At 53.0% G+C, this 68,468-nt stretch overlaps 3 protein-coding genes across 5 annotated transcripts; 1 reads left to right on the top strand and 2 right to left on the bottom strand.

The window, feature by feature from the left end:
- The first annotated feature begins 10,245 nt into the window (after positions 1–10,245).
- On the top strand, positions 10,246–13,090 carry Prxl2b (peroxiredoxin like 2B). Its single transcript, XM_075945670.1, has 7 exons — positions 10,246–10,518; positions 10,760–10,964; positions 11,273–11,324; positions 11,870–11,933; positions 12,016–12,091; positions 12,263–12,381; positions 12,918–13,090. The coding sequence occupies exons 1-7, from the start codon at positions 10,456–10,458 to the stop codon at positions 12,942–12,944; spliced, it is 606 nt and encodes a 201-aa protein (XP_075801785.1). The 5' UTR covers positions 10,246–10,455; the 3' UTR covers positions 12,945–13,090.
- Positions 13,091–13,994: 904 nt separating this feature from the next.
- Mmel1 (membrane metalloendopeptidase like 1) lies at positions 13,995–41,260 on the bottom strand. 3 transcript variants are annotated; one of them, XM_075945667.1, is made up of 24 exons: positions 41,133–41,260; positions 38,672–38,831; positions 26,772–26,840; positions 26,106–26,165; positions 25,060–25,221; positions 24,758–24,838; positions 23,405–23,500; positions 22,755–22,873; positions 22,196–22,261; positions 20,916–21,050; positions 20,751–20,840; positions 19,361–19,497; positions 19,003–19,096; positions 18,409–18,537; positions 17,832–17,930; positions 17,399–17,482; positions 16,964–17,067; positions 16,692–16,750; positions 16,201–16,320; positions 15,586–15,719; positions 15,398–15,463; positions 14,814–14,909; positions 14,488–14,564; positions 13,995–14,395 (listed from the first exon to the last, which is right to left on the bottom strand). In XM_075945667.1, exons 2-24 carry the CDS (start codon positions 38,820–38,822, stop codon positions 14,296–14,298), a joined length of 2,328 nt encoding a protein of 775 aa, XP_075801782.1. In that variant the 5' UTR covers positions 38,823–38,831; positions 41,133–41,260; the 3' UTR covers positions 13,995–14,295. The 3 variants fall into 3 exon arrangements, with proteins under 3 accessions (XP_075801782.1, XP_075801784.1, XP_075801783.1); XM_075945669.1 differs by lacking the exons at positions 26,772–26,840; positions 41,133–41,260 and having other exon boundaries at positions 38,672–38,890; XM_075945668.1 differs by lacking the exons at positions 26,772–26,840; positions 41,133–41,260 and having other exon boundaries at positions 14,002–14,395; positions 20,916–21,113; positions 38,672–38,924.
- A 3,993-nt stretch (positions 41,261–45,253) lies between these two features.
- Positions 45,254–59,464, bottom strand: Ttc34 (tetratricopeptide repeat domain 34). Its single transcript, XM_075945812.1, has 8 exons — positions 58,684–59,464; positions 53,964–54,792; positions 52,237–52,462; positions 50,890–51,094; positions 49,679–49,845; positions 48,635–48,905; positions 47,786–48,000; positions 45,254–46,266 (listed from the first exon to the last, which is right to left on the bottom strand). The coding sequence occupies exons 1-8, from the start codon at positions 59,462–59,464 to the stop codon at positions 45,739–45,741; spliced, it is 3,222 nt and encodes a 1,073-aa protein (XP_075801927.1). The 3' UTR covers positions 45,254–45,738.
- Positions 59,465–68,468: the final 9,004 nt, after the last annotated feature.

Genomic DNA, 68,468 nt, shown 5'->3' with positions numbered 1-68,468 from the left:
TCACACAGCATGGAGCCATACTGGTGTTTCCTAGGGATATCCAGCACAGTTTTCCTTAAAGCCACACTCACTTCGGTTGTCAGCAAAGAGCATTGGGACCTCATGGTCTCTTCTGTTTTTGCAGTCAGCCACCCACAAGAGAATGCCAGTACCAAGCATGTGTGTTTATTCTGATGATCTGATGGTTTTACGCCTGGAACCTCACTCACCTAGGAGACTCTGCTTCTAGGGAGAGTAAATCCTAGATACACACATGCACCAGGAGCCAGAGTGTGCAGTTTGCATGTGGACCACCAACCCATGCCTTGTCTTCAGCTTGTGACCCCAGGGTCCCCGCTGGTAAGCCAGGATTGGTCCCTGTGCTACAGAGTCTGGGAAGCCATCTGTACCAGCCAAGCCTAGGCCTGCTCACTGGCTTTGCCCAGCCTTTCCCAGGAAAACCATATGAAAGTTCTCACCCGTGGGTAGTATGGTGGTTTGAAAGAAAATGGCAAAAAGCAGCCACATTCTTCACCAAAGCGACACAAGAACAGTCTCTGTGCCACATACTAAAATTCTTCTCCTTTGAAACCTCTTGAGCCAGACCCCTCAGCTCCAATCGCCCTTGGTACGACGGTTTTCCATGCCCCGCTTAGCATGGCCCATTAGTCTGCACTAAATACTCCACTGCTCTCCTGACCCAAAGTCCACATTCCTCAAAGGCAGAGACAGACCTATCACAGCAATACCCCAGTCCCTGGAACTAGCTTCTGTCTGAAGGTTTCTGTTGCTGTGAGGAGACGCCATGACTGCGATTGTTACAGCTCTGGAGAGAAAGGTATCCTGGCCGTCAGAGGTCAGGCTATACCTATAACTGTGAAGGGAAAGCTGTAAGAAGTCAGGCTATACCTACAACTGTGAAGGGAAAGCTGTAGGAAGTCAGGCTATAACCTATAACTGTGAAGGGAAAGCTATCTTGGCACCCCTGTGTGGCTTTCATGGTAAAAGCAAAGAAAGCAGGGAGCTCGGTAGTGACACCCAGTGGAAGGGGAGAGACAGCGGTTAGAGCAGCAGAGAGGGAGTAGCTGGAGTGTAAGTGCCTTAGAAAGCAGAATTGCACACGTGGTGGGGTTCTGAAGGGCATCTCAGGGAGTATGCCCACATGAAGGGCAGCCCAAAGGCTCTAGAAGATTCTTAAAAGGTCAGAGATAAGAGGCTTCACTCCCCTGAGGCTAAGGAGAGAGAGTGGATATTGAGCCTGGGTGATATATTTAGTGGGGTTTAATTGTAACCCTACCCTGATAAGAGGGGAACAAGAAGATGTGGGTCCCTAAACCTCTGTCAGAACTAAATACACGGCCCCAGCATCTAGAAGGAGAGGGACAGGTCACCCTGATACTGTGATGTCTACCCGAGGCTCCCAGTGAGAGATGGGCAGTGGTCAGGCCTAGGGAGCCTGGAATCACTCAGTTCTCCATGGCCAGATCTAGGTCAACCATCAGGGCTTGAGGCCTCCACACCACGAGGGACATGGGAGCAATCAACACCCGAATGCCCTTCTTGATGGCACCTTGGACATGGCCTGGGTGGTTTTATAAGTAATCAGATAGATCTGGGTGCAGTAACCCTCATGACTGCATTTGAAACAGGGAAACAGTCTCAGGCTTTGGGAGGCCAGGGAGCCTGGGCAGTTGCTACGGCCAGTTGAAAGGCCTTCACCATCATCAGGCAATTTTGTTTTCAGGCTTTTTCTGTGTCCTGGGGTACACCTTAAAGTCACTGTTAAGACTATGGAGTCAGAAGCCCTTTCTCTAGATGTTTAAGTTTGGCTCTAATACCAGGGAGACTGAAGGAAGTGGTAGGTCATAGGAGTGTTTTCATTCTGGGATCTCGGGATCCAGATTGGTACATTGGAAATTGAGATGGGTTATCATGTTTGTCCTGGATGACTGTTGGATTGTTTTTCATAATTTACCTCTTTAAGGGTGGCCATTCAGGAGACCAGTTGCAAACAGATCTCTCTAGCAAGGATGCCCCCCTGGGGCATAGTAATTTCATTCAAGGTCCTGGTCAGGGATTGCTTCAGCTCTGACTAGGTGGGCAATTGTTGCTGAAAAGTGAAAAGAGAAACCAGAGAGGCTGGAGAGGAAGAGAAGGGACTATGGATTGAGGTTTGTTAGTGTGAAAATCATGGAAGAATCATCTGGTTTGGGCTTCACAGCCAGGAGGAGTTGTTTTTCCTTAGATGGCTTATGTCATGTGATCACTTTTATCAAGATGCGAGTGAGGTCACATGGCAAGACTGAAAACATCAGACAATACCTTAACAAAAGTTTCAGAGTTAAACCAAAACCACAAGGGTCTGAGATGAGTAGCAATACTCCCCATTGGGAATAGTCAGTCCCTTTATTTTGTTTTGCTCTTTTCTTTGTCATACAGCAGGTGGCTTGCCTGATATGGGGCAGACATGGGAAGAAACCATTAAACAAGCACGCTTGGATCGAGAGGAGGAGCAGCCCTACCCTAACTCTAGAGTTAGATTTTAGTTCAAGTGGGACAGAAAGAACAAAACAAACACCACCAACAAAAAACAAAACAGTATAACGACATTCATACTTAAAAGACTCCTGAATGTTTGTAAAGCTGAATTTAGTAAGCTGAGAACAAAGAAGGTTCAGAGATAGGAGCCTTTTGAGTCTTGACTATAGACAGAGGACGCTGCAGGAGGGAGCTGAGAGAAGCACCAGCCAGTGAGGAGTGTGTGCAGGGTGTGCGCATGGTGTGGGCCTGTTGCAACTCGCCTACTACTTTGCTTTCTCCCGCCCCTGCCAGGTCTCACTCCTGGCTTCTACTTTGCAACAAACTTACAGATCCATCTATTGTAACTTAAAAGGCAAAAACAAACCAGACTTGGAGCTGAGAAATAGGGAATGTGGAATCTCTTTCCATTTCCCCTGATCACACAATATTTGTAAAGGTCCCAATGTTAGCATCTAAGGTGCCATTAGGTGACCCTTTGTATTCATTATCTAAGGAGTTCAATACCGAGTTTGATTGCAAAAGTGAATAAATTTAGGGCCCTTCAGGTCGGGTGCCAGGTGGAGAGGCTGGAGGTTTTCTAAGAGGCATCTCAAGGGGGAATGAGAAGGTATTGGAGACACAACCCCATGGATGAGGGAAAATGTCACTGCAGATGTCACTGCAGCCTACAGACTACAGTCGTGGGCATCCCCAGGACTCAGGGAGGACCAAACCAGGACCTACAGTGGGTCATCACCACACTCAACTGTGGTCAGGGCTTAGCCTGTCTAAGCCAGAGGAGAGACTCGGGGCCTGGAACCAGGGCTTTAAAAGAGGTGAGAAGGCGAGAACGAAAACCAAACTCTAGGAAGAAGGGGGTCTCATCCACAGGAAAGGGCCAGGGAACTGGTTCACAAAAGTCATGCGGGCCTAGAGGAGCTGTGGGGTTACCGGCAGCTCCAAGGGGAAGGTGGGAGAAGAGGGCAGGAAGGGGAGCAATAGCTCTGTTTGGTCTAAGGAAACTGCAGGATTGTAGCTCCAGGGGTGGGGGATGATGTCAGGTGAAGAGGGCCAGGTTTAGCCTTTAAGACCATGGCTGAGGATATCTCTGACTCCTTGAGGGGTGCCAGACACTCAGCGGTGACTTCCTCAGACTTAGGGAAATGCTTACACTGACCAAAGGGAAACTTAACAATTACTGCTGATGGATGGGGTGGTGACCCAGAAGAGATGAGTCTGTTGCAGGTGTGATGGGTAGGAGGGATAGGGTCCCAGTGCAGCTCAGATGGCAAGGGGAAATCCAGGCACTAGGAGAGTCTGTCTGAGTCTCTGCACCAAACGTAAGTGTTACAGCTCAGACAGAAAGGTGTCCTGGCAGCTAGGAGTCAAGGAATACCCCAACGTCACAGCACACAACAAACCTCGCACAAGAGACTTAGTGGGAGGTTAAACACGAGGAAGGTGGCTGCCTCTGCTCAGGAGAGAAACAGCAGCAGACCCAGCAGGATACAGGGCTTAGCTAGAATTTCTTGGGAAGTGGTTAGGGTGGAACTTTCCAGGATGGAGATTGGTGGAATTTCACATCCAGAGATTGGGCTTTTTGCTCTGTAAGATGGGGGCAGGGTCCATCAGTTAGGGCAGTTAGAGTGTTCTGTGGGTGGAACCTGGCAGTTAGAGGACCTCGAGGGAGGGGCCTGGTCACTCATGTGGCTTGAGGGGCTTACGATGACCACGACGATTCTTATGAAGGAAAACATTTAACTGGGTCTAGCTTACAGTTTCAGAGGTTTAGTCCACTATCATCATGGTGAGAAGCATGGAAGCATGCAGGTAGACATGCTGAAGAAGGAGCTGAGAGTTCTGCATCTTCATCTGCAGGCAGCAGAAGTGAACGGTTACGCAATGGGCATAGCTTGAGCATATATGAGACCTCAAAGCCCCAGCACCATGTCTGCTTGTATGCCACCATGCTTCATGACATCACCATAATGGATAAACCTCTGGAACTGTAAGCCAGCCCCAGCTAGATGTTTCCCCTTATAAGAGTTGCCATGGTCTTTGTGTCTCTTCACAGCAATAGAAACCCTAAGACAAGTACCTTATTCCTTGTGCTTGCTGACCAACTTTGGGGCTTCCTCAGGTGGCCCGGTGTGGCATAGGGGAGGGGATCTAACAAGCCTGCTTCTCAATGGTGGTTCCCCCAGTCTGTGGCCTTGCCAGCCTGCATTTTGGTAATAATACTGTCACTAACACTCGCACTGTGAGACAGGGCACAGGACAAGAGTGTGCTGTCTTATTGGTGGATGGCTAGAGGTTCGGGAAGCTTTAGGCCACAGTGCTGGATTCTCAGCCGTAGTTTTCATTCCTCATGGATTGTGTGACATTTGCTGGGGAGATGTCAGCAAAGGTCTAATCGCTGACAATAGCTGAAGATAGGATTTCACTGAAGTCCATCTTAGTGAACCACTGAGTTTCTTGACTTTCTATTAACTCAAAGGCAGCTCTACACCACAGAAAAATCCATCAGCCTGGGTGATGAGTCTCAAAAGCTTCATCTCTAGAGCTAATTGTGAAGCTTTTATGGTAGCTCAATAGGTCGAGATAATCCACTTCCTGGATGACATTGTTATTTCTCTAATCTTGGGGAGGGGCCTCGTGAATTCTTTCAGTTTCAGGAACTTCCTTTGAGTCTTGTAAATTTCCTTTACTTTCAGAGCTTCAAGAAACCCTCCCCTCAGAGAGGGACATTTTCAAATGGGAATAAATGCTACATAATAGCATTCCTGTGTGTGTGGCTCCTCCAGCGTCCCCTGGCCTGCGGAAGACTAAAGTGATATCTCTTTTTTTTTTTACCTGCTTTTGTTTGTTTGAGACAAGGTGTCTCTCTTTGTAATCCTGGCTGTCCTTAGAACTCACTATGCAGACTAGTTTGGGGTTTAACCCACAGAGATCCACCTGCATCTGTGTGTTGTGATTAAAGGTGTACACCAATACTCCTGGCCATGAAGTGAGATCTTTGTGTGTGTGTTTGTGTGTGTGTGTATGGAGGTGCTGAGTTATACTCTGACATTCAGCAGCTGCACAGGGGATCAGTGTTGGGAGTATGAAGGTCCTTGCACCCACAGATCACCGGGAAAACCAGGAATGTTAAGCACTCAGGGCTATCCTCTCAAGGGAAAGGACATATATGCTGCAAGATATTTGATCACACTGTGAGATGTATCTGTTTTACCTCACTTACCTAAGGCACCTTCTGATTGGTTTAATAAAGAGCGGGAAGACCAATAGCGAGGCAGGAGATCGGCAGAACTGTGGAGAGAGAGGAACTTGGGGAAGAATCTGAGAGGTGGGGGAGTCACTACCATGATGTGGGATGTCCTTCTGTATATGTGTTGCTTTTATTGGTTGATGAATAAAGCTGTTTCAGCCAATGGCTTAGCAGAGAAAATCCAGGCAGGAAATCTGAACAGAGATGTATATATAGAGAGAGTAGGCAGACTCAAGGAGATGCCATGTGGTTGACAGAGGAGACAGACGCCATAAAGCTGCTGAAACTCACCGGTAGGCCGCAACTGCATGGTAACACACATATTAACAGAAATGGGTTAATTTAAGATGTAAGAGTTATTTAAGAAACCTGAGCTAATAGGCCAAAGAGTGCTGTAATTAATAGAGTTTTGTGTGATTATTCAGGTCTGGGTGGCCAGAAAATGAACAAGCAGTCTCTGTTTACACTAGAGACACATAGAGGAAGTCAGATGTACTGTACGGAGGAGAGGTAGCTAGCCATGTGGCAGAATGTAGATTAATATAAATGAGTTAATTAAGTTCTAAGTGCTAGTTGGGAACAAGCCTAAGCTAAAGCTAAGCTTTCATACTTAATAAGAAGTCTCTGTGTCATTATTTGGGAGCTGACAGGCCAAAGAAAGTCCTATTACACTTAAAACCTGTTTTTCCATCAAGAAGGCTGGGAACTGGAGGTGATTAACAGTCTGGTGATCTGTGTTATCTGTAGGGCCAGGCCATACAAGCTCCCACAACCAGGACCGGAGGTGGCTAGTAGTCTAAATGACTCATATTATTTATATAGCCAGGGCTACCCCCAAGTTCCCACGACCAGGACCAAAGATGGCTAGTAGTCTAAATGTCTCTTATATTATCTGTATAGCCAGGGCTCCCCCCAAGCTCCCACAACCAGGACCAGAGGTGGCTAGTAGTCTAAATGTCTCTTATATTATCTGTATAGCCAGGGCTCCCCCCAAGCTCCCACAACCAGGCCAAAGGTGGCTAGTAGTCTAAATGTCTCTTATATTATCTGTATAGCCAGGGCTCCCAAGCTTCCACAACCATGACTGGAGGTGACTAGTATCCCAAATGTCCTCTACACTATCTGTATGACCAAGACAGATTCTTAGGCCCTTAAGCTAAGATAGGTGCCCTATCTCTACAATCCATCTTGGAAGAAATGACATGAATTTTAAGTTTCAATTTAATTATGTATGCTGTGCACCAGGGATTGTATACCAGGAAACATTCCCAAGTTGTACTGTCTTTAAATATGCTGGCAATGAAGAGCCCGGCACCCAGACTCCCACTAAGTCAGAATAAATTGACTTTTCATTCTCACCCCCTCACGGATCATTTTGCTGCCAACCGTGATGCCTGCAGCAACCCCTGCATCAGCCAAACTACCATAATTTGGTAAAAAAAAAAATGGCAGCCTGGAGCAGTGACCTGTGAGGGCTATTTGGTCTCTGACATCTCCAGATAGAAAACCAGGCTCCTCTCTGGCTTCCCCATCCTTCCGCACTGTGAGCCAAGGCTGGTGTGGTGGCTTGAATAGGAATGGCCCCATAGGATCATGTATTTGAATGTTTAGTCACAAGTGAGTGGCGCTATATGAAAGGATTAGAAGGATAGGTGTGGCCTTGTTGGAGGAAGTGTATCACTGAGGACTGGATTTGAGGCTTCAAAAACCCACATCAGGTCCAGGATAGCTCTTTCCTTTCTCTTCTCTTTCCTCTCTCTCCCCCTTTCTCCCCCCTTCCCCCCTCTCTCTCCCTCACTCTCTCCCTGCCTGATGATCGGGATGCAGCTTTCAGCTGCTGCTCCAGTGTCTGCCTGCATGCTGCCGCGCTCACTGCCATGGTAAAATGGACTAGACCTCTGTAACCATAAGCAAGTTCTCCATTAAATGCTTTCTTTCATAATAGGTGCCTCGGTCATGGTGTCTTCTCACAGCAGAACAGTGACGAAGACAGATGGAACTCCCTTCGACCCAGCCACTGTTCAGGGCCATTGCTTGTAGTTGTGTGAGCCTTGATAACTCTTGGGGGGACCTCTACATCAGCCTGTTTGTGGGAAACACGCACACAGGTCCCTCAAGTCTGCTGTTCCACAACACGCCATTCTCCATTCCTTGCGTTTATTCCCATAGTCTCATATTTTTGGGGAATGGTGGTGAAGGAGAGCAAGCTTGCTCATTTCCAGGCTTCCTGGAAGACACATAGGTCCCTGCCCCTAGCGTCCACCTGGCCTTGCTGCGCTTTGGTCAGTGCCATGTGAGCATCAGCAGGGTGCCCCAGGTCTGCTTTGCCAGGAGAATGAAATGGTTCAGAGTGTCATGGCTCCCTCAGCCTGGATCTCAGAATGAAGCATGCACCAGGAACGATCCCCACTCTTCTGACACACAGGAGCAGGAGGTAAAACTTGGTTGCTGTGATCAACTGAGGTTTGAGGTTTATGTTTACAGAGGGATAAACCCAGCTGCTCTCTGAGGTTGGCACTTCTCTGCTTGAATATTGTTTAATTCCATGTGTCACTGATATTTGTGAGAAGGACAAGAATATACCACTCCGACTTTGCTGGTTTGGCATAAGAACCAACAAAAGCAGAAGCTAAAATGATCATGCAAAAAGAGATACCTTACCCTGGCGGAAAGCACAACCCTATCCCCAAAGATAGGAAGTCAGCAGTCCTGGTAGAATTCTGAAGATATCCTGTTCAAACAATTCACAGGTTTGCCTGCACATGAAATTTATGTCCTTCCTCCCAGCTCACATATTTGTTGTTGTTGTTTTCGAGACAGGGTTTTTCTGTAGCTTTGCAGCCTGTCCTGGAACTAGCTCTTGTAGACCAGGCTGGCCTTGAACTCACAGAGATCCACCTGCCTCTGCCTCCTGAGTGCTGCGATTAAAGGTGTGTGCCACCACCACCTGGCTCCAGCTCACTATTAACCTTTGTCCTGTGACACACACAGGAATGACCTCATGTTTCCAGGGCTTTCTCTCCTCAGCTTAGGTACCTCTATCCTGTAAACCCGGAGTGAAGACTCTGCAATGCGTTCCTCCTGTTGATCTGCCACACCACACTGTGATTCTCAGGCCCATCTAGGACTCCATGAGGACGGAGGTGGGGCTCTGCCACACTGTGCAGATGTGAGGGAGTGAGCAACTTCATGGGCTGCACCTGTTGGGTCTTCTAGCTCAGCCCGCAGCCCTTTCTGTAGACATCTTCCCACCCTCCTGGGAGCCTCCACTCCTGTACCTCTCAACACTGAAGAGCAGGCAGATGAGCCCCACCTCTGGCTTTCTTCTGGGGGTGCCCCTCGAACCAGTGGTCATTCTCTATAGGCCAGCTCCTCCTCTGGGCTCTGTTTGTTTTTATTTTCTTTCCTTTTTGTGTGTCTGTTTGCACACTGATGGAGGCCAGTGGTAGATCTGAGTGTCTTCCTCAGTCATCCTTCATCTTATTTCTTGAGACAAGGTTTACTACTGAACACGGAGCTCACTGATTCAGCTAGACTGGCTGACCAGTGAGCCCTGGGGATACTCATGTCTGCTTCCCCAGCACTGGACTACAGATGCTGGACACTTTACGGAATCATCTCCCCAGCCCTACTCTTATGTTTTGCCTGCGTATGTTTGTGCACCATGTGCGTGCTTGATGTCTGAAGCAGCCCTACGGGGGCATCAAATGCCCTGGAACTGGAGTTACAAAGGGCTGTGGGGATGCTGGGAACCCAACCCTGGGTCCTCTGGAAGAGCACTAGCGCTCTTAAGCCCTGAGCTATCTCTTCAGCCCCTCACCTCTACTCCTGACCTGGCAACATGGTTTCTGACTTCCTGCCTGGCTCTTCAGTCTCTGCCTCACCACTTACGGGTATCTTGTGGTGCCTCTCTTCCTTTCCCAGCCTCTGCATCTGTTTGTGGGCCTGGGGGATCCACTGCTTGATCGGTCAGGCTGCCAAGTGGTACCCAACTTCAGTCAAGCAGGGCCTGAACGAGAAAGCATCAGGACTAGTGAAAAACGGCCAGGACAAGCGGATTCCCGAACCCTCTACTCTTCCAAGGGGCACATCGCTGCGAGCTTCTTTTTATCTCCTGCGGGTTGTTTTCCTCTCGAGTTCATGGCTTAAAAGATGACACAAGCACAGCAGGAAAGGTACGTTATGACAAAAATCAAGATTTTCGCGAAAACGCGACACTCTGGGACTTTTCAAAGCAGGAACTCAGGCTCTGGAAAGGCTGGGTTCTTTTCTTGTGCCGCTGCCCTGCAATTCGGATCGCTGCTTCAACTCCAAAGCCACTGCCCACGCTTCCAGGCGCCTGATGTAAGCGGAGACCCGCATTAGCACATTTTACGCAGGCGCACCGCTTGCGGAAGTCTGTCGAGCTTCTTCTGCTACTCCATTGGCTAACGGCTTTATGCACGTGCAAAAAAATAACCCAATTCCTTTCCCCACTTAGGAGGCTGGCTCTTCACCGAGGGGTGGGGTGGAGGGGGGGGGATCTCCGCGCTGGAATATCCGGGGCGGAGTCTTGGGCGGGGCAAGGGCGGGGCCTAGCAGTCCTGACTCAGGAGATAGTGCAGCCCTCCCGGACTGGGCTACGAGGTTGAGTATTATTACCGTCTGAGGCTTCCCAAAGCCCGGAGCAGAAGGGGACCGAGGAAACCATGAGTGCGGTGGACCTTAGTCGCGTGGGCGCGTGTGTCTTGAAGCATGCAGTGACCGGGGAGGTGAGGCCTGCCCGGCGCAGGACAGAGAACGTATCCCAGCACCCGCCCCGGTGCCCTGCCAACTCACATGGGCTAGAGTGGAGGTTCAGAGGGGTCCCATGGGTTCGCATGCTGGGCGTGGGTATTGCCGCAGTAGGAACAGTGGGGCTGAGAATCATGGAGCAGCACGCTGCGGGACGTGTGGGGCTGTAGGACCTACGGCTATGATGAGCCCACGCCCCCTGACAGCTTTATTCTGCAGGCTGTGGAGCTGCGGAGCCTTTGGCAGGATAAAGCTTGTGTGGTGGCCGGTCTGCGACGCTTTGGCTGCATGGTGTGCCGTTGGATAGCTCAGGACCTCAGCAACCTCCGGAGTTTTCTGGACCAACACGACGTGCGCCTAGTGGGCGTGGGGCCTGAGGCCCTGGGCCTGCAGGAATTCCTGGATGGTGGCTATTTCTCAGGAGGTGCGACTCTTCCCGGACTCGGAACCTTGGCTGGCCTCTCCGCCAAGCCCTGTCCACCCCTTTCCAGGCCAAGCAGGAACATACTCATGTGTCAGCACTTCAACTCTCCCAAGCGCAATCTCCAGCCTGTGCACTGGTTGCCTAGGCCCAGTGGCAAAGTCCCAGGGACTTGCCCTTCCCATTTAAGCAGTGCTGACATTCAATCCCACCTTGCTCCTCTTGGCTTGGTTGGGTTGAAATGGACACCGTGAGTGGAGGGGACAGACGGCGGAGGCCTGGGGCACATACCTGTGGTTTTCCCTTTTTAGAACTCTATCTCGATGAGAGCAAGCAGTTCTACAAGGAGCTGGGCTTCAAGCGGTAAGTGTGACTGTGTGGGACTAGCCAGGGACAGGAGGATAGAGTGGCCGCTGCTCTGTTATGCATCTTCTTGCTACCACCCTCTGCTGTTCAGTTGGTGCCATGGAAACGGACTCTGGTGGCCTGGGCAGTTTCAGCCAAGCCCTCTCTGGGGTCTTCTTATGGGTGTTGGCCCAAGTCAGGCCTACCCTCTGCAGTTTCACAAACGGGAGGGAATCTTGGAGCCCAGTGCCTTAGCAATGGCCCAGTTCAGTCCTCTGTTGCCACAGGCTGCCTGTTGTGATCGGCAGTGCCAGCTAAGCCAGATCCCGGGGCACACCCAGCTTTGAGTTCAGTCCCCACATTCCAGCCCCTCTCCGGGGCCTCAGGCCAGCGGTATCCAACCTGGGGCTCCCTATGCTTCTATAGATGCTCCGGGTTCAGGTGGAGGCCCCGGGTTCAGGTGGAGGCCCCGGTAAGAGAAGTGGGTGGGACAGGACACTGGGGACAGGTGTGTGTGCTTGTGCTCATCCAGCATCTGAACTCGGGACCTTGTTTCTTTGTAGGTACAACAGCTTGAGCATCCTGCCAGCTGCCCTGGGGAAACCTGTGCGTGATGTGGCCTCCAAGGTCTGTGGCGGCCAAGAGCATGGTGGGAGTCCCTGGAGACTTTGCTATGGGGCTGACCCGGATCCTGTTCCTGTCTTTCTAGGCTAAGGCTGTTGGCATCCAGGGGAACCTGTCTGGTGACCTCTTGCAGAGTGGAGGCCTGCTGGTGGTCAGCAAGGGTGGGTCTATCCTGCCCTTCTTGGTGGTTCATGTCTTCATGGCGCCCACCCCTTAAACCGTCTTGGGTGCTTGGGTAGGAGGTTGGGCTGTTTGGCTTGGTTAGTGGAGTCCCCTCGTCTTCCTGTCACATGAGTGTAAGATACAACTTGACCGCCTGCCTGTGGCTGCAGGTGGTGACAAAGTACTGCTACACTTCATCCAGAAGTCCCCAGGTGACTATGTTCCCCAGGAGGACGTCCTGCAGGCCTTGGGTATCTCTGCAGAGGTTTCTTCCAGCAAACCACCCCAGGTGAGTAGTGGCCTTGGGGGACATTGCTTGTTATCCAGCCCCTAGCATATGTCTGTGTGTGTGTGTGTGTGTGTGTGTATGTGTGTATGCGCGCGCGTGTGTGTGTATGTATATATATGTGTATATCCATCCCTTTGGGACACACACACACACACACACCTATCCCTTTGGGACAGTGGTTGGCATGGTTAGGAACTGAGCTACAGCCTCTTGGGATTTACCTAATTTTGTGTGTGTTGGCAGCCTTGGGATGTAGATGTGTCTCTGTGACTCTACTTGTAGAGGGGAATAAGCTGAAAGGGATGGAGGAGCAGTGAGGACCGTGGTCAGGCATAGCAGGGTCCCGCTGTGGGCAGGAGCTGTGGGTTAAGGAGGGCTGGGCTCTGTGTCTCCGTCTGGCCTTTGTGGTTCTGCCCGCTATGCTCCATGTGTAATGGAGGATTGCATGGATTAGACTGCTTCCTGTGTCCAACACGCCTCCTTCTTGGCCTCTGAGGAGTGTGACCGGACTGACAGGGCCCCCGTTTCCCCTACAGTGTGACGAAGAGGTGTGTGGGAGGTGATGCCTGGCCTCTGAGGACTTGGAGGCGTCTGCAACCTTGGATGTAGCTGGAGTAGAAGGAATTGCTGTGGAGCCATTGGGACATGATACTGGGCATTGTCTCCTCCTTGAATGGCAATGAACCATTAAAGTGCAGGTCCCCCGGCAGTGAGTGTCCCCACTGCTTCCGCACTCTGCATTCTCTGGTTCCTACTGTTGTCCCTGCGGGCAGGAGGGACTCGAAGTGTAATCTTCCAGAGGACAGACTTCAGGTTTTGGTTGTGGGACCCTGGGGACAACAGTGTCATTTCCTTACAAGGTCGCCCTGACGCTGTTCTCACTCCGTGGGAGGATGCAGAGAGGAGGGTTTGTTGGACTCAGCTCCCAGCTGGAGCCCACCTGTGGGGAATGGGAGGCAGGTGTCTGCTTGTGTTTGTGGTGGAGGGTGGAGGCTAATGGGACTCAGGGAAGAGGTGGCAGACAAAGACTGAGGGACCATTTCCGGAGCTGGAAACCCTTTCCGGATCTGTCCTGGAAGAAGCCTGGGTCTGGCTAAGCATGTCTGTTTCCCTGGGGTCCTAAGGTCTGAGCAGAACTCCAGACACCCCACCATTTCCGGTCTTCCCTTCTCAAGGGTTCTTCCCTCTAGGTGGGCTCTGATGACCAGCCTAGCACTTTCTAAGACCAAGCCAGGGTGACTGCCATGTCCACCTTGATGTCCTCCTTCTATCCAGGGACATCTGTAAACAGCAGGTAATGCCTCCTTTGCGATCTAGACCATCTCTGGCTTCCAGATTCCACCTGTTGCTCCCCATGTGGTCCCTCTGCCAGGTACTGATTTGAGTCACCAGGATATATAGGTCAGGTCTGTTCCTGGAAGCCAACTCACCGAATTGTAGACCCAAAGGGTGGCCTCTCGAGGCATCCTGGTCTCTTCAGGGTTCTTAGCACAGAAAACTGGGAGGCTGGTCAGGAGCCCTTTCTCCCCATCAGCTGTAATTCTCGCCCTGGCCATAGCTTACCCAGCCGCTTCCACCTGACCACCCACCTGACCCTTACATGAGCAACGCAAAGTCTTTGAAGCATTTACTTAGCTCAAGTCTGAAGCTTGAGGACATTTAGCCACGCACTATGGAGAGGGCGGAAGACAGTGGACAGCTCCTACAGGACTGATGACCCTCACTGGCCTGAAGGGGCGCAGGACCAGGCATCCCTCATCCCGCTTGTGGGCGGGCGGCTGCACTCTAGGCCGGTGCGGAGGGCTGGCTGGAGGCTCCAGTGGCCTTCAGGCAAGGACTTGCACATCCAGCTGCACCTTTCACGAAGCCTCTAGGTGGCGGGTGGGCGTGGGCTGGAGCGTAGCTCAGCCTTGGCTACCAGATGCGACACCGCTTCCTGGGGTGCATGGGGCTGCCTCGTGGGCAGTGGAATGCCTCAGAGAAGGCGGCCAGGTTCTGTAGTGAGCCCAGTACCCTGTGGACCAGCAAGTCCAAGGAGGTTTGAGATGAGGGAAGGGGTCAGGGCAGGGGCAGGCATGCGTGCTTGCTTGGGGACTGTACACTTGCCTGTACTTAAGAGGACTGTGGACATCCGTCTTGATGGATTGGATGGCAAACTCAGGCCTGTAGGACCCGCACCACACCTAGAGGGGCATGAATGGCTTGGTTACGGTCTGCGGGCTGGAGCAGTGCGCTCTGCTTAGAGAGACCAACAGATTCCTTCCTTCCTTCCGTACCTGCTGCCTCCTCCCCAGCTGGCCCCCAGTCCTCTCGGAAGCCTGCCAAGCCTGCTGGCTCTGGTTTTGGAGTGTGGCAAGCTCCTGGTGCCCTTGGATGTCCCCTAGAGTGGGCCCTCCAAAGCTGTGGGTGTGAGGAGCAGGACTAGAAGTTACCTGGGCATAGTTGACAAAGAAAAGCTGGGCATAGGTCAGGTTCAATCCCGGCAGTTGCTGATCCTTGCCGCCTTCAGACAGCCACTGTAGGTAAGCCTACAAGTACCAAATTGGTCCAGCCAGGCTCTCAGAGAGCCCCATGCGGAATAATCTGGTTCCAGGACCTTGCCTGGATGGGAACCCTGCCTCCTTAGCTTAGGGCTGCTGTGTACAGGCCAGATAATTCTTCTGCAGCCCTCAAAAGACCGATCCGACAGAACTCTGTAGGACCCTTAGCCATATAGCTGCTACCTGAAATCCACCCATCTGGGCTCCTGGTACCCGGTGTTCTATTCCCAAGGCTGGAGATGTGGGCTGCTCAAGCCCATGGCCATGTTGTGTCTGCCCTAAATACTCTTTAGGAGACAAAAAGGGTTCCTACACTTGCTCATCGGGTGAGATATCAGGTTTACAACCATGGGGTTTGGATTTCTGCTTCTTCCCCAGTCCAATTGGGGTGTTTTTAGGACACAGCCCTAATTTGGGCGTTGCCCTGCCATGCTGCGACTGCCTCAACTCTCTCCGAGGGCTTTGCCAGGGCTCACCTTGTATGCCTGTCGTACCCCACCATTGTCAGCGATGTTCTCCCCGAGGGTGCTGAATCCGTTCACCTGCACGAAAGAGACAGAATGAGGGGGGGGGGCAGCCTGGCCTTGGCCCCTCCTCCTGTCCCGCGGGGCTGGCTGGGGTGCATGCAGGTGTAGGGCCGCTGCAGTCGTGGTGACATGCTTACGTTCTGGTTGCCAGCCAGTTCCCAGGAATAGTTGCCGTACTGATAGACCATGCACTCCGACTGTTTGCGGAAGTGCTGGGCTGAGAAGTTACTCCACCAATCCAGCATGTTGCCATTCTTGTCGAAGTTCCGACCTGGGTGGCAGCAGAGGATGCACACACTGTCCCCCAAGGCCCCGCTCTTACTGCCCTCCTGCACCCCTCTCCAAAGGCCAGGCCAGTGCTAGATTCCAGGGGTTCTGAGCACACAGCACCATGTTGAGGGCTGCTCAGGAGAGCTTCCACGCCATCCTTCCCATCCTTGCAACTGATTAGGACCCAGGAGTCTCAAATTCAGGGGTCTAAACCCAGGTAAGGGGGGCCACATGGCTAACCTCATACGATACCCCTGGCTGAGCCATATGGGAAAACCAGCTCAGACATCACAGGTGGTGTCAGGCCCTAACAGTCAAACGGAAGCTGCTCCAGGGATGGAGACCAGGCAAAGCCCCTGTCCAAATAATCTACTGAGAGATTTAATGGATGATCCCTGGCCGCTCAGTAGATGGGTGTACGTGCGTGTGCGTGTGACTTACAGGTGTATTTGTGACTGGGGCACTCCCTTATGCCCCTTTACCATTGTCGTCAAAGCCGTGTGTAATCTCATGCCCGATCACCATCCCGATGCCCCCGAAGTTCAAGGCCTGTGGTTGGTCCTTGCTGAAGAAGGGTGGCTGGAGAATACCGGCAGGAAACACTGTCCCAGAAGGTGACAAGGAGAAGCTGTGAGTGACGGTGCCAGGCTCAGGTGGGCACCTCTACTGGGCCTGCCATCTAATGCTGTGGCCTAGGGAGGTTAGGACTCCCTGCCCAGTGTGCAGACAGGGACACTGAGCTCGGAGACTAAAACGGGAATGCTGGATTGGCGATCCGTGCCCAGTTTCCTCCCGCCCACCGCTGCCTTCTTAAAAACGTTCTCTGATGGTTCCTCTGTGTTCCTTCCAACCTGTGACCCTTGGGACAACATGAAAGAGAATGGAACCCACTCTCCTTTCTGAGGTTAGACTGGGAGTTTCTAAGCAAGGGCAGGGCCTGTCCTCTGGCACTAGAGAGGTGAGATGGGCTTACCAATCTGGTTTCTGTTTGGGGAGTAGAAGGCATTGACCACTGCAGCCCCGATGATCCAGCTGTGGTGAATATACTGGTCATTTGGAGTCCACATCTGCCAGGACCCTCCCTATGGTCCCCTCTGCCCTGGCTGGCCAGATCCTGCCCTGAAGAACCCCCAAAGCTGAGGAGGGGGAAGGCTTAGGTCTAGTGTCCTCTTGAGCTGGCATCAAGGCCAGACTCCTGTAGCCACCCCTGCATGCCAGGCTAAGCCTCCTAGTCATTCCACTCACAGGTTGTGGTCCACTTTTTCCCGAAGCTTCTTGAGGCTCCGCTGGGCACTGGCCTTGAGGTTCTGAAGCCCATTCTCGAAATACAGGTCCTCTGAGAATATCAACTATGAGGAGAACAGAGCTTGACATTGACTGGCACTCAGGCTAAGTCCCCAAGAGTGTAAGAGGAAGGGCTGAAGGTTGAGGAAGGGTCTCCAGACCCTCAGCTGGCATGTGGCCCTCAGGCTCCTGGAGCAGCTAAGGGCAAAGTTTATTTCCCTGGGTCTCAGTTTCTCTGTCTGTTAGCAGAGTGAGATGAGAGTCCCTGTAGGGTGTAGAAGTGTGTCTAAGTGAGCAACTGTAAGAACAGAAGGATGCCTGGCATGGAGAACCCACTCTCCAGGGGTTCAGGGCAGGGGTGGGGTGGGGCCAGGCACAGTGCCCAAGGGTACACACGTTGGAGTATTCCTCATCCAGGTGCCTATTGCTTTCTTCCAAGATATAGTCAGGGTAGCCGATCTGTTCCCGGATGTTCATGGCCTGCACAGAGGAGGGGCAGCTAGGGTCATCCACCATGGGAGGTCCCTCGTCCTACATGCTAGCTTTGTTCCCTGCTGTGTCAGTAAGGGGATAACAGGCATTTTCCCGCTATCAGCTTGCAGAACCAGACACGTCGGTGGGGCTCTGTGTGGGTGCTTGGGAGTCCAGTGACCGTGGCTTGTCACCAGAGCTAGAGGAGCCTGGGTAGATCCTAGCCCCAGACCATGGAGCCTCCTGTTTCCTGGGGATTTCCTGGGCACTTCCCTCCCACCAGGGCTGTTTCTCCAGCATGGGGTCCTGACCGCGGGAGCTTTCCCTCAGGTCTTCACACAGGTTGTAGCTTACCCACCTTTTCCTGAGCCTTCCTCTTAGATTCCTCGTCCATCCAGTTCAGCTCATCCAGGGTATCCACAAACACGGATCTTACCTTGTCAATCAGCTCTTTGACCTGGGGGAATGCATATCCTCATGTCCTGGGCTGGCTTAGGGGGCGTGACCAGAACTCCAGGCTTGGTCTCACCTTTAGGGTGAGACCGCTGCTGCTCAGTCCCTGACTTCCTAGAGGGATGTGGCATTGATAGGGGGTAACTATTCTGGCTCAGAATTGGAGCCTCACAGGTGGGTTGGAGGTTTGCTTGCCCAGGGCTCAGAACCCACTCAGAACCCACACATACAATCTGTGCCTTTCCCAGGGACCTAACAGGGTCCAGGACTGGAGTTCATGGTCACGAGCACCTGGGAGCAGGGTTTCTCTTGGCCTTCCTCTGCTCTGGGGGGCACTGGGATTAATGCATGTCCCTCTGCCACACATGGGAGTCACTAGGTAGGGTGGTGGTGATGGGGCTGGTATCCTTGCCAGGAAGCTGTCCCAGGGTGAGCTTGAGAGCTGCCACGGACAGTGCCCTTTTGCAGTCCAGGTTACACACCATGTCCTTGCTGTTCTTGGAGAAGGCCTCCTTGATGTAGAGGGAGCCCACGGCGCTCTCCATGTTACTGTTAACGTAGCTGACACACTCCCGCCAGCGCACCTCCTCCACGGTTGTGCCATACAGCGCCTGGCGTGTTTATTCATTCAGTCACTCACGCATCCCATCCCACGTGCCAATGTTTAACTTTCCCCGGTCATATGTGGGTCCCTGAGCTTGTGAGGTGAGGCAGGCAGATCCTCCCACCACAGGCTTCAGGATATCCAGAGGATGACGCAGACCGGATGCTGACTGTGGACATGAGAAGACCACTACTCTGGAAAAGCCAGGGTCCCACTCAGACCTTGTCCTCACCCCCTGGACCTGGTGGTTTGCCTGGACACTACTCAAAGCTTTTCCCCATCTCTTCGTGTCTTGAGAGTCAAACTGACCTCTATTGAGCATCTCCCTACCCTGCCTGGTCCCTCCTCTGGTCACACTTGGTTTTCAACAGCCCAGTCTTCTGCTTTGTTGGTTTCTATTGGGCAGGAACCTTTTCTCAGACCCCGGTGATGACAGTGCACGCACGGCTCGGTGGGCGAAGGACACACTCACCTTGCGGTAGCTCACTCTCGCTTCTTTGAATCTCTGGCTCAGGCTGCTGATGCGATCCAGCACCAGGCGCCAGATCAAGTAGTTCTGCATGGTCCTGGAAGAAGCAGAGGTGTAAGGGGACAGGTGAGCCAGCAGGTGCTGCACCAAGCAGAGTTCAAGATTCTCTTAAGAACTGGCTTGTTTATCCCTCATGCTTGATAGGATTCCTGTCGCCAGCGTGAGGCACCATGGGCACCAGAATCGAACCTCTGTGTCCCTCACGCCTGAGAAGTTCTTGGTGGTATCCTCTCCTGAAGGCAGGAACTCTGTGTGTGTGTGTGTTGTGGGGCAGGCACAAGGTTCCCCTTCCCGGCCTCACCGTGCTGAGTAGATGCCAATGATGGACTCAAGGTTCTGCAGGTAGGGGATGCCGTAGACCACCACCTCCTCATCCGGTAACAGTTCGATTTGGACAGAGGACAGCACACTTTGTATGAAGAGGGTCCAGTTAAACCCCTGGAGAGAGAGGTGGGGAGAAAGAAGGGAGGGTGGACCTCTGTGCATCTGAGAAACTCAGCTTCCACCGAAGAACATTTGAGAAACAGGTGAGAAAGGGCTGTTAAGAATCAAGACAAAGAGTGACATTTCCCAAGAGCCTGTGGGCTATGAGATTGCTAAGAACCTATGTAGAATATTTGAAAATGAAGTGTAGTTGGGGAGATTACTGGGCAGACACGATTTAGCAAAAATGATCAAAGTAGAAAATACGATGGTCGTATATGTTACATAAGCTGGGTAGGTATCTATTTTGTGTACAACCTTTTTAGTATTTATGTGAAAATTAACATAAGCCTCATGCATGCAAGGGCCGTGCGCTACCGCTACCATTAAAGTCTCCTAGCCCCATAGTCATGTTTGCTCTCAGTGAATCGGCCACACTGCTGAGATTAGTGGTGTACTTTAACTATTTTGAAAAAAAAAACAAGTCTTGAGACACGGTCTCTAATCAGGCTGGCCTTGAACTTCTTTATGTAGCTGACAATGTGCTCTCTCTCTCGCTCTCTCTTTGTGTGTGTGTGTTTTCCAAGAGAGGGTTTCTCTGTGTAGCCCTGACTGTGCTGGAACTCATTCTGTAGGCCAGGCTGTCCTCAAACTCAGAGATCTGCCTGAATCTGCCTCCTGAGTGTTGGGATTAAAGGCGTGCACCACCAGGCCGGGCTTGAATTTACTGCTTAATTAAATATTTATTTTAACTTTTCGATGTGTGGTGGTGGTGTGGGTGGGTGTGGGTGTGTCTGTGGTACCCACTGAAGCCAGAAGAGAGGCACCGAATTCCTGGAGCTTCTGCCTACTGTGGGTGCTGGGGACTGAACTCTGGTCCTCTGAAAGTGCAGATTCTTAGTTGCTGAGCCGTCTCTCCAGCCCTGACCTTCAAATCTAGGGGCCTGGCAGCATGTAGAACACAAGCTGGAACCGGGGCTCTCTCGGGGTTCGCTTGTCTTATCCTTGTGCAGAGCTATGGATTCCAGTGTTTATTACTTTTGTAGCAGCTGCACCCTAACCTACAGAGGAGGCCTGTGGCAGGGCAACAATGGATGTCCCCCTAGAATGTTTTCACTGTGCTCATTTAAAGGCATTATCAGCCTGGATGCCAGCCCTATGGTCCCTTTAATGTCGGAGTAGCTTTGCGGGCGGGGGGAGGGGGGATGAGTATCCAGGTGGGTTGGGGCTGAGCCCCTGCTACTTCCTGGTTGGTGCCTGGGTCTCACCTTCAGACCAAACCTGTCCTGCAGCTCCACCAGGTCCATCCTGTTGTACAGGGTGGTGACATCATGCCTTTCCTCCTGGGGGACTGTGGCCTGCGTGGGGACCAGGGGTCACACCGCGTGGCACTCAGCACCTAGCCCGAGCCTCCCAGCGTGGCCCTGCCTCACATTGGCAAGATGTGCCTCCAGCGCCAGCACCTGCGCCATTTCCTTCTCCACCAGAGAGTTGTCATTGGGCAGGTTCATATCTTTCCTCAGCATGGTGGCCACTGATACCATGAACTGCAGGTAGGCTTCCCGCACCTGGGCCAAAGGACGATGGATGGAGCTGGGCGGCTTTGGCCACCTTGGCCACCATGGAGCACTCTGTGGGGTGGGGGTGGTATGTGACGTGGAGTGGCCCCTAGAAACTTGCCCCTCTAGCTTCCCCAACAGGTTCTGGCACAGGCAGCCCAGAATAGAACTTGGAGACTATCCATACCACACCCCGCTGTGACTGCTGTCTCCATCCCACTCTCTAGGGACAAGCCTGCAGACGGCCTCCGTATTCTGTAGTCTGGGTCTACTCCCTGAACTTGGTGTGGAGTCACAAGGCTCTGGCCATGCCAGACAGCTCAGGACCAAGTTCTAGTCCCAACTCCATTGCTCTGAAAGACCCGTTCACAGGCCTCTGAGGGTGGGGACAGTTTTTCAGGGCTGCCCAGTGCCACACTGGCCTCCACAGGTGCTCAGTAACTCTTTAGCCATTGGAGCCAGGGTGAGGTAGGACTGCCCCAGCCGTGATTCAGCCATGGGGTGGGTTGTGTTTGTCCAATTCAGTTGGACATCCTTTCTTGTGTCTATTCTTGAAGGGGCTTTCCTCACTCTAGCTGAGGCTTCAGACTGCCCCATCCACCGAGACCTTGCTCTGCCAGCTGCTAGGTGGGACTGGGGGCCACACCTGTGAGCTTTTGGGGATGATCCGGGTCCTGATTTCCTGTCTCCTGCTACCATCCTTCTTTCTCGATCCACCCACGTGTCCACTAATACTTCCAGCCCTGCTGTGAGGGTCATTCCTACCCTGTTCCTGGCCAGATGCTTTTGCTGTCCCTGCCTTCTTTCTGTCCATCCCAACTCTTCCTGCTGCCCTGGCCTTCCTGGGCTACAGCTGACTTCTCTCCGCAGAGCAGGCTCAGGACACTGGGCCTGGCTCTGCACGGATGGGTCAAGCCGAACAGACTGCTTGACCAGATGAGCTCACTCACCTCAGGGCCGGCAGTGTGAACACTGGGTGTCCATGTTTGTGTCCCCAGTGCTCAGTGCCTGTCCACAACCCCACAAGTGCTTCCAGAGGCTGGTTGTGGGGAGCAAGGCTAGTGGACAAGCAGGATAGCTGATCTCTGGGGGAGGGGGGACAGTATATGTGCAGGAAACTACATCTGACATGGGCCCCGAGGCTCCCTGCTTACCTTGTGACTATTGCCTTCGCTGAAATAGTACTCCCGGGATGGCATGCCCAAGGTGGGCTGATCTATCTGGAAACACAGAGTGTGTGACTGCTCACGGGTGGTGGGGAATCCCTGCAGCCTGGCTGAGGGGGGCAGCAATCCCCTGCCCCCAGACTGTGCCTGATAACAACACTGGCTCCCTGTGCAAGTCAGATGCTTCCGAACCCAAGCCTCTCCTTGATAGAGGGGGGCTGTTTGGGGTTCAAGTCCCCACAGGAGGGATTTGCACCACAGCCTTCCCGAAGTGGCATCTGTGCGCTTCTCGGACCCTCCAGCCAGGGGCCAAAAAAGCAGGGTAAGCACAGGACCAGCTTCTCAGAACACAGCAGGGGCCACGAGGTCCCTATGAGCCCTGCTTAGCACAGTATACACTGCAGACCAAGCTGTGGACAGGGGACACAAACGTCGGGCTCCCAGATCCCCCCAGCCACCACCCTGTCTATCCCCTGCTCTCCTGCAAAGCCCAGAGTTAGACTCAGGGAACCCGATCCCCACCCTACCCACCGAGGGTATTGCGTACATAGATAACATGCCGGCTGGAGTTCTGGTCGTCATTCCAGATGAAGAGGTCAATGAGGACGCGCCTGTTGAACTGTGAGTTCAGCACAGCCAGCTGCCGTTCCAGCTCCCATTTGGGGCCTGAGGAGTCAGTACCCACGCTGGAGACCAGCTAGCCCCTCTCCAGACAGGGCACTGTACGTCCTGAGCACAGCATTCTGGGAGTATAGCCAGCCCCGCCAGGCTCGGGTAGTGAACTCACTGTGAGACTTTGGGGACCGAGGAACGATTCCCCAAAGGGGCTTAGGGACTGTTCTTCAAAGGTCCACAGGGAAAGAGTGGCTGTGGATGGGAGATGCCCTATTCCAGGCATCATCCCTGCCCCGGAGTCAGAAGTGGGCCATGGTCTGAGGTCTGAACAGGGATATGAAGACTGGCCTCTCGGATAATAGGAGGGATGATCCAGTACAGCGCTTCAGGGGACCAGCCATTGTGAGGACCCATCACAGATCCCACTGACTCCCTAGTGTGGAGCCTAAGCCAGATTTGGGGGCTGTAAGTTATCTCTGGGAGGAATGAGCCTCTTGGGGTTTCCCTAAGAGCAGGCAACCTGTGGGCAGCTGTGGGGTTGAGCAGCCTGTCCCCGAAGTCGGCAAACTTGCCTATACTTACCCACCATCTCACTCCACTTGTCCATGGCCACAGGCCAGCCTCCTACCACATCTAAGATGTCCAGCAGAGGCTGAGAGTCTCTCTTCTCTATCACACCTGAGGAGGGAAGGAGTGGGTGCTTATGCAGACTCCAGTGGCCACAGCATCCGCCAGGAACATGCCTGCTGCTCCACGGCTAAGCTTTAGCTCGGGGCTTGCTGATAATGCACACAGAGGATGGGATTTGGCAGCAGGTGACAAGCCTAGGGAAGAGTGGTGGCCAGGAGGGAGGCCCAGACACAGGATGTGCTTGGGCAAGAGTCGGGTCACACAGGGGCCTTGTGACTTGCTTCTGTACACGATGGCGGTCTAAAGGCGTGGGCTGAAGCCCAGAGAGGCTTCCCTCTAAGGAAGTGCTTCTCTGACAGGGTACTTGGGAGAACTTCAGGCAAGGACTAAGTGCAGAGGACATAACCCAGAGGTCACTATAGATACAAGGGCAGGCCTTCGGATGACAGGGCAGGACTCCAGAGCTGGTAACGAGAAGGGGCTGATGTCTACTGTCCCAGCATGTGGCAGGGCTGAGGGGCCACAGGGAAAGGACGATGGTTCAGTGGTAAGGGAGGCACCAGATGACTCTGATGGAGGACGCTAGCCTTGAGATGCCATGGGTGTGTGAAAAGAGGAGGCCTCCCATGGGTTTGGACAGTGGCCTCTCTGGCTTTCTCTGCTTGGGCTTCATTTGGAAGTAGGGGCAAAGTTAGAGAAACTGGTAGTTATAAATGAAGTCCTGGTTGCTTGGGTCAAAGCGAGCAGGATTCTGTGCAGCTGCTGGGCTGCTACTGTGGTTGGTGGGCTGGAAGCTGAGGAAGGGGCTCGGGGTTCTGTTCACATACTGCTGCCATCCTGCCTTGGGCACCCAGCCCTTGAGGCAAGAAATTCAGTAAATGTGACAATCTAAAGGAAGTTGTCTCTGACTAGTGGGTATCGGTCACATGGTTTGTGGAGATAAGATAGCCTTGGCCATGCCCAAGTACAGGTTCCAACGGAGATAATCTCATAAAATCACAGTCCCACTAAGTAGCCTTGTTGGTACACAGGGATCAACCTCAAACCTTTAGGAGATGTCCAGGGAAGACAGGTGGCCCCAACTTGCAGCTCAGCCGGCCAGAGTGGTACCTTCGGGTAATGTAACTACAGGCTAGGGTTATACAGCCCCAAACCCAGGGTAGCTGGTAATGAGCTAGGCCAGGTGAGGCACAGCACACAGCTCCTTCTCATGTACCCTGCATGATGTTCACTCCCGCCCCGAGATACTTCCGTGTGTAGTCTACCATTAGAGCTAACTGGGCCCTAACAGGTGGCTCGACTCACTTTCGTTCATGCAGGAGCGGTACAGTGTCTTGGCCTTCTCCACAGCCGGCCGGTCCTTGAGAGAGGAGTCCTCCAGCACCCCTGTGGGCAGAGGAGAAAGCTTCACAGAGGTGGAGGTGGCTGCTGGGGCCCCAGGACAACTGATGTCTACGGTCTAGCCCCGGGCTAGCATCATCAAGCTGCCCTGAGACTCAGACAGTCACAGGCCACTCCAACTCTGACTCTGATACATCGCTGTCAGGCAGGGACCGACCCAAGGCTCAGTGAGACCTCTATGCACCCAGGTGGTGGCTACTCTTCACCTTTAAGGATGACCTCCAGCTCATCCCGGAGAATGTCAAAGACGCTGTAACGGGAGTTGGTCTCGGGAATCACGTGACGCCGCAGCCAGCCTCCGCAGGCATACTGGTAGAAGTTGTCACAGGGCTCCTGTGAGTGGTCCATGTTCTGGAGGATTCTGGCAGCTGTTTATCCAGAGGGGGTGGAGAGAGGAGCGGGGAGAGGAGACCCTGAGATGTGGACATCTTGATATTATCTCAGAGTCTGAGAGACAGTATCTCTCCCTTTGGGGACAGTTTGTCCGAGATTTAATATCAACTATTAACTTGGTGGCAGCTGCTAACTTGCCCTTGGGCAAGTCAGTCACTCTCCCTGAGTCAGAGGGAGGCTAGTAACATTGGAAGAATGACCCAAGTGTCTTCAAGGGCTACAGCAGCCACTTATAAGCTACAGGATCTTGAATACCCCTGTCTTCTCCCTCCTGCTGGCGGCCCTGCCTCCTGGCCTCCTCTCCATAGCCCTTCTGCCCCATGCAGTCCGAGTGACCTCTCAGCCCTCAGGTCCTCAGTCCTATGGGGGAGAAAAAGTCCTCTGTCCTATGGGGGAGAAAAAGATCTCCCACCCTGTTTATTGCCTTGAGGTTTTTCTTTATCACAGGGGCAGCTGTATCCATTCTAGGATCCAGAGCATGTTGGTGACAGGGGCCTGAGCTATGGGCTCACTGGCTCTGCTCACTCTACCTGGGAACCGCCTGGTTTGGGGCTTTTGTAGCAGGAGATTTCAAAGGAAACATCACTGTGGGGCTCCAGGACCCACTCAGACAAAACAACCTATTTCACCTTCACCCCACAAAACTTCGTTTTCCCTCCTGCAGAGAGCAGTCTGTGGCACCCAATTTTAAGACAACGTCTTGGTAGAAAATTTGAAATAAAAAAAAATATCCTTTGATTTGACTTTGTTTTCTATAAACATAGATGAGGGCTCTTGCGTGGGAGGCCTGCAGGTGGGAGCCGACCCCAGCCCACAGGGCTGCTCAGCTCGGCTCCAGGCAGCTAGGGGAGGGGCTCACCTGCAATCACACAGCCTGGGGTGACGCAGACGTCATTCTGCTGTGATGGCTCTCTGATGGCTGGAGGAGCAGAGGGAGGAACGTGAGGTGCGGAGCATCAGATGAGTTGGTACAGAGGCTTGGCTGCACAGCTTGCAGGCCTTGGTGAGAGGACCAAGGCCTGGGAGGGCTTGGTGAAGCACAAGCTGGGGTGGACATGGCAGGGTAGACAGGGTAGGCTTCCATTCTCCCCCACCTTCCATGGACACCCCCAGGAGAGCTCTGAAACATAACTGGTCCCCAGTTGGATCCCAAGTGTGACTTTTCCTTATAGCAGTGACCTGGGATCCCCTTTAAATTCTCTGCCTCCGCTGACCCCTATTGGGACCCAGCACCCTCAGAGCTGAGGCTGCTCATAACTACTCTGCTGTCCCACCAGCTCTAACGGACTGCATTTTCCCACCCTCTCCTTACCCTGGAGTCAGTCCACCCAAAGGTGATACCAGGCTGGCCTCCTGGGTGGTACCCAGCTGTGCCCAAACATTCTACATACAACAGGCACTGGAGACTGGTGTCCCTCTCTTCCCTGTCCCCTCCTGGACTCTCTGCCCATCTAAATTACCCGCGGCAGGCCCAGATGCCAAGCCCACCTCCTCAGGGCTGCCTGGCAGGGAAGGCAAAGGCTACCTCGTTTTACAATCGTCTTCTCTTCCTGGGAGAAGCGTAGTCGGCTAGTTAAGAGGGGCAGCTGCTTCCCTGGGGAGAAACACAGGGCTCAGCCTCCTCCATTAGCCCCCCGGTGGAGCCTTGGGGATCTGGTTATGTCAGTGCAGGTATCTGTGTACAGTGCTGTGGGCTCTAGTGCTCACCACACAGTGAAGGCTGGCTTCCAGGGAACTGAGACAGGGGGACTATGCAACTTAGGCATCCTTTCCTCTATCCTCTTTCTTCTCCTCATAGGTCCTGCTAGGTTTGAATGGGAAAGGAAAGGTCCCTTATCTTGCTATTCCTATCTTCTATTTTAGTCCATCTGGAACTATCCAGGCTCTGCCTGTCTTCCTGGACTGCACTTAGAGAAGGCTGCTCTTGCTGTCTTATCGCAGGAATACATAGGCTAATTTGGGGAGATCAGGCCTTTGTAGGGAGCCCTGTCATGGCAACCTTCACCGCCCCCTCCCCCAGAACTACTTTCACTGCCTGCTGAAGGTTTAAGGCTACCCTACTTGTCCATGTCTCTCCAATACATGTGGGGAGGGAAGCTGCTTAGCATGGAAGCCTTCAGGACCTGGAGTGAGGTTTGGGAGAAGGCAAGTCAGGCCCGGCCATCTTCAGGCCTGGTGTGTGGTGTTGAGGCTCCCCATAGTCAGATACACAGACGGTGGGGGAGGAGGGTTTAGGGATGTATCTGCTTGGTTCCCGGCATAGTCAGCACAGACGGTGCTGGAGGTGCCAACAATGGGTGCTCCTTAGGACTAGGCAGTGTAGAAGGCCATTTGTTCTACACATGAGGGTGCTACAAGCCAGACCCGACGTAGCTATGATGTCAGTGTGGGTTCTATCCCTGAAGAGTCCTACCCTTTCATCCCCAATCTGAAGGAGCCGTTGAGGGAAAACTTTCAAGGGGCAACCTGAGATCTGGAGACAAGTTGACTCCTCAGCTCTGCAAGGGAAGAGGTAGGATCCCTGAGCTTTGGCTGCCCTGTGGGGGTGTGCCCATCTCAGGAGCAGAGTCTGAAGGTGAGACACTGAATCTTGGATCCCATGGAGTCACACCACACCTCCAGCGAGAGGACGTGTGACCAGGAGGACCGTGAATCTGCTGGCTCAGCACATCTTTGAAGCCACCACAGGTGAGCTTAGGACGTCTCAAGGAAGATAAGGACACAGAGGCACAAAAGAACGGGATTCTAGCCGGGCGGTGGTGGCGGCACACGCTTTAATCCTAGCACTCGGGAGGCAGAGGCAGGCAGGTAGGTCAGTCTAGTCAACAGAGAGAGAGTTCTAGGACAGCCAGGGCAGTTACACAGAGAAACCTTGTCTTGAAAAACAAAACAAAAACAAACAAAAAGAACAGAATTCTAGACATGAGTCCTTTCCTTCCCACAGAAGAGTGACCAGGCCAGAGTCCAGGAAGGGAGGCCGTGCTGCAAGGCCAATCCCAAGTATGCTTCCACCCACAGAATGTTGGGTACACCCGTGTGGGCTGCTGTGGGAATCAGGGTCTCGGGGAGTCCCTGATGCAGAGGGTGTATGTTCCCATCTATTCTTGCTCACATAGCCTTCAAGGAGTTTGAGGTTATGTCCACTGACAGAGAAGGAGAGCAGAGAAGAACCTTCCACTTCTAGTCCCCAGGGAAGCAGCTAAATATTGTTGACAATGAAGAAGGAACCTTGGGAATCAGGATGTGGCTCAGCTGGTAGAGTGCTTGCCTAGCAATGCACAGAGCCCTGGGTTCCATCCCAAGCACCACATGAACCACACGTGGCATTTAGGAGGTAGAGGCGGGGGATTTAGGTATTTAATGTTATATAGTTAGTTTGAGGACAGACCCCTGAGCTACACGAAACTCAAATCATTGCTAGGTGTGGTGGCATACACCTCTAATCCTAGCAGTTGGGAGGCAGGGGTAGGTGCATATGAGTTCCTGGGCAGCCTGGGACCCTGTCTCAAAACAAACTAAACACATACAAACAAGCAAACAACAGCAACCACCCCTTCACAAAAAAAAAAACCCAAAGAAGTCTGGAGAGATGTCTCCTCAGAGATTAAGAGCACTGGCTGCTCTTCCAGAGGTCCTGAGTTCAACTCCCAGCGACCAAATGGTGGCTCACAACCACCTGTAAAGAGATCTGGCGCCCTCTTCTGATGTGCAGGCATACATGCAGGCAGAACACTGTATACATAATAAATAAATATTTAAAAAACAAAACAATAAAAACAAAAGGAAACCCCAAACCCTAACTAAGACAAATAAAGAAACCAAGAGGGAACCCCAAATGATCAAAAGGAGTGGACTCTGGGGTGACCCCACTGTTAGTAGCGGCAGTCTGTGCAATGCTGTGGTCACTAAACTAAAGAGTCTATCAGGAGAGGTGGGAAGCTTACAGATAGGCCCTGTGCTTCACCGGGCAAGTGGAAGCCACAGAAAAGAGCAGGATGGAAGTGTTGGAAGAGAAGTGAGGTCACCGAGAGTGGTGGGGATACTCAGGACCACTCAGGAGACGGACGGAGGATTAGGAGTTCAAGGCTAGTCTCTCTACAGAACCAGTTTAAGGGTACATGAGACCCTGTCTCAAAAAAAAAATGTAAGGAAACCACATCCCAGATGTGATGGTCATTGAACCCCACAAAGGAAGTATTAGTTTCAGGACGTGCCAGTCAGCAAGACTTTTCAAACCAAACCAAACCACGAAGGCAAGGGAAGTAAATCAATAAATAGAGGGAACAGTTACCCAAGCTTAGAGCGAGTCAAGTATGGTAATCTCAAGAGTTCAGGAAACAGAGACAGAAAGATTGCAAGCTCAGGGCTGGCCTGGGCTACATAGTGAGACCTGACCCCAAAAGAGATGGGAACAACACGAGAATCTCTGGGCTAACGCCACAGGTAACAAATGACTTGAGTGAATGGGACTCCAGGAAGATCAAATTCCCTAGACGTCCCCTGGTGTTTGTTTAGGCAATGTCTATGGTATGCCAAGGCCAATAAACAGCTTTGAGAGTTGTTGGCTCGGTGGACAAGCATTTGCCAAGCAATTGTGAGAACTGGAGTTCCTCAGCACCCAAGTAAAGACCAGTAGGTGATGTGGAAGTCCCCTCTGATTGCTGTGAATAGGTTTTATTACCGTTGGTTAATAAAGAAGCTGCTTTGGTCCTGTGGCAGCACAGAATAGAGCAAGGTGGGAATTCCAAGCAGAGATAGAGGAGAAATGAAGGTGGAGTCGAGGAGACACCATGTAGCCGCCAAAGGAGACAGACGCCTGGGAACCTTACCAGAAAACCACAAGCCTGGTGGCAAAATACAAAATAATAGAAATGGGTTAATTTAAGGTGTAAAAGTGAGCTAACGAGAAGTATGAGATAATAAGCCAAACAGTGTTTTAATTAATATAATTTCTGTGTGATTATTTTGGGTCTGGGAGGCTGGGAAACAAACAAGCAGCCTCTGTCTACAAGTAGGTGACCCACCTAGACTCCCGGTGCTTTCTAGGTGGAGACATGGGGTCTCTGAGGCAAGCTGGCCAGCGAGATTAACTGAACCTCTTCCTCAACACATAAGGTTTAGAACAATCAAAGAAAACACCCAAATGTCCACCTTTAGCCCCCCCAAACACCTGCACACATATTTGTGCCCACACATATGCAAACATATATATGCGCACACATGCATGCCACACGAATACACAAAAAATAGTCTTCACAATCCCTCTGAAAGTTTATTTTCCTAAAATTTTGTTTAAAGAAATTTAAAATTCCTTGGCTTCTAATCAAGTTTTTGTGTATATGGGTGTCTTTGTATGTGTGTCTGTACACTATGAGCATGCCCACAGAGACCAGAAGAGAGTGTTGGATCTCCTGGGTCTGAAGTCACAGCCGGCTGTGAGATGCTATTTGGATGTTGTGATTATGAGCCTGGGTCCCCCAGAAGAGCAGCCTGTGCTCTTAACCACTGAACCATCTCTCCCATCCCTAAGATTTTAATTTAAATAACCTGTTTCCCATCTCCTCAGTTTCTCTCTTAGGGAAACAACTACAGAGGGTCTGGGAAGACCAACTAGTCGGCAAAGTGATTGCCGACACATGAGGGACTGAGTTTAGAGCCTCAGCACTTGCAGAAGGAGCTGGGCTTGGTGGGGGCAGCTCCTTCTACCTAGCCAGCCGAGTTAATCAGTGACCTCCAGGTTCAGAGAGAGCCCTGTCTCAAGAGACTGCAGAGATGGCTCAGTGGTTAAAGCATGGACCACTCTTGCAGAGGACCCTGCTCTGGGGTCTCTGGCTCCCTCTTCTCAGCCTAGAGGGAAACTGCACTTGTGTGCACATGCCCCTACACAAACATACGTGCGTGTAAAGAGCTAAAAATAAACACATAATAAATCCTTAAACAACAAAATGGAGCGTGATAGAAGTCATCTCACAATGATCTCTGGCTTCCACACCTGAACACACAGTGTGCGCGTGCACACACACATCACACACCACACACATCACACACATACACGAGAAAAGACAGAGAGAGCGCTACAACAATGGAGAAAACTCATGTTCCTTGAGGCTGAGTAACCTGCTGAAGTGGGTGGAGAGGCAGATGGGGGAGGAGTGTGGCGTGGCCAAGGAAACTCGCCCTGAGAGTCAACATGAAGCCGTCCCAAATGGAAGTGTCTCAAGACACCCAATGGAAATAAACACATATTCTCAGAGGGAAACTCTCTCCACTTACATCACACAGAAGGCCAAGGACAAAGCCCACGTAGATGTGAATTTGTGTTTGTGAAAAGAAGTTGTCCATACATCAGGAAGAGCAAAGGGCAGAGCCCCAAGGAGTTCAGATATGGGCAGAGTTGCCACGTGGCCTGCTTTGGCAGACAAAACGAGGTGGGTGTGGCGTGCTCCAGTTCTAAGCGAGTGCCCCAAGGGCCTGTGTGCTTTCACGTGGAGGGGAACATGACTAGCTAGGTCTCTGGACCTGGATGAGGTCACCCCGACACAGACACGCGCAACCTGACCTCAGCCAGGGACAGAGGTTGGTAAATTGTTGTTCGGGGGACTGGGTGTTGGTATAGGTTTTATAGGTATCTAAGTGACACAGAGCATAATATACTCTGGAAATACTTAAAAGAGATGAAATAATTGAAAACAGACAAGGAGCAGTTAAAAATCAATTTGAAAAAGAATGAGCTGTAAATGCTAGAGACAAAACCATATGGGACAGTGAGGTGGTTCATTGGGGCAAAGTGCTCGTGCAAGCCCGACGACCTGCGGTGGAAATAAGCAACTCCTGCGAGTTGTTCTCGTGCTGTGTGGCATGCATGCAACTGCATTCACATATGCCTCTCCTCTCTCTCTCTCTCTCTCTCTCTCTCTCTCTCTCTCTCTCTCTCTCTCTCTCTCCCTCTCTCCCTCTCTCTCTCTCTCTCTCTCTCTCTCACACACACACACACACACATGCACACACCTGCATACACACTAATAATAAATACAATAATAAACATTTTAAAAAGGAAAATACGCAGCTGTTGGGGTTTACAAACAATCGCCAACCCAGAATGGATGGCTTCAAGGCAGCGAAAGAGAGACTTGGTGAGCTACAACCATGCTCTGTGGAACTAGCAAGGAGCTCCAGGCAAAGTCAGGCACAGACAAAAAGCACCAGAAAGGACAGACTGAGAAAAGCGAGTCCATAAGCAACCAGAATTTTATTTCATTCATTCATGTGCTTATTGTTTGCATGTTGATATGTGGGGATGCATCTATGCACACACGTGTGGAAGCCAGAGGTCAGTCATCTCTCCAGCCCCTCCTTAGCCTTATGTTAAGTTAAATATGTACCTGGGATTTATGAGAGAAGCTCTATTTTCGACACCAAAATTCACAACGGAGTGCCATTTCCTTCCTAGAAACCACAACAAGAGCCAGATAATCTATTTAAAAAAAAAGAACCACTCTTTTTGGACCCAACCCAAGACTCAGCCACAAGATGAGGAAAATGACATTTCAGAGAACTTGGGACAGTTTTGGGGAGAGGCGGGACACACAGGTCCGGGAGAGATGTTCAAACAATTAGCAAGAAGTCAGTCACTTCTAAACCAGCTGACCGCCCCGTGTGGGCGTGCTCCTGATCGGAGGACTTCCAAGAGCATCCACGCTTTCCCACGATTTCCCAGTCGCTGGCAGGGCTGATGAAGGAAGGTCTCAGAAGACTTTAGAGAGCCTGCTCCAGAGAGACAGAGGAGCTTCCAGTAGTGGCAAGGTGAGGCCAAGAAAGACAAAGGCCCAGCCATGGAACTGCTGAGTGCCTGGACCGGGAAAGATAAACTTTCACCTTCGTGGGCCAGGGGAACAGTTTGGCTCTGCAAAAAGTGGGGAGGACGGCAGGAGAGCCTGAGGGCTTGCCACGGAGTGCCCTTGTCTGCTTCTGCTAGAAATACCCCAGGGGAGGGGTCTTTATCAATCATATTAGTGGTGGGGTTTTATTAATCATACTGGGAATGGAGCTTTCAAGTAATGGAACCAGGTTATCAGGACCTGAGACCTCTGAAACCGTACCCAAAATAACATTTCATCCTTTAAAGCCATTTATCTCGAGCCACAGCCCGGGAAAGCTGACAGGAAGCGTCAGAGGACTCGTCTCTGACATCAGCCTGAGGGCTGAGGAGGCCGCTTACTTGTGTAAAATGAACAGCTGCTTACTTCTGAAATTTTATTCTGCAGAAAATATGAGTGAGGCCAGGAAAATGATTTTAAAAGCCAGAGCTGTACCTCGAATGGGCTGACATCTAAGGTGATCTATTGACTATTTTCCTGCTGCTGTGGCAGAATACACTGGCAAAGAGCAGCTCTGGAGAGAAAGGGATCACCAGGCGGGGCAGCGGGAGTGTGAGGCTGGTGTGAGGTTGGCGTCAGGGCAGTGGGAGTGTGTGGCTGAGTGTGCGGCTGCCCTGCCAGGCAGGAAGCGGCTGGATCACATTTCATCAGCCCACAGGAAAAGCAGAGGAAAAGTGGAGCCAGGTTCCATAACCTTTCCAACAGTGCCACCAGGTGGACACAAAGTATTCAAACACATGATCCTATGCCGGGCATTTCGAATCCGTAACACTGCAGGACTAACCTGGTGTTCAGGTTGCCTGTTACATCTTCTCGATAATCCGCAAACACTATCTTAAACTATCTTAAATCAATACAGGTGTTGAGGAGTACTCCTGTATTCTAGCGCTTGTGAGGTAGGGACAGAAAGATCAGAAGTTCAGGGTCGTCCTCAACTATATAGAAAGTTGGAGGCCTGCCTGGGCTACATGAGATCCCGTCTCTCTCTCTCCCTCCCTGCCATACACCGAGCACACAAAGGCACAGAGGTTTTTTGAAATGGTAAAGGCTGGTCTTGCATAACAATCATTAGACAGAAAAAGGAACTGTCAGTAGAGTTATTAACAATAAAATCCAGACAATAGCAAGGAAAGAAAATGTAACTCATTAGTTTTCATAGTTCATCAAGACTGGGGGCTGGAGAGATGGCTCTGGCAGAGGGACTGAGTCCGGTTCCCAGCACCCACATGACTGCTCAGTCACTTGCAACTCCAGTTCCCAGAGCTGACCCCTTCTTCTGTCCCCAAGAGAACTTGCGCTCACAAACGCATGAACTCACATATTCCATGTATACATAATTGAAAAACAAATGATAAGGATTTTAAAATACACCATAGAATATATAAGTGACGCACGTGGATTTAAGCAAAAGCTATGGAGACCTCTCTATCGGGAGGTGGGGGCTTGGTGTCTCACAAGCGAATCTGCCTTTGTACAGGATGTAAAGACAAGACTGATGGCGTCAGAGGCCAAGACTGGCATCTTGTTATTACATTTGATAATGAGCAATGCGACGGGCATTTTCCTAAGCATTCCTGTTGTGTCAAGTCTTCAAGCCCTCTTGTGAGCATACACTCCTATCATTTCTGCTTTGCAGGTCAGGAAACTGAGGCCCAGAGATGTCACGGAAGCTGTCTGAAGTCACACAGCTGAGACAGGAGCTGGAATCCCTGGCTGTATAGCTGGGAACTGATGTGCACACGGCCTCGGGCCCTCGTGTCCTCGCTGATTAACAGGTAGAAGAGCCCAAAGATGAGCTGCGAACTCCAAGGACACAGTCCAAGCTGGCAGCATGCTCCTGGCAGGTCCTATCTCATCTCCTTAGCTTTGCTGCTTGGCCAGGAAGGGAGTCTAGGCGTGCACAAGTGGGCAAGGCTGCATGCCAATAAAAGCTTATTTACAAAGCCAGGCAGGGGCCATGGTTAGCCAACCTGAACATGAATATGGTTGCTGGTGGAGAGAATTCTGGGTGAGCATGGACGAGGGCACGACACTGAGCCACTGATGAAAATATTTGACTTTCAGGGCCAGCCAGATGGCTCAAGAATAAAGACATTTGCTGAGAAAGCCTAGAGACCTCAGTTTGATCCCTGGAACCCATCCAAATATGGGGTCAAAGAATCAATTGACCTCCACAGCCATGCCACACATACCCCACCACGTGCACACAAGATGAAATGGATTTCCAGGAAAAAAGGTGTATTTATAATTTTAACCGAGCCACTAATTAAAACAAAGAACACGAGTAACTATCAAAAAGATAAAAAAAATTCAAGCAAATTGAGGGAAAAACAGCTCAGTTTGAACAAAGGCAAGAAAAGATGAAAACGCATCAGAAATACAAACAAACATTGTGCACAAAAGACACAGTCTAGTGCTGACAGGGAATGCAGATAAGGAAAATCCTCCCAGTGAAAGGCAAACTCGAAACCCAGCCATCAGGGCTGCAGGAGAAACAGCTGAGCTGTGCACGGGGCTTAGCTCGCTTCCCGAGCAGGGAGTGGAAGCACTCACTTTCTATCCTCCAGTCCCGTGCAGTGGAAAGGAAACTGACCCTACAAACCGTCCTCTGCCTTCACATGCAAGTCACGACCTGCCCCCACTGCACAAATAAAATGTATTTTTATGTGTATGTGTGTTTTTGCTTACACGTATGCCTGTGCACCATGTATGTGCCTGATGCCCATGGAAACCAGAAAAGGGTGTCAGATCTCCTGGAACTAGAGTTACAGATAGTTATTAGCTGCCATGTGGGTGCTGGGAATTGAACTCAGGTCTTCTGGAAGAAAAGCCAGTGCTCTTAACCACGGAGCCACCTCTCCAGCCCCATGCAAAAGGATTTTGTTTTTTTTTAAAAAGAACAGAATCTAGGATTAAAAGCATTGTTAAGATACAATCACTGTGTAATGACTTGTAGTGGGCTGATTCTGTATGCATAACTAAATATAAAACAGCAGGGACAGCACTCACACACACTAAGTAAATAAATAATATACACATATATAGAACTGCATACATTTATGAAGCTAAGTTTGTACTTTGCGGCTGTTTTGATGAAGTGGTTGAGGAAAACATCGTAGAGTCCTCTTTTTTTTTTGAGATTTTATTTTATGTGTATGTGTGTTTTGTCTTGTGTGTGTCTGCGCATCATCTGTGCTCCTGGTGCCTGTGGAGGCCCGAAGAGGGTGTCAGATCCCCTAGAACTGGGTTAAGACAGTTGTGAGCTGCCACTTGAGTACTTAGAGTTAAACCTGGGTCTTTTGGAAGAGTAGCCAATGCTCTTAACTGCTGAGCCACCTCCAACCCCTTATGGCTAAATTTATGGTCATGGGCTAATCTTAAATTGGTGAGAGAAATTAATCCTTGATATCACTTCAGAAATCTGACAAGTCTCTAGTGCAAGAATTTCACACACACATACACACATACACACACACACACACACACACATATTTAATAGCTATCTGGAAGATCAAGAGAACGAAGGAAGCAACTATTACAGGGGCTTTCTTTGAACTCACAGACACCTATGGACACTGTCACTCAGCAAGCAGGGGTGGGCACAGCCCTCGAGCGCCTCTGGCCGATTTGACAATTTTCCTGTAGGACAACTGGCCAAGCCTTACTTGGCCTAAGGCTAGTGTGATGGTCAGCATTACCAGCTTGATAGGATTCAGAACCTCCTGGGGGCATGTGGGAGGGGAACCATCTGACTGACTGAGCTGTAGAAGAGCTGCACACGGTGGGTGGGATGTCCCCTAGGTAGGTATCCCCGGACTGTCTAGAATGAAGACAATGAGTTGAACACAGCGGTCATTGCTCTCGTCTGATGGCTTTGAGTCCTGCTGTCGTGACATCCCCAAACACTTTCTCTCTTATGTTGCTCTTTTCAGGGTATATTTTATCGCAACAGCAGAAACATTCCCAAGAAGGCTAATCTCAGGCAATCACAAGGAATCCCACCAGACCACCTCCAGCTGAGTTTCTGACAATTGTGCAACTGACGCAGAGGTCAGTAAAAGTTAAGATGGTAACGCTCATGTGGATATTGACATTAAAGAGTAAATAGTAGCTCACAGATTGGAAATACTAATAATAAAAATCCTCCAGACAGAAACAAAAAAAATGTTTGAAAATGGCTAATACAAAACTCCCTATCTGCCCAGTCCTGACTGAAGTCCTGGACTGAAGCCCAGGTTAGATGTGGGGTCATTCCAGCGGCCCAGGAACCCTGGAGGAGGAGGAAGCAGAAACTGTGGGGCCCTGGTAGAGGCAAGGAGACCCTGGGTGTCCCAGAAGTCATACTGCTTGAAGGGCAAAGGGAGAACCAGGTGGGGAGAAGAGAGACAGGCAACAGACAGGGCAAGAGAGAGGATTCCCACCCCTTGACCTCACTTCTGGCTGTGGGGTCATCAGACCTGTTCTCTGGAGGGTTCAAAATCAGGTGTTTTGAGATCAGTGCTCCTCAAACAAAGGGCCCTGGGGCCCTGAGCTCCACTGGGCACAGGGGCTCTGTCACCCCTGCCCTTGAAGTTGGCTGTACCTGTCAACCCTTGCAGGAAAACCAAACAGGCAGAGACCACAGTAGCCACTGGGCGGGAGCCACACTCTACATGGGCCCTTGAAGGCAGCCCTGGGTGGGGCGGAACCCACTTGCATCTCTCAGCTGCCCCTCATCAGGAGTCCCCTGAGGGGACATTCCGGGTCTGGTGCCCTGGAGTTAGAGCCAGACCAAGGTGAGCGCATCACTTACAGACATGGCGGAGTGGAGTAGGTGGACCTTCCTTCCTCCTGTGTGTTTATCCCCCTGCTCCTGGCTCAAAAGGGATGAAGGGCTTGGAAGTTACAGAGCTGCTGGGTGTCTAGGTGCCCCCTCCAAAGGGATCACCCTGGGCCTACATGTGGTCCTTTAGGGAGAGGTCAGTGTGCTAAAGCAGTTCCTGGGACACCCGAGGTCTGTCCGCAGGGCAGCCCTAGCCACCTCTCCACCTTCATGGGTCCGCAGGCTAGCCCCTTCCTTCAAACTTGCAATAAGCAAGAGCCTGTTTCAGAAGCCACCAGGTCATCCTGACTGGCACCAGGTGAGACAGCTGGAGGGACCCCCTTCGCTCAGGGGCTTGGGCTCCTGCTGCTGGGCCACCTGGGAACTGCAGCAGTCTCTCTACCAGGCTGTGCTGCGGACTAGAAGGGGGCTGGCCCGGTGGGGCGGGGGACCTGTCTGCCGTCTGCAGCATCCTAGAGTCCCGCTGTGGCAGAGGGGGCGGAGGCAGAGCCTGCAGCAGCTGCGGCGCCAGCAAGCCAGGACAGAGCTATCTGGATGGGGTCGCTGGGTCCGTGCAGGTCAGTGTCCCTTCCGTGGCATCTCTGGAGTCAGCACCATGGCCCTGGGAGCGGGCAGGGGACCCTGGCAGAGCCCTCTGCCCCACTCTGCAAGGCTGGCGTCTCTCAGGCCAAGCCCTGGGCGGGGGTGGGTAGGGGGAAGGTAAGAGGGCAGGGTGTCCTTACTCACCTCTGCTGTAGAGGACACCCAGGGCCACTAGGGTTCCCAGCAGCAGCAGCAGTAGCAGCAGCAGCCCCCCCTCCAGGAAACCTGAGCGCCTCTTCTTCCCAGACCGGTCTGCTCTCTCCACCATCCCCACTGGGCTCTCCGACTTCCCCATCAGCCGGTTCTGGGGGAAAAGCACACAGCTGAGCACCCCAGGCCAGGGCCAGGAGAGGCAGCTGGAGCTTGAGTGCCTTGACCACAGAGAAGCTGGTGCTTTGGGGATGCCGTGTCCTGGTCTCTGCTCTCAAAGCTGCAAGCTGTGCCCTGAGTGCCCTGGTCTTGCCAGGGGTTCTTATGCTAGGGGTAGGAGTCTCTGAGTGCCCAGGGAACCCCTGTGTAGAAATGAGACCTGGCCAATGGGTCATGATGGCCATTGCTTTTCAAAGTCAGTTTCTCTTGTTCGATCATCAGACACAACAGGGACTAACTAGTCCTGGAGCTATTCTGCTCCAGGCCTGGGGTCTGCATGCAGGACCCAGGAAGCTCCACCTAGATATCTCTACTGGCAGTGGAGCCTTCTTGGGTTGCCTGTGCCCAGGGCTTCCTGGATTTCTGGGCCTGGAAGCTGGATCAGGGATGTTGTTGGGAAGGTGGCTCAGGCCTCAAGCTCCTTGCCTGTCTTTCCACAGTTCTGGTTGGAATCCAGGAGTTTGGGGGTTGGTGGGGTTAGGAAGGGCGAGAACGCGTGTGGGAACCAAGGAGAGCAAGAGGAGATCGGTGTCTGGAAGTTCCTCCCTATCATCCCTGGGGCTGTGAGCAGATCTGGTCATCCCTTCAGCTCCTCACTATGGGGAAGGTGTGTCTGTCCAGGAGACACACAATACGGGTGGCAGGTTGCTGCTGTGACCAGAGCAGGTGGCTGGGCGGGGCTGGCTGCAGGACAGGCGCAGGTTAGTGATCAGGTTCCTGGAGTGGTGAGTGCCCCTGTCATCCTGCCTCAGTTCCGGGCCCATTCATTGGGGATCTCAGACACCTCTGTCTCTATGTCATCTTCCAAATGGCCCAGCTTGGGAAGGGGGCTTAGGTGCTCTGAGGCAATTCTCACAAGGTTGGCATGGCTGGTTTCGATACGGTGGAGAGTAGGCTGGACCCTGGGCCTCACTCCCTGCTTTTTGGCCGTCAGTTAACTGTCATTGAACCCAGCATTTCTGATACTTCCTCTGGATGCTCAGACCACGGCTGCCTGGCCATTTGTACGTCCACAGAGCTCTGCCTTCCTCCAGACAGTCCCATTCCCAAGTTGTTGGAGGCTTCTGTTCCTAGGCCTTTAGTTCTGCAGGAGTCTGACCTTGGCCCCTTCCTACTGCCCCCAGTTGGCTCCAGACTGTCATCTGCTTGAGCTGCAGCCAGACCTATTGAGGGTGTGTCCCCTTTCCATCCTCTTAGTGGGGAAGTCAGAAGATATCACCTCCCTTGGAGCATCAGTTCCTATTGTCATTTCAGGACACTGTGAGCCTGCCACCTCACACCGCCCCACCCCCCTGTCTATTTCCCCAAGCCACTTTGTCAGGGTGCCCATCTCCCAGGTCCCTAACTAAGGAGAGAATAGAGAAGGCCGCATCTTCAAGGGTCTTCCCCGATCTGGCTTTCAAGTTCAACTGAGCAACCTCAGCTTGTTCCTGTTCTGCGTTATCTTAACATACAGTTTTACAACCCCAAATGTTCTTATTCAAGTCATCCTTATGAGACTGCCAGACCCCCAGGGTTGGGGCTCCTGTGGCTTCTGTAGGGTATCCATAGCAACAGTTGAAAAGGTGACTCGTGAAAGAGAGTCTGTCATCCCTGCAAAACAAGCCGGTTCCTGGGCCTGGTCTTTGCAGCTCTAGTTCCAGTAACCTGTTCCGACTCCGAATGCATTTGCTAGTTCGCTTCTGCATTCTACAGGCTCACACCACTCTGTCCTGAAACCCACTTTCAGCTAACAAGGCACACACAATAAAAACACAGTCAGGTGACCTGGGACAGGCGGGGCATGTCTGTGCTGGGCAAGAGGGAAAGGAGTCAGTGCGGCCAGGCCCTGAAGTGGGTTTTCATCTCCCTGGAGATCTTCTAGGAGACGCTCTGGGTTGTCACGATAAAGGGACAGGGGCTTTTCGGGTAGGAAGGGGATCACAGGGGCTACCCAACTAGGTGTAGGTGATGAAATACTGAAATGCTCGGTGCCGTCGAATGAAATGCCTGGGTTATCAGAGGGTCCCATGACAAGGCTTACATGTCTAGCGTGATGGTGCATTTGGGAGGCTGAGACAGGAGGGTTGCTGTGAATTCAAGGGCAGCCTGGGTTACAGAGTGAAACTGTTTCAAACAAAACAAAAATTTAAAAATCCCCCCAAACCAAAACAACGAAACAAAACAAGATACCACCCAGTGAGGTAGCAGGGCAGGGTCCTCTCCACGACCTTAGGGTCCTCTCTATGGACCTTACCGAGTGATCTCAGGAGCTGCAGCCACCACTGGGCAGGTCCTTAAGGGCTGTGTTAGGGTGTCTCAGAGCTGGGGTGAGCTGACCAAGGTGGGCTCTCGGTGGAGTAGAGCAGCGGTCAGGCTGATCTGGCTGTGAGGTCACACGGAGCTGGCTTCTGGCTCACCTTTGTGATGGCGTGAGCTCCCTGGAGATGTGACATCCTCAGGCGTTCCATGAGCTTGGGTGTGGGGGAGGGGCAGACATGCTTTCTAGCATAAGTGGGTGTTCTGATCCCCCAAGCCTTATCTACCTCTCATTTCTGTCTCTTGACTCTAGTCCAAAGGGACCTAGGGACTTCTGGGTAGGAAACACGTTGCTCCTTTGAACTGAGGTGTTGGTTGGGTTTCTGATGCAGGCTGATACATGTGGCCCCTCCTCTGGGCTTCTTCCCTGTAGTCTCTGGGTGGGGTGAGGGGTGGTTCTGGAGGACCTGTCAGCGTAAGGAACGCCCTGCCCATCGTGATGAACAGGCATGGCAGTAGAAAGGATCCTCACTCCAGATGATAGTGAGAGGCTGGACTCTTTCCCAGGGATTGTCGTCTGTGAAGTTTACACACCAAACCCAGAGCCATGAGAACAATCTCCTAACAGAACTGCTGGAGACACTGGGTTTGTTCTCAGTGGCTTCTGAGGGTGACTCATGACCTGTGGGGAGGGCAGTCCTGCCTGCAGCACAGAGCTGGGTTCAGTGTTTAGATGCCTCATCTGGAATTCTGGGTGAAATTGTAGTTATAGGGACAAGTGCCTGACGAGAACAATTTAAGGAAGGATTTAGTTTAGAGCATTTGAAGGTCTAGTGTGGCGTCGGGGAGGTGAGGTGGCAGGAGCGTGAGGCAGGGACCTCAGTGGATCTGCGGTCAAGAACAATGGTGGACGCTGGTGCTCGGGCCACAGTGGTGGACGCTGGTGCTCGGGCCACAGTGGTGGACGCTGAGGCTCGGGCCACAGTGGTGGACGCTGAGGCTCGGGCCACAGTGGTGGACGCTGAGGCTCGGGCCACAGTGGTGGACGCTGGTGCTCGGGCCACAGTGGTGGACGCTGAGGCTCGGGCCACAGTGGTGGACGCTGAGGCTCGGGCCACCTTTTCCTTTTTATTTAGTCCAGGACCCCAGCCTATGGGTACCACCCCCATCCAGGGTGGTTCTTCCCTCTTTAGTTGAACTTTTTGGACATAGTGTTGGAAATACACTCAAGAGGTATTATCTCCTGGAGGATTCCAAATCTAGGCAAGTTGATCCTGATTAACATAGATGGATCTTGTCATGAAAACAAATGTATGCCCAATGCCAGGCAGGTGTGGTCAAGCTTCACCTGCAAGGGGCTGGGGAGGGTGAATAGGGAACCAGCCTCCTGAGCAGAGAGGGGCAGCTGGCTGGTCTGACGGACGCCTCAGAACATTGCAGTATGTGATTCACGAGTTATATTTACCCCAGTGACACTCAAACTTCCTAACCTAACCACCAGTAGCTCTCCATGTAAACCAGTGTTATGGGGATCTCTGGAGTGGCTTCCCCTCCGTCATGGGTGTTTCCCACTGCCTACACAAGTAGGAAGTCTGGCTGTCTCTGACTTCCCCGAAATGGAGGTTAAAGGTGTGTGACACTCTGGCCCGGTGTTTATCACCCCAGTTCTGGGGATTGAGCCCAAGTAAAATAAGCATTTGACTGAGTTGTCTCCTCAGCACCTTACTGAATTCTTATGAGAAAATTAGGTCATTGGACAAGAGCTGGACTCTGAAACTTGGAATGGGAACGTCTGGATGGGCTGAGGTGTGAACTCAGGAGCCCCAGACTTACAAGTGACCCTCCACCAGGGGCATATGGGGGCACTAGCCTTTCTTGTCTGAAAACTTCATGGTCAGTCAGTGCTAAAAGACCTGGCTTTAGACCCTTGGCAGGCCAGGTTTGAGGAACCCCTGAGTGAATGAAGACTAAGTTAGGCCCTTGAGGCTGTGGCTCACACACTGTGACACCGTCAGGAGTCCTGAGGCTGTGGCTCACTCTCCATGGCACTTCCAGGAGTCCTGATGCTGTGGCTCACACGCCGTCGCACCTCCAGGAGTCCTGATGCTGTGGCTCACACGCTGTGACACCTTCAGGAGTCCTGAGGCTGTGGCTCACTCTCCATGGCACCTCCAGGAGTCCTTGAGGCTGTGGCTCACACACTGTGACACCGTCAGGAGTCCTGAGGCTGTGGCTCACACGCCGTCGCACCTCCAGAAGTCCTTGAGGCTGTGGCTCACACGCTGTGACACCTTCAGGAGTCCTGGGAAAGCAAATGGGGGCAGAGTCGATGGTGACAACCAACTGGATGGGGTGGCTGTGTGCACACTGATCCTGATCAGAACTACTCGACTGGAAGTGACTCATGGTTTGCCTGGTTCAGTGCAAGCTGGACTCCATGGTCCAGAGACACTGGAACCACACAAGAGCTGGACACCTGCCCTGGGCGCATGGCTTGGGTTCTTTCCATTCCAGCCACGCATGGAAGAAGGAGCTGGGAGATTGTGGCTAGGAGTTTGGGGGCTTTAAGGAGGTAGATGGGTCTGCGGAGTATAAGTTCCAGGACGGTGGGGGCCAGTAGCCCTGGAGATGGCCTGTTGGCATAAACCCTAGGTAGGGTGCACGCACAGCTGCCATAAACTTCCGACAAGATCTGCAGACTGCAGCGGTGATCTAGCCTGGGACCGTTTCATGAGACAAGGTGTGGGCTGAGGGGCTTGGCCAGCTAGGGCTCACTTCCACCTTCAGGGACTAGAGGTGTTTGGTCAGGGCAGAGGTGGTGGTGAGGAGGAGACACTGTATCTCAGTTCACTCAACTGCTATGACAAAAATATTACGGGCTGGGAACCTTGTCGAGTGAGGTTTATTTATCATGGCTGAGTCCAAGCTGGGCACTGGTTTGTAGCTGACACCTTCCCACTCTGTCCTCACACGCGGGTGGGCTGAAGTGTCTTACAAAGCCATTCACCCAGTTCTTAAGGCTCCATCATCCCAACCTTCTTCCCATCTGCAAGACCCTACACGGTGGCACCATCCCCTTGGTAGTAGGATCTGAACACATGAATTCCGGGAACACAGTCAGACCTCAGCAAGGTGCCAGATAAGCAGTGTGTGATGTTGTGTGTGTGTGTGAGAGCGCATGCACACGCACACGCGTGAACATATGCTGAGGTGCTGGGCGATGCCCCCTTGTGGCTGGAGAAGGAGAGGGTGGGGAGGAGCTTTGCCAGATTTCAGTACCTTCATGCTGAGATGTCCTTGAGTGGATGAATGTGACTAGAAACCTCAGGTTGAGGGATGGCAGGAACAAAAGGCACAGGGTGGGGAAGACACGCCCAGGTGACAACTGCCTGCCACCTCCTCTTTCCTGCTGACCCATCTTTAGTCACCAGGATTCTGTGGCCTTGACCTTGGTCTTGCTGGGTATTGGCAAGCGTCTGTAGTGCCAAGGAATGCACAGGCGGAGAGATGGACAGACGGACAGACGTGTAGTAGGTGAAGGTGCAACCTAGGTATAGGCGCACCAGGCTGTCCTGGAGATTGCAGTGCGGAAGGCAGGCAGGAACCAGACTGTGGCTCATGAAGCCTTTCTAGGCTCCCTGCTCTTCCTGGTCCTCCGTGGAATGCACTGACCCATGGAGACAGAGTTTGGCAGGTCTGGCTCTCACTCCACGGAGGGATGGCAAGGAAGGAGGCTGCTAACCCCATCCAGTCACTTCATTGCTGCCTGGGAATGGGCAGGATTAGGGATCTTGTGTATCTGAGCCTGGGGGTTGGTTTGGCTAGTCTATGGGACTAAGGACTGCAGAAGGAAGGGGCAGAGAGGGCAGCCCAGGGCAAAGGGATGTGTTCAGAATTCAGACACACTGCCCTCACCCTCTCAGAAGAACCTAGGAAGGGGCTTGTGCCACTTCATGCCAAGCAGCCCTGCCCATTGTCACGAATGAAAGAGCCACCCCAGCCTGATCTCTGTGACAGCTTTGGTGATGGTGGTGGTGATGGTGACTGGCTGGAGCCCCATGACAGGGAGCAAGACAGGAGGGGAAGTCTGCCTAGGTCTGGAACTTGCTGTCCCAGCTCAGAAGGATCAAGTCGCATGCTGACAACTTGGACAGGCCCAGGCCAAGTGGAAGCCAGGGTCTCTCAACATCACAAGGATTCAGAGACCTGTGGAGGGAAGGGACTGCGTGGGCTGTGCTTGCTGGCATGGGCACGGAGTTCCCCAATGAACGGCCTATTCACCATATAGCCAGTTCCACCTATGCATCCAGGAATCTGGACATTGGGAAAGGTTGAGGCAGGAGTCAGTCCAGACCAGTCTAAGCAGCTTCCTTTCCAAGGAGGGCTCCCCGGGACAGCACATCTCCCCCAGGACCATGAGGTGCCAGCCCTGATCTTCCTTATGGCTGCTCTCTAAGGCCAGGTGTGAGCAGAGTACTGAGGCTGCCCACTTCAGTGGGGCTGTGAGTTACCCAGGACAGCTGTTCTACATAAGCAGGAACTGTCTCCTCCAGTCCAGACAGGGACGAGTGGCCAGTGGAGAGAGCAGCTCTTGGATCTACTGGTCAGTGCAGTCTGCAGCCAGAGGACACCTCCTTGCGGGTCCTCACCTTCAGCCTCTTCAGCCCACGGTGGCTGGGGTCCACCAGGAGGCCATTCTGGGCTGCTGTCCAGGCCTCCTCATAGTGCTGCTCCTCTAGACAGTGCTGCCCATGGGTCAGGAACACACTGGCTGTAGGGCCCCGACCAGGTTGTTCTGCCAGGCTGCTTTGAGCTTGGGCTGGAGACAGGGCCAAGGCCTGGGTGAAGGCCCCTGCAGCTCCATGCGTATCCCCCAGACTCAGCAGCAGGCGACCCCGGGTGCAGAAATCTTCTGTCTGCCTTGTCGGGTCACTGTCCCCTGCACCGTCCTGCAGCACACGATCCAGGTCCCTGAGTGCCCGGTCATACTCCTGCAGCTGGGTCAAGCAGGCCATTCGGAGACGCAAGTAATAAGGCCTGCCACCACCAGCCAGGACAGCCAAAGAACAGTATCCCAGTGCCCGCCTTGGCTGTCCTAAATCCAAGAGGTTGCTTGCTTCCTTGGCAGCGGCCTGCGCCGGGGACACAGAGAAAAAGCAGTTAGCCTCTGCTGGAGTGCGGTCCCTTCCCTGTGCAGAAGACCCTCCCACTTCTGGGGGCCTGGACGTGGGTAGAGATGCCTAGAGGTCCCTAGGTAGTCAACTCCATGTGACTGATAGTATGTGTGCCTCTCCTTGGTCCCAGGGCTCTGCAGAGTTACTGCTAGGAGGGCTGATGGATCCCGGGGTCCATAGGATCAGGAACCGGCTTTCCCTCATGGGGTACAGTGCCTTCTCTCTGTACTAGATTGAAGGTTCCCAGGCAGGGCTCTAGGCTTTGAGGTTAGGACAAGGGCATCTGCTCTTCTAATTCCCTGCTGTGTGACCTGCAAGAGCCTCTCGCCCTCCCTGCCGAGCTGCTTGCTCCTCGTGACTGCCGGGTGCAGCTAGAAGGGACTCAGAAACCACCGGTGCAAAGGATCACCCCGGCTCTGCAGGAGCTCCGCTCCGCCCAGCTCAAGAACGGGTACTGACTGTTTAATCACTGGCGCACTATAAACAGCAGGACTGCTCTTGGTGGGCGGGACCAGAGCGAGGCAGGAAGCTAAGAAAGGCCACTTCCGGGTTGGTCCCTGTTGCTGGGCAACCGAACGCTGCCTTGCTAAACCCAGCCCTTGGGATCCAACTCCTGTAGGTCTTGGGGTCTCCCTAGTGTTTTCTCGATTCTCCTCTTCAAGCTTCGGGACCTCCCCAGGCCTCCATCTCAAGTCCCCAGTCCCTGCTTGAGCTCCAGGAACCCCGTAGCAGCGCCCTCAGCGCCCCCCCCCCATTCAGAATTCCCCACTCCTTCTATAGCTTTGGGATCGCGATTCCCTTTCTGACCTTTTTAGAGCTTCAGGATCCCACTCCCCAGCCCCCTCCAGTTCTGGGACTCCTATCTGGCACCCAGGACCTCAGAGACATCTCTGATCCCGACCCTGTGTAAGCTTCTCTGGGTTCCCTGACACTCCACCTTCTTCCCTTTCTCTTAGCTCACAGTCCAGATCCCAGACCCCCGTACCGAGGCTTTTAGTCCCTTAGAATCTATACTATAGACTACTGTTCTACAGATATGCCCTTTTCCACGTCACTCTGCTGGCAGAATTCAGAGCAATGGAGAGACAGAGGCATTTGGAGAGATGCTTGTTTTGCCTCATGTCAACTCTTGACTCAATGTCTCTCAGACTCCAAGGCCTGGACTTGTATACCCCCCCCCCCTGCTCTTTCCAGCCTGAGCTGTGTCCTGGGGTGGGCCTTGAACCGGGAGTAAGGTGCCCAAGTCACCTGTGGCTTGCATGCACAAGCAAAGAAACAAGGTAAGTGTTTCCAGAAATCTTCCATGACCAGATCTGGGGTTTCTTATTCTACCCGACCCCAAACCCAAGGAAAGCAGCCAACAGCAAGGAGAGAAGAGCTATCTGGGCTAGGCATGGACTTCTGAAGCTTGTGGTGCTGGGTCAAGGTCAGCATGGGGCTCAGGGGGTCTGTCCCACCCGGCTTCCCACCTTCTCACCTGGGTGAGACTCCGCCGCTCTGGGGATTCAAGGAGACGCAGCAGGAAGCTGAGGTCCTGAGTATCTGTCTCTGCCAGGCACTGCAAGTCATGGGCAGCAGCTGACACAGCTCCCCTTTTAAGCTGGAGCAGGCCTCGCCGGGCCTGGGCAGCCTCTGATGATGGGCTGAGCTGTAGAGCTTCTTGCAAGTGGGTGCCAGCCTCTTGATATTTGCCTGTGGGGATCAGGGGAAGACAGTCAGTGTGTGTGTGTGTGTGTGTCTGGGGAAGAGGTATGCCCAGGAAGGGGGACATCTAGCCCCAGGGAGCTACTTTGGTGTCCCCTACCCTGTCTCGGTTGGGGTCCATTGATGGGAGCAGACTCAGCCCCAGTAGGAGCAGAGCTGTGGGGCAGCCCCCTGTAGGCTCTGGAGGACAAACGCAGATGAGAGAGAGCTTCCTTTCAAACAAGGGGTGACAGGGAAACACGCATGGCGCATGTGGACGCACAGGTCCTTTGGGCGTTCCCTGTGCCAGCAGAGGGATCTGACTTGGCAGTGGTGACACGTCTTTAACCCCAGCACTAGGCAGGCATAGGAAAGTGGATTTCTAAGTTTGAGGCCAGCTTAGTCTAAGGAGTGAGTTCCGGGACAGTCAGGGCTACATAGAGAAACCCCGTCTCGGAAAACAAAACAAACAAACAAAAAAGCCAGAGAGTTGCCATTCCACAGGCCCTGCAGGGGTTGGAGGTCACGGGATTTGGAAACATAGACACCATAGTCCAGGGACTCTTTCTCCACTTCACAGAGAATCAACAGAGGATCAGGAGTGTGGGTCAGAGGCCCATGTCCCCTGCTCTTACACACATACCCAGCCCTGTGAGGATGTCTGTGAGAAGCAGGTGCCAACTGGGCTGTGCAGGGTCGATTCTAATCAACGCCTCCCCCATGGCAAGGAGGCTTTGGGTGTCCCCCTCCCCAAGGAGGCCTCCAGCGTCCAGCCCCTGGTTCAGGAGGACCTGGAAGCGGCTATGGAGGCCCTGGGTGAGGGGCAACTGAACTTCTGGCTTCAGGGAGTGGATCTCAGAGATCACAGTGCCTGGATCGAGCTTCAGGGCGGAGAGCATGTCCTCCACAGCTTCCTACGAAGGGAGGGAGGCCTGTGAGTGTGGGCGTGGGAGGGCTTTACTCCCATTTTTCAATTCTCTTCTCAAATTCTGTCCGTGGAGTTTCAGGGGGTCCGTTCCACCCAGCTTCTCACCTTCCCTATCCTGACTATCCCGGCCTACCTACCTGTTAGCGTTCACGCATCTGTACTGGCTGGCCTGCCCTTTTCCATTTCTCTCTCTCTCTCTCTCTCTCTCTCTCTCTCTCTCTCTCTCTCTCTCTCTCTCATCTTTTTCTCTTTCATCTCTTTCTCTTCTGCCACTTTTGTCCCCAGAGACTGGTTTCTTCCCCCCAGCCCTTTCTGCCTCTTCTCTCTCCTCTCCAAATAAACCTCCTATGTGAGCCTTGTTGCATGGTGTGATTTCTCTTCGTGGAGTTTTAAAATACATTACAACACTACCACCTGCACAGGTTTACTAAGATCCACTAGCTGCCCCAAAGCCTTGCATATCTATGCCTGCAGTCTGAGGCAGGAAAGCGTGAAAGGTGAAGCTGTGGGAATGTGACTCTCGTTCTCTGCAAGTGCTTGTGGGCAGAAGAGTTCTGACGTGCACCCTGATGGATGGAATGTCATAGGCCACCTTTCTAGGGGTGACTTCTGCCAGGCTCCTAGCTGCAGCAGGCTCATATGGGCCCCGTCACTGGAAGCCTGACCTTGCTCACCTTCCTTCAGCAGAGGAGGAAGGTAGCACCCCGGTCTCCCTCACGTCTGCTTGCCTAGGCCCAGGTGGGGAGGATGGGCTGGCACCTGAAGCTGGTCCAGGGCCAGGTGCACGAGGGCTCGGCCACACAAAGCTTGCACGTTCCTTGGCTCCTCCCGAAGCATGGAGTTGAAGTCAAACATGGCGGTCTTCTTCTGACCCAGGATCCCGTAACAGCGGGCTCGGGTGAGGAGGGACTCATTGGCCCGACTCCCTGAAGGAAGTACATGTGGTCAGGACAGGGCTTTGGCTAGGGCTCTTGTACAGGGTCCCATACAGTGTCCAATCTGGGTGGGCAAAGGGATACAAGGTCCACCCTGGGGTGCTAAAACTCCATTGGGTATTAAGACTCTGTCAGGCCACCAGGGTTACTGGCCACAGAGCAGAAGCCCGACCAGGAGGGGTGGTGCCTGGGAGAACTAGTGGATGATTGGAGTGTTCTTGGAAGGTCTATGCCACTGTTTTGGTGGAAGGGGGTAAGACAAGTTCCTTAGGCCAGGGTAGAGAAAGGAAAGATGTGGTAGGTAGACTGAGGCTCAGAGTGGGCAGCTATTCCCAGCGAACTCTGGGAGGTGGAGCCTTTCCCCAGACAGACTGCCTCCATCACACTCCTGTACATCGGCCTAGTGTCCCACACAGGGAACCACACACTCCCTCTGCAGGCCATTCTGGGCCCTGACACCAACCGCTCCTCTCCCTCCTCCTACTCCGAGGAGCAAGTGGTGGGGAGGTGCCAGCACAAGTCACCAAGAAGCTACCACGATCAGAATGCAGGACTACACGACTCCCACCCCTGACCCTGCCCGGCTCCAGGGATTTGTTCTTGCACCGTGGCACTCGAGTACTGCGCTCCAGCATGCTCAGGGAGCCTGCTGCAACCCAGATGAGAAGACTTGGCCAGATGTGGAGGCCAGGTATGGGCATAGAAAACCTGCCAATACTGTGAAGGGCTCAGGGAAGCCAAGATCTGGACTACACCTCAGAGGGGAGCAGGCAGAAAGGTAGCACCCTGCTCTCCCTCACTCCTGCTTGCCCCGCAGAACAGAGTCCCAGCTGGACCAGGCCTTCCTCAGGCTTTGATACGCTCACCAGATAGCTAGGGTTCAGCATGTAGGTGATCTTGGTAAATGGTCCCATCTCATCTACACTGTGGAGTCTCAAAAGCACAGGATTGTGTGGAGCAGGCTTGATCTCAGATCCCATGTCTCCCATGCATCTGGCATAGGATCAGACCCCTGGGGCTGGTGGGGGTTCCTACCTGCAGCAAAGATGGCCAGAGAGAGGTACGCGATGGCTTCCCTGGTGTGGGCCTCGCTCTCTAGCCCCCCTGGCCGTGTCTGCAGTATGTTTAATGCCCGTGTGTGACAGTGACTTTGCAGCAGCTTCAGGTCCTCCTGGTGGAAGACGTCCAGGGTGTGCTGGAGACAGGCGGTGTTTCCAGACTGGGCCACCTTCTTCACCAGCTGTGGGGCGAGAGGGGAGTCATTGCTGTGATCTCCATTGTTCCTCGTTTCTTACTACCCACGCCCTTCCCAGCACTGGCTGCTCTGTGTAGGTCCTGGCTCTGCATTCACAAGCCTGGGGTGGGGGAAAGCTGTCTGTTTTGAGCACTGGAAGGTTTTCCAGGAATTGAAGTCCCTGCCATTTAAGCCCTTGAAGGTATGTTTGGCCTCCGTTTACTGTGCCTCCTCCTGAGAGGACAGGGATGTGGGGGGTGAAGAAGCATAGAATGCAGCAGCAGAAACTGACAGGTGGGGTGGGCTCCTTTTCCTGAGTCTTGATGTCATTCTCTGTCACGTGGGTGGAGACCCCACCCCAACAAGCTGACCCAAGGAAGGCTTGAATAAATTTGAGCAGGAGACCTCAGAACAGCAAGTGACGGGGACTCTAGGGAGCTGCTCATAAGGTGTGGACCAAAAGCCAAGGGTCTGGCCGGACTCTAGCCAGGGGTTCTCCTCTCTCCATGACTCCATCCTAGGAGACACAACTGTTCCCCATGGGCCTGGTACAGACTCCTGACCCCGGCAGAGAAGGATTGGTTAGTTACAGGTTTCTGCCCATCCTTCTGCCCAGAGAATCAAGGTTCCAGCCAAACCAGAGGAGAATAAAGAAGCTGGCTGGTCCCTCAGCCCAGACTTCATGGCCAGAAATCTCCCCAGAAACATGAACTGTGAACCTTGGTGCAAACAGAAAGCTCACAATGCCTGGGCCAGGTCTTAAACTCCACCATTCCTAGAGCAGGGGTTCTCAGAGGCTGGGAAGCAGGGGTCAAGAGTCTTGTAAAGCTGCACCTCTATTCCAGGCAGAGTTAGGCTTGAGTAGGAGCTCAGACTATAATCCATTGGTTCTTGGCCACTTTTCATTACACCACAGTCAAAGAAAGTAGGAGCACCTACTGTGTGCAGGTACCTCTCAGGTCCTGAGACCTCCCTCAGCCAATGAAGCTCAGAGAGGTGAGGGATGGCCGCAGGTGGTGGTGTGGGGCTTTATTTGCCTATTCCAAAGCCCAAGCTGTAGGAAGCAGATATGGGGCCATGGGATGCATGGTGTTCTCCGCAGAGCAGTGCCCGCTCCAATCTGCACACACCCACCTGGGTCTTCTCACCTGGTTGGCATCATAGCAGAAGCCCCTCCTCAGCTGAAGCAGGGCCAGTCGCACCAGCACAGGGGCCGCTTGGGGCTTCCGGGACAAGGCAATCCGCAGGGATTTGTGAGCATCATCCAGGCGGCCCAAGAGGTACAGGGCATCGGCCACCAAGAGGCAGGAAGTCTCATCCTCTGCATCCAGCTCCATCAACAGCATGGCCAGCTGGTAGACACCATAGGCATCCCTATGGAGAAGGTGGTTGAGTGTGGGACAGGCCTTTTCCTGTACCCCTACATCACTCATGATGTCAGGCCTCAGGTGACTCTTGCCCCCAACCATGCCTGTAGTCTGGATAGCTCCTTTCCTAATGAGCTGCAGAGGGAGGACCACGTCACCTCTCTCCAAACTCCTAACTGCCCCTTCACCCTCCCCATGCTCTTTCCACCACCCCACAGGGCAGGCCCTCTGCAGAAGAAGGGGCCAAAGTCACCTAAGGACCCTGAGCAGACCCTGCCTCAGTTTCCTTTCTTATTAATATAAGAATTGATGGTGAAGCGTAACAGCAATAGGAATCCACACCAGGGCAGAGGGAGCTCAAAGGTGGGCATGGGGTGTGGACTAATGGTGGTGGGCGAAGGCTGGGCAGAGGGAGGTACACCCCTCCCGCAGCGTGTCACATGGGCTTGGGAGGGCAGGGTGGGTGCTACTTGAAGTCAAAGACCTTCCTTGGAGCGGTCTCCTGAGCCAGAGCTACACCTGTCCGCACTTTGGGACAAGTTGTTATGGAGACAAGGTGTCACAAATGTCTTTAGCAACAAAAGGAAACATCACTCAAGTTTAGGAGGAGGATGCAAGCTGCAGCTGCAGCAAAAACTCCGTATCTTGAGGCATTTCACATGCGCACTAAGAAAAGGCTAGAACGACGCATTGCAGGGGTCTGATGTTCAGAGGGTCTCATCCCTTCCATTTAAAAAGGAAAACAATGGGGGCTGGAGAGATGGCTCAATGGCTAAGAGCACTGGCTGTTTTCCTAGCGGACTAGGGTTCAATTGCCAGCACCCATATGGTGACCACAGCTGTAATTCCAGTACCAAGGTCTGAAGCCCTCTTCTGGCTTTTGCTGGTACTACAGGCATGTGATATAGGCAAGCAAAACAAAACGGGAAAAAAATCATAAAATAAAATGTAAATACTTCATTTAAAAAATTGTGGTGTGTGTGTGTGTGTGTGTGTGTGTGTGTGTGTGTGTGTGTGTGTGTAAACGAGAGCAGTTGTACTTGGAGGCCACAGGCAAGGGTTCTCTTGAAGCTGGAGTTATAGGCGGTGTATACATACTGCTGGGAACTGAACTCAGGTTCTTACTAGCACTTTTTCTCAACTCTTAAGCCATCTCATCAGCCCCCTGACCTTTTCGCTTCTTGTTTTTTTTTTCTTTTTCCTGTGTGTTTTTGAAACACGGGCTCACTTTGTAGCCCAGGCTGATCTGGAACTCTATAGCTCAAGCTGTCTTCATGGCGATCCTCCTGTATCCGTCTTCCAAGGGCTGGGATTGCAGGTGTGAACCTCCACCTAACCTAATGTATTCCTAACATTAAGGGGAGGAAGCCCACAAGGCACCACTTTCTGAGATCCAGGATCCTGAGATCCAGATTCCCACCGTTAGCCACCCAGCCGATCCTAGCACAGTGTTCTATCAGACATCCCTACTTAACTTCCCCCACCTCCAGCGCGGGACAGGCTCTCACCCCTCCTGCGCCTGTGCTGCAGGGCCAGCACCCGGCACAGCCTTCCTCGTGCAGCTAGGCGAGCGCAGCAGCATCTTGCGGCCCTCCTCCCGCAGCACGGTCAGCAACAGCCCTCTCTGGTTCCAGGGCACATAGGCTTTGGCGACTAGCAGCGTCTCCTCCGGCCGCAGCCGGCAGGCGGTGACATAGTCCAGCGCGCCCAGAAAGGTGCTGCCCTCCAGCACCCGCAGCAGCCCTCGGCCGCACAGCGCGCGCACGCAGCCTCCCGCGTGCGGCGCCCCGCGCTCCACCACCGCCTGGAAGTCCTCGCGCGCGCTCCGCGCATCACCCGCGTGCAGCGCACAGAAGCCGCGCAGCGCCAGCAGAGGCGCGAGGTCTCCGGTGCGGTCCCCGATGCGCTCCCCAGGACGCCTGGGCCGCAGGAGACGCTCACACTGCGTGCGAGCGCCCGCCACGTCCCCGGCCAGTAGCAGACACTCGGCCAGGCGGATCCCTATCGCGAGTCGCCTTCGGGCTGGAGCCACACGGAGCAGAACCTGGAGCGCGTGGGTCACAGGAACCAAGAGCTCGCGGTCCGCGTCCTCTCGCAGCTCCCGGCGGCTTCGCACAGCCTCCAGGAAGCGGTCGAAGCCCACGTCCGCGGCTTCCAGCGCCCGAGCCTGCACGCGTTCGCGGTCCTCGGCCGACAGCAGTGCCTGGAAGTGCCTCCGTGCTTCGGCGGGACTCTCACGGAAGGCCTCCTGTAGGTCCAGCAGCATGTCCCCCGCTCGGCCGTCCAGGAAGAAGGCCGCAGCTGCTCGGGTGACCAGCAGGGCTGCCAGGTGCTCACCTGGGGAGAGAAACCTGTATTGCTCTGCCTTCCGAAAGCTCTTTTTGTCAGCTCAGGGTATCTCCCCTAAGTCCGCAGGTAACCCAGGACCCTGGAACCACAAGGAGACCCCAAATGGCGCCTGTGAGTGATGCCATAGCATCCACGCCAGCACCACAGCTGGTGCCACCCATCACTATTCCCCCTGACTCTGGGTAGGCATCACCTCTCAGTCCCAATCGAAATTTATTTACATTTCCTTCCACCCTGACTTCCAGCGATGGGTTTTAATTTCCTTTGCAGGGATGTAACCCCATCCAACCCACACTGTGAAACTGAGATTCTGAGTCTGACTTTGTAGGTCCACCAGTCCTGGAATCTTTGCATCCTACCATCTCGGGACCAAACGCTTTCCTGCAGGAAAAGAGAGATAGCAGAAGGAGGGGCTCAGCAATCTGAAGCCCTTACCGGAAGAGTGGGTGGAGATCACTGGCTGAATCTCCTGATTTCTATCCCTTCCCATTGTTAGCGTGGGGGTTACAGTGATGGACACTCCCCAAGGTGTGAGGATGGATGTGGGGAGCACACTATCACAGCCCTGAACCCAGCAAAACTACAAACAACCAGTTTGCACAGACTGACCAAGAAACCCGCCTCCAACAGGGTCCCCTGCCCAGTCCTGGTGGCAGAAGCCAAAGGTGTAAACAGAAGAAAGATCAACCCTGGAAACAGCCGCACTTCCTTCCAAGAATGCAAACACACACACACACACACACACACACACACACACACACACACACACACAGAGACACACGTTCGATTTCTTCATCGTCCCATAGGCTGTTAAGGCTCTATTCATTTTTTCTTCTGTTTTTTTTGTATTAGATTATCTATTTTATTTTAAATTTGATGACTCTTCTCCTATCTTTATAGTGTTGATTTTTCATTATTATTTCACTTTTGAATTAATTTCCATTTTTTGGGTGATGCTGAGTAGCAAATCCAGGTCTGTGTACATGTTAGTCAAGCATTTCACCACTGAGCTATGCTACCTCTGCTAGTATTTTTTAAGTTGTAGACCAGACATTTGAGCAATGCCCTGCAAAGACTCTCATTTAAGTATGCTCCTCAGATGAGGGCTGAATTTTGTATTCGTAGCCAGTTAAGTTGCCTGGACTCAAACTCCGAATTCTGTAGCAGAAATAATTAAAACCCAGAGACAGAAATTGGGGTTCAACCTGAAAACCAGAAAAGCCAAGCCACTAGAGAAATCTTAACCTCTACCAAGGCTGGGCAACCACAAACTAAGCAAACTAAGCCCCTCTCTCCTCCCATTTTATATTCCCTCTAGTGCTGGGATTAAGGGCATGTGACTCCCTAGTGCTGGGATTAAAGATGTAGGCCATCCCACCTGGATTTATTTCTGCATTAATATTGTGTAGTCCAGGGTGGCATTGAACTCACAGAGATCCATCTGACTCTGTCACTCAAATCCTGGGATTAAAGGTGTGTGTCACCGCTGCCTGACCTCTAGTGGCTTTAGCTTTGCCTCTGGTCTTCAGGGAAGATTTATTTATCAAAATACAAATAGACCACTACAAAATTCTGTCAAATTCTCTTTTTAGTTCTTCCTGATGCTTCATAGGGACCATCTTGTCTCTCCTGCGTGCGTCCAGTTCAGCAATCAGCCATGGGCTAAGATTCTGCACCGCATCCTTCCCGTGGCCCCCTCCTCGGGACTCTCTGTTCAGGAGCCCACTCTTTTTAAACCTGGGCTTTCAGTTGTACGCATAATTGCAGAGATGCTAAAGGAAAAGCCTCCGAGCTCCCACCTCCAGGCAGTCACCAGCCGACACCTTCCTTCAAATACTTGGCTTTTGATACTTCATCCAAAACAGGTAGCTGTCGCCCGTGGGACAGGTGACCTGTGAGGACCATCCACCTTTCCCAGAGCCGGATCCGCCCTTAGCTTTAGCGATGTCGATGGCCCGGGACTTCTAAGACGCCGTCTCACTGCTTTCATTTTCGGTTTTCTGGGGTTCGCTAACGAATTCCCTTTCCGATCAGCTGTGTAAAGAAAACGCTTTCCCCTTGCTGTACTTCTCCTCCATCTTGTTTCCACGGTGCTGGATACTTTCTCCAGGTTTTGTTGCTGCGTTTTCTCTTTGGGGAAGTTTTTGCCAGTTACTTTATTTATTTATTAATCTCACTGATATGTAGGAATTTCACAAATCTCTGCATACTGGGTTCCCTGCCCTGTGGGGAGTCCAAGGACCACCCACCTCCATCCGGGTCTAGTAAGGTGAGCATCCAAACTGCCTAGGCTCCCACAAAGCCAGTACGTGCAGCAGGATCAAAAACCCATTGCCATTGTTCTTGAGTTCTCAGTAGTCCTCACTGTCCGCTGTGTTCAGTGAGTCCGGTTTTATCCCATGCTTTTTTCAGACCCGGGCCAGCTGGCCTTGGTGATTTCCCGATAGAACATCCCCATTGTCTCAGTGTGTGGGTGCACCCCTCGCGGTCCTGAGTTCCTTGCTCGTGCTCTCTCTCCCTCTGCTCCTGATTTGGACCTTGAGATTTCAGTCCGGTGCTCTTTTATTTTTACTTTTATGTGTGAGTGTTTTATATGCATGTATATCTGTGCACCATGTGTGTGTGCTGTGCCCATGGAGGTCAGAAGAGGGCATCAGATCTCCTGGAATGGGAGTTTCAGATGGTTGTGAGCTGCCATGTAGGCCTTGGGGAGCTGAATCCAGCTCTTCTGCAAGAACAGCCAGTGCTTTTTAATGCTGAGGCGGCCCTCCAATCTCATATGTTCTTTTAGTATATTACTGAACGTGGTGAATCATATTATTCTGCAAACGTAAACTTAGCAAGTTCAATATTATCTGTTGCTTTTGTTTGTTTTGAGACGGAGTCTCACCGTACAGCCTGACTGGCCAGGAACTCACTATGTAAACAGACTGGCCTTGAATTCCCATCCATCCTGCTAGACCTGCTTCTGTAGCCAGAGTGCTGGGATTACAGGTGTGTCCCATCACATCCAGCTACAAGTCCTCTATGATGCACTTTTGCCGACCACACACATCAGAGCCAGGACACGGAGCTTCCGGTTCTTGCCAATTCCTTCCTGTTCCTGTTTATTATGTTCCCGCCGGCAGGGACCCTGGCATTCAGCAGACACTTTGTCTCTCTTTGCCACATCCCAGGGACTTTGTGTGACCACAGCTGACTACAGACTGAAGTCCACAGAAAAACGGCAAGGTGAAAGAAATCTTTAAACTCTTTATAAGTTGATTACCTTAGGTGTTGTGTTACAGCCAGAGAAAGCTGCTAGCGTAGGGTTGCCGTCCTCGTTAACCCCTCCCCAGTCAAGTCTTTAAATCATTCTTGGTTCACAGTGTGTGACTCAGTGACACCTCAGATCCATTATTTCCCTCTTCCCTCCGGTTCGAGGGCGTGGTCTCCCTCAGCCCCCACCTTCTTAGTGCCCTCGCTCCAGCCTTCCACCTTCCCAGCGCCTGTCTCCTTCAGCTTCCCTAAGACTCCTGACTTTCCAGTCTTCCAACCTCCTCCCAGACTTCCAGATCCCAGCAAGTCTGGCCTGTTTCTGACTCCTGAATCACACTCATACACAATACCAGAAGAAGCATGGTTGAGGCTCAGCTGAAAAGCCACCTCTTCTGGGAAGCCCTCTCTGCTAACAGCCAGATTTGTGCCTTGCATTTTATAAGGCAAGAACCTTGTTTGTTCCCTTCTGGGTTCTCTATCTTTTCACTGTGGTGTCCCCAGCTCCAGCACCAGCCCTTGCCCCACCCCAGCTTTGGTCCCACCACAGACAGGTTTTAACTGTTGTTGGAGTGACTGTCGCCACGGCTCTCGGGAGATGTGACTAGTGATTCACTGTCCTACCTTGGGGTCTGCTCCCCGTTGGGTCAGGCCGAAGGTCCCGGCTGCACGCTGCCAGGCAGTCTTCAAATCTGCCTCTATGAAGTAGAGCTTTAGGTGACATGGCCTCCACCCAGATGCCCCTGGGGTCCAGGGCCTTCAGGAGTGCCCGGCAGTTGGTCTCTTGTGGGCCGCTGCTCTCTGTGGCCTTCAGGAGTCCTGAGAGGTAGTCCTGGAGGATGCCAAGCAGCATGGGGAGATAGGGCTGCTGGTGGCTACGGATGAAGGCCACCGTCCGGTCTGCACTGGAGGCATAGGTCTGAAGATAGGCAGCTATGCCCTCACTGACCTGGTCCACTGAGAGGACCCAGGCTAGGGCACGGGTCAGCTGTAGCTCCAGGGTCTGCTGGGAGTGTGCATCCAACAGGGCATTGCAACGCTGTACCACCTCCGTGTGGCGCCCGTGGGCCAGCAGGCCAGCTAAAAAGTACAGGACAGTGGCAGGGTGGTCTGGGTAAATGGCACCAAGGAAGGCAGAGGCCAGTGGCCCTGTCAGGGAGACCACGGCCATGCCATCCCAGTGGATATCAGGAATCTGGCTGTCCCCACGACACCAGGCCTCCAGTGTGGCCACCACAGGTGCCCCTGGGGCCTCAGCCAGGAAAGCCTGCACGTGCCGCACAGCCGAAGGGGCATGACAGCTGAAGGCCGCCAGGTAGAAGCCTGTGGCTAAAGGCAGCACCCCAAGGGCCAGGTGCTTGTCCCCCTCCTGGCAAAGGCAGACCGCGAGCTCCTGAGCTGACATCAGGGTCTCAGTCCCCACTGGTCCGTGTTCAGTCTTCATGAGTACCACCGATACCTACAGAGGGGGAATTGTATTAGTGTCGAGGTTCAAGTTCACCGGCCCCATAGCCTCTCTTGAGTCTGACCTTAGAGCAACCTCCCAATTCCTGCCACTGAGACCTCAGAACCTGTACAGACCCTGCTGGACGGAACCTGGGACCTGGTTACAAAAGAGACATTTTTGGAACCCCTTGACAGGCTGTCTCCGTTAGCGGGACTTGGGTTCTACTGGGGCCCGCCAGTTTGGGTTTCAAGTTACTACTCTTATCTCTTGAGCCTCATTTTCCCTCTTTGTCAAGTGGGATGGGACCCTGCCTACTCAGGTCAGCCTCAGGGGGCCTTGGTGTCCACGTCTGGGGAGCAGCTGAGTGCTTAAGGGGTCAGGGCCTGGGCATAGTCTGGGACCCCTGGCTCCCTCTGTCAGGAAGGCAAATAGCTGCAGGGTCTCGGAGCTCCAACCCAGCACAGCACTCCCACCAACCTGCTCAAGCCTGGGGGGTGCAGGCTGAGGGCTGGGGCTGGAGCTGGGTGTGGAACGGCACAAGAATCCACGGTGAGTTCTGAGGTAAGACCCCAGGACTAACTTGTCTTCTAACCCTGGCCTCTGACCCCAGGAACTACTCTTGGCCTTTCATTTCCTGGTCCCCAAATGCTTTCAGTGAAGAGCCCCAGCAAGCCCTCCCTGACAGACACCTGTACTCTTGCCTACCCTCAAAGCTTGCACTCACAAGCTGAACCAGCCAGGTCTGGGGATGGAGAATCTCTGAAGACTCAGATTCCTTATTAGGCTGGGACCAGGGTTGGTGGGTGCAGCCGTTGGTCAGCCCCAGGGACTCTGGGCCCCTTTAGAGACACAGAAGCAGGAGAGGCCAATCTCCAGTTTCCAGGGAGAATATCAACATCCCAAAGCCGCCTGGCTGCTCAGCTTTGCCCTCTAGTGGCTAGACATGCTCAGGCTCGGTACCCACCTCCCCAGCCCTTGCAGTGGTAAGGAGGGGGGAGGGCGAGGAAAGTAGGTGAGAGGAGGCTTCTCAGGATGACCTTGGAGTAGAGAATCTAAGTCTTAGAGGAGGGAGGCTCAGGAGAGTACAGCCTCTGGTTCTGGGTGAAGCTACCCGATGACTTGTGCTGGTCCCCGCCCCGCACATTCAGACTTTGTCTCTGGACCCCAGAACTCAGCCTTAGGGGTTGGGATAGTGTGATCTCCACACCACCCCCACTCCCAGGCCTCTCCCTCCAGGCCCCTGCCCACTTTGGTGTCCTGAGGGTCTTCTCACTTGCCCCCAAGTAGTCCCTGACCCCACAACCTGCTCCTTGAACTGGGCAAGTGGAGCTGTGATGTATTTCTGTGCCCACAACCTGTTCCTGGTATCGCCCTGGCTCTGGCAGCCCTGGTGAACTCCTCCTTGTTGGGTAGTGGGGCACAGGGTTCAGTTTTGGAAACAGGGTGTAGATACTGGGACCTGAGAATCAGTCCAGATTCAGTCAGTTGCCCTATGGGGCATGCTGGGTAACCAGTTTCACATGGCCGCAGAGGGGTTCTGCTTTGGGCAGCCCCTCCCAACTCACTGCACCAAGGTGTCCAGGTTTGGGGCAGTACTGGCTCTTCTGGGGGTTCTGGGGACTGGGTGTAAGGTTGCTGGGGAGTGGGGTCCTCTGATGTCCTCTTAGAGGCTACCTTTCCGGAAGGTCCTACACCCCTCTTTGGAGGGAGCCTGGGCTGAGGTCTGAGGATGCAGGGTGGGCACGGCCAGCAAGGCCCATCTCCTTGTATGGCTAACCTTCTCCCCAGCTCCTTGACATTCACAAAGGCATGGAACTCAGGCAATCAGCAGTGGTGAGGGCTTATTAAGAAATTTCCTATTATGTTACTTTGATTACTTTCATTTTAATTACCCTAATTAGGCGAGCTCTGTAATGGAGTAGGCTGTCCTGTGGGGCTGTTGGAAGGGCCTGGGGCACAGAGGGGCACTGACTATGGCAATCACATTAGCCCTGATCTGTCCCCTGTGTCCTGCCTGGGTGTATGGAGCCCGAGAGCCTGCAGGCACTGGCCAGATGGGCCGTCTTCTGGTTGGGAGTGAGCTGTAACCGCAGCTCCCATTGGAGGGCAGCATGCCTGGATGCAGGGCCCTACCTGCCCATGCTATCTTCTGTATTGTGTTTCCGTTTCTGATACCATGGTAGACACACACCGGTTGCTAGACCTGGGTGGAGAGGCCAAGGCCTGTGGCCCCAAGTTTCAGAATCTGGACATGGGAATAGATCACACAGCTTCAGTCTCCCTGTGATGGTGGTGACCAGAATTCTGGCCCTGTGCACTACATGGGTCCTGCTGCCCTAGACACCCTGACTTGTTGAGAATCCAGTCGGCCCTGCTCCATAGTGATAGCCCTTAGATGCCACATGAGAGTAGTTTCACAAGAGGTATCTGATTATCTGGCTTCATATCTGTGGTTGTGGTTGGCCCCTGGGAAAGATGGAAGAGTCATGGCCTCCCCCAAGGGTTCCCCAAGGCATGCAATGTCTAAGCAGGGCCTTGGGATGCCCTGCATTGGGAAGAGCACTGGGCTGGTGACCAGGTCTTCTTAGATGAGCAGAGAACAGTGGAGAAGTTGAGGAAACTGAGGCTGACCTTGTGGGATGCAGGTCTGGCGATTGTGAGTTACTGTTCAGGGACAATGCTTGCAGGGCTTATAGAGACGGCTTTCCCAGCTCTCCAGAGGAAGATTGGGAGTGGCTGTTCCCATGGGAAGTCTTTACAGATCCCCTTCCCAGAACCCTAGGTGCTCTCCCAAGAGGACTGAATTAGAAAGATGTGGTCCATGTCTTTCCAGAAGTCTGACATCTCACCCACTTAGTGGGCAGTGACAACTTGCCCCTCAGATACAGATACATCCCTGATGGTTAGGTTCAGCCCCAAGGGCTGGGGATCTGAGCCTTCCTGACACTGAGAGCTACTAGTGGTGCTGGACTCAGGGTACAGTCCATGACACAACTCAGTGGTAAACTGGTCAGCCTTGTCTGCCCATCCCAGGCCTCCAAGGGGGTCTGAGCTTCTCTTTGCCACTGACCCGGCATCCCACCTGCCTCCCCCTCCCTCTGCTCCTCCACAGGTGCTCACCTCAAGGGTTCATTGTGTCTAAGCCAGTTTGAGTTAGAGCAGATCAGCACTCAGGGTCCCCCAAAGGGCAACCTTGGGTTCCCAGGAGTGCTCTTCACTCACCACTGGCCCAAGAGCTGGCTACAGCACTGTCTATGAGCTTGGTTCTTACCCACACCCACCAGGGCCACTGCCTCCCAAGCATCCAGATTGCTCTGTCAGGCTGTGTAAGCATCCGAGCCCCCTCTAGCCATCAGAGCTTGGGATACCCTCCCCAGCCAGGGTTCTATGTGACCTCATTCAGTAGAGAGCCCTCCAGGTTTCAGATTATTTACCTAGGGTACTCTGGGAGTTACCTAATGGCGTTCCAGTTTGTCTTCTCTGGTGACAGTGAGCAGGAACTGCAGGCAAATCCGAGGCTCTTCTCCTCTCTTCTCTTCTCTTCTCTTCTCTTCTCTTCTCTTCTCTTCTCTTCTCTTCTCTTCTCTTCTCCTCTCCTGTCTTCTCCTCTCCTCTCCTGTTCTCTCCTCTCCTCTCCTCTCCTCTCCCCTCCCCTTCTCTCCCCTCCTTACCAGCCTAGGCCCCATCTCAGTTGAGCTCGGTCCTTGGCAGGCCATGCAGCTGGCAGACATGCCCAATCCACACCTGCCAGGGAGCTGTCTCCTCTTGTTCCCTGGGGCTCTTGTTCCATCCTAAAATCAATAATGCAGCAGGACAGTGTGCTCACTCCCTTCTTCCTGCCATCTGCCCACCTGCTGCTTCAGGCTGCTTCAGGCTCTCCTTAGGTGTGGAGCCATTCCTATGGCCAGGAGGTAGGCGAAAACAAGAGCTGTATGACCTAATGTGAAAAAGGTTACGGGGTCTATGTTCCAGAGTTTGTGGGGGCTGTTCATTTGGGGCTTACAGGCTCCCCTGGCAGGCAGCCCAGCTACAGACAGGGCTGTGTTCATAGAGAAAAAGCCATGACCCTCCATGACTGGTTTTCTCAGTCTTCCCACTGAGAGTTGGATTCTGAGGCCAGGTGGTAGGTCTAGGCCCTAAAGAGGAGACTTGGCTCAGAAATTGTGCCTGGAGCCTTGGGTTTCTGGCTACCTGACTACAGGAGCTGGGCTAGAGAGAGGAGACCTTCTCAGATACGCCTTCCATGAAACTCCTCGGCTCCCCCGCCACACACACATTGTCTTACCATAATCAAAGCATAACATGTTTCATCATATCCCATCTCACTGCCTGCATCCCATGTGTACCACATCTGACCACCTCACTGCCTGCATGCCTGTAGCCCGTGTGTACCACGTCTGACCACCTCACTGCCTGCATGCCTGTAGCCCGTGTGTACCACATCTGACCACCTCACTGCCTGCATCCCGTGTGTACCACGTCTGACCACCTCACTGCCTGCATGCCTGCATCCCGTGTGTACCACGTCTGACCATCTCCCTGCCTGCATGCCTGTAGCCCATGTGTACCACGTCTGACCACCTCACTGCCTGCATCCTGTGTATACCACGTCTGACCACCTCACTGCCTGCATGCCTGAAGTCCATCTGTACCATGTCTGAAACACAGCACACAAAGCCCACTCCGATCCTAACTAGGGATCTGCCTTGCCTCTTCTCACCTGTTTCAGCACCTGAATTACTCAGGCCACTCGCAGTGGTCCCTTGTAGGGCCAGATCCTACCCTGTTCCCCCGTAAGCCTGGTCCTACTTAGGGTCTTTGTATCCCTGTTTCCTCTCATTATCCACCTGGTTCTCCTTACTTCCCGTAGGCCTGGGCTCAGTCATCCCCACCTAGACAGACCCAGTTACATGAAGTAACTTCCCTGGTCTGCTCCATCAGCATCGCCATCAGCTTTGTGCTCACTTTTTGTTGACTTGCTTGCTGGGATTCCAACTGAGGATTCCAACCTCCCAACGGAGGTCAGGGTTGGGTTACCATCACCTAGAAGCTGCCTGGCAGGCAGCTAGGAAGGAAGAAGGCAAGGGGACAAGTAAGGGAGAGAAGGCAGGGAGAAGGAAGGGAGGGAGGAAGGAGGAAGGGACAGGAAGGAAGAAATAAATAGGAAGAAAGGAAGGAAAAAAGGAAAGAAGGATGAAGGAAAGAAGGGAAGAAGGGACAGGAAGGAAGGAAGAAGGGAGAGAGGGAGGGAGGGACAGGCTGTAGAGGTTCTAAGAACTTCACGTGACTCTGTGCAGGGACACCCTGGACCCCTAGGTCCGTCCTGAGATGCACACAGGTCTCCCCAAACTCAGTCCTATAACTGAACATGGCCCCACTCTTACTGGGCAGAGACGGCTCTGGAGCCCATCCTTTTAACACCAAGAAGTTCTTTGGGCCCAAGTACTGCCCAACTTTTTCCTTTGCCTCCTCTTTCTCCTGAAACTGTCACCAACGGGGGTGAGTGGATGGGGGCGGTACAGAGAGAGATTGATGGCTCTGGGCCGGGAACCGCTTCGCAGTCTGTGTACACAGCCCAGATTGGCTTGAACTAACGAAGTTTATCAACCAGGCCACCAGGAGCCATTAATCACTCAGAAAAATAACAGAGCGAAATGACTTTTCAAAATGCCGAGGGTATAATGATCATCTTGCCCATTCTGCTAACTGCTGCCATTTGTGTCTGAGATACTTAAATATGCAAACAGTAATTAACGTGGTAATGAACGGGGGCTCAGAGCCTCCCCTCCCCAAGCTCATTTGCATGTTAATTATCATCAGCAACCAGGGAAACAAGTTATAAACAGCCCAATTAGCAGCCGGATCATTTTTACAAGAAATCGCGTGCACTTTGACACAAGAGCAAGCATGAGATTAATGATGTCAGGCGGAGCTGCCCCACTGCCGGGGTGTTCAGGGTGTTGTGACTTTGGTAGTCTGGGTGACAGGGAGGGCATTGGCTGTGGGCTCAGCGTGCACCGGAAGTCTCCTGATTCTGAAAGAGAGGACAAGGGCGGAGGGCAGTTGGCAGGGAGATGATCCTGATCCCATCGCTGTGACAAGGGAGCCCGCACTCAAAGTTGGTGCTGTAGCTGGAGGGATGGGAGCCTGTTACAAGGACAAGTTGGATTCATGAGGGTGGGAGATGGGAGTGCTCCCTAGAGGAGCTGTCCAGGGTCCAGGATTGCTCAATGACTCCATCGGGTTCTTGCTCACTGCAGCAGAGGTGACTGGACATCACCGGTGGGGCCATTTACCCGGACGAGCAGGCTTTTGCTACAGATTGACTGGGTTGTCCATAGGCAGGCCCAGATGAGGCTCGACCACAACTGGACCGGTCTAAAGTCCATCATCACAAAGTCTAAGATCCTCCCCCCTGCGTGGGGGGAGCACTAAGCCAAGCAGGCTGTATTCTTCACCAGAGGCAGCTATGTATGCCATACGGTTCTGGGTGTCAGGCTTTGCCCGTACAGTAGTCCTGTGAAGGATGAGTGAAGTAGACCCAATTCAGCGGCCAGGAAGCTAAGGTTAAGAGAGGTGGAAAACCTGACTGAGAGCCGGGCCTTGGAGAATCTTGGTTTCTGCTAGGTGCCTCCTCTTTAGGAAATCAGCTTTCCTACTCCCCCAGATCCACCCACCGTTGTGGCCCATGGTGTCTTTTCTCAGGCCCTGGCCTGTTCACACGGTTTTGGCTGCTTTGGTTCTTTCTGCTGCCCTCCTTGGTGAAGCTGGTGTTCGATGAGCACCATCCTGCATTCTCCCCAGAGGAGCCGGCAGACGTTTTCTGGAAAGCTCCTCTTATGACGTTTGCACTTTTGAGACTTGGGGTCTCCGGAAAGCTTTCCCTCCATCTCCACAGAACAGAAGCCACCAGTCAGCACTGGAACAAGTTCCACACCCTGTGGCTGAGCCTTGTGTCTTTCTAACCCCTCCCTGTCCCATCCCACACCCTTGAACCCCCCTCCTACTCTTTCTTCCCTAGTTCCACAGGGGACCATGGGGTCTCACATAGGTGCCACCTGGCTAGCAGGAAGATGGTTTTGACCTCCTTGGATGTTGTGGCTACCCAAGGGCTGTGACCACACCTACAGAGAAGCCACTATCCCTTAGCACGAGGCATCTGGGGACAGAGAACAACCCCTTGTCCTTTTCCAAGCACCAAGAAGGTCCTGGTGTCGGCCGCTGCTCAGTGCCTCAAAGATCAGACTCTTTGAGGAACAAGGGAGGAAGAAGCTAACTCTGGGCCACTTCCCACTGTGTCACCCCACCTCCCTGTCACCTCTCCCTGTCAACCCCTCCAGAGGCTGCTTCTAGATAGGTGCTTGTTCCTCCTGGTAAGTGGGTTTTTTCTTTTGAACTCAGGTGTTATGTAGGAAGTCTGAGAGCCTGGGGCCAGGTGCTGGGGACCATGGGAAGGTGACAACCTGGGTAGATGACTTCATGTTATCAGTTCCCATCTTGCTGACTTGGATGGATTCAGGCAGAGGGCAGTGCCGGGCAGCTGGTCACAGTGGCAACCGTCCACATCAGGAGTCTTGTAAAGAAGGACTGTGTCTGGGTTACTGTTGGCTGCCTGCTTTGGAAACATGCTGGAAGCTATCGGGAGCTTTCTGCTAAAAACTAGGCCTAGAATCCAAAGAGGGGCAGGGCCCAGAGCTGCAGTGGGGGGTGATGGTCAGCCTTTTTTAATTTTCCAGCAAAGGGAAGGACCCCCAAGAACTGTATGAGTGATGAGGAGGTTCCCCAAGATCCCTAGGCAGAAGCTACCTATAGGTCCCTTGCTGCAGCCGCGTGCTAGGATGTCAGAGGAAGTGAGACCCTTTCAGGCTGGCCTGTGCGCCCCAATGCTTGCCCGCCCCTCGTTCTCTTGGGTTGCTGATCAGGGCTGACTCATCACAGCTGATAAGCCAGGGGTGTTCAGGTCCTTCAAGAGTGGGCTCCCCCTTGAGGAGCAAGTGGGCAGTCCCAAATGGATGGAGGACTCTGGGGCCCCTAGTAGTGAGCCAGAGGTGGTGGGCACAGAGGGTGGGATATGAGCTGAAGATTCTGTGTTCTGATCTTGGGTCTGCAAAACCATTGGGGCATGAGGCAGAAGACTAGGTCATGGGGGCTCTGGGCAATGAGCATGAGAATCAGAGAACCCAGGAAGGCCCAAGAAAGTCATACTGGTCCAGGGACAAGGGGCACACTACAGTCGGGTTCCTGGGCCATGGCGCAGACAGCTATGCATTGTGATTGGGTGTGTGATGTTGCTTCAGAGCTCTGCTAAGGTCTTAGTGCAGTGAGGCTGGGCATAACACAGGTACTGTCCACATGGGAGCTGATGAGCTGTGGGTGGATCCACAGGGAGCCGCGAGCCCATTGCTCAGTTCTCTCACCTATGGCACATGACCAAGTTCTCAGGAATGGAGGCAGCGGAGACCTATGCTCATGACCTTTGTCTATAGCTCTGCCATGCCTGGGAGCTGTCATCTGCTCCACAGGCTTCAGGTTTTGCTGAGACCCAGGATGGTCATGCAGCCCCAAATCCGTATGCAGCTGTGATTGTCCCCCGGCGTGTACCGAGACTACAGGGGTATACATACAGGCTTTGGGTAAGCTTCAGCCGATGCAGGTCTCATGGGACACAGGCCAGGGAAAGCATCCCTTGTTAAAGGCAAGGACACAAAGCCAGAGAAGGAAGGGAACCTTCAGGAGCAAAGCCACCTGCTCTGTGCCTTAAGGAGCCTGCAGCTCTTGCCTGGGAAGTCACACGTGAGCCAGGGGATACAGGTCTGGCAAGGATGGTTGGGAGTCTGGCTCTGCTGGGGTGGTCCTTGCTGCTTGCCTCTTAGGCCTTATCAGAATGTTTCTGAAAGTTGGATTCCCACATCAGTGAGTCCGACTGTATATCTGGGACCCCAGATCTATATCAGTGAGTGAT

This window comes from Microtus pennsylvanicus, chromosome 13 (genome assembly GCF_037038515.1).
Source record: "Microtus pennsylvanicus isolate mMicPen1 chromosome 13, mMicPen1.hap1, whole genome shotgun sequence".
NCBI classification, from domain to species: Eukaryota; Metazoa; Chordata; class Mammalia; order Rodentia; family Cricetidae; genus Microtus; species Microtus pennsylvanicus.
Note: the sequence above shows the minus strand (reverse complement) of the source record. Positions and strands in the feature narration are given on the sequence as shown.

Excerpts from the sequence above, each read along its gene's own strand:
- Prxl2b (XM_075945670.1), top strand. The coding sequence starts at position 10,456 with ATGAGTGCGGTGGACCTTAGTCGCGTGGGCGCGTGTGTCTTGAAGCAT. Across the intron at positions 10,965-11,272 it reads TGGTGGCTATTTCTCAGGAG|AACTCTATCTCGATGAGAGC; the intron begins GTGCGACTCTTC and ends TTCCCTTTTTAG. Across the intron at positions 11,934-12,015 it reads TGCGTGATGTGGCCTCCAAG|GCTAAGGCTGTTGGCATCCA; the intron begins GTCTGTGGCGGC and ends CTGTCTTTCTAG.
- Ttc34 (XM_075945812.1), bottom strand. The coding sequence starts at position 59,464 with ATGTCAGCTCAGGAGCTCGCGGTCTGCCTTTGCCAGGAGGGGGACAAG. Across the intron at positions 51,095-52,236 it reads TCTGCTATGATGCCAACCAG|CTGGTGAAGAAGGTGGCCCA; the intron begins GTGAGAAGACCC and ends CTCGCCCCACAG. Across the intron at positions 46,267-47,785 it reads AGCGGCGGAGTCTCACCCAG|GCCGCTGCCAAGGAAGCAAG; the intron begins GTGAGAAGGTGG and ends TCCCCGGCGCAG.
- Mmel1 (XM_075945667.1), bottom strand. The coding sequence starts at position 38,822 with ATGGGGAAGTCGGAGAGCCCAGTGGGGATGGTGGAGAGAGCAGACCGG. Across the intron at positions 22,874-23,404 it reads CAAGTGGAGTGAGATGGTGG|GCCCCAAATGGGAGCTGGAA; the intron begins GTAAGTATAGGC and ends CTGACTCCTCAG. Across the intron at positions 16,751-16,963 it reads GAAAAAGTGGACCACAACCT|CTGGATCATCGGGGCTGCAG; the intron begins GTGAGTGGAATG and ends TATTCACCACAG.